Source organism: Chenopodium album, chromosome 16, assembly GCF_948465745.1.
Source record: "Chenopodium album chromosome 16, dcCheAlbu1.1, whole genome shotgun sequence".
Taxonomy (NCBI): Eukaryota; Viridiplantae; Streptophyta; class Magnoliopsida; order Caryophyllales; family Amaranthaceae; genus Chenopodium; species Chenopodium album.
Window position 1 is genome coordinate 30338252 of NC_137849.1, and position 72089 is coordinate 30410340.

Consider the following 72089-nt stretch of genomic DNA (forward strand, 5'->3'; position numbering starts at 1 on the left):
ACCCATTAAATCGGTTGAGTCGAGACCATCAAAATTGCAGTCTTTAATAGCAACACAATGCATGCTCTTCTTTTGAACTGAAATTTTGTCTAAGACGGTGGACAAATTTCAGAAAGGGATTAACTCATGTTCAATTGTTTTGTGAAAGATTGCTCCTTCCTACCAAGATTTCAGCAATACGTTGTGTTCAATGAGTTACCACTCTACAGCTTTGAAGTACGCCAAACTGATGCCTATTCATTTTGAACGCAAAATTTGATATTCCGATTAAGGTGTTGAGCAAGTCATTTAATTTGCGTGAAATAGAAAATATCATGCCCCTTGTTATCGATCTAGGAATTATTGAATTTGTACAAGTATGTCTATGATATCAACTAACATCTAAAGGTGGTTATGGCGTTCAATGGCCTAATATATAAGGGAAGTATCTTTGAAGATGATACCCTCCATCTCATTGTTGATATGGCATTAAGTTCATCCAGTACATACAAATTTCATCTCCCTTGTTGGAATTAGATGTCTACATATCATCTTACACCGAGTGTTGTGAAATAAAGGGAATAGGAGCGAACTTGGGGAGAGAATAGATCAGTTTATAATTCCATTGAGACGGGATATATATATATATATATATATATATATATATATATATATATATATATATATATATATATATATATATATATACACACACACAATAGCTAAGGTTTTCTCAGAAAACACTAAACCCTAAACCTAGAATATTCCAGAGTATACAAGAGTGTACAAAAATATAATGGGCATCCACAAATATTTCATAACAATATCTACTTATTTGCCCACATTAATATTATTTGACTTTATTTTTTATTGAACTATTAAAAATAGTGTGCAAAAATTTATACCCAAAATTTTTAGTTTATAATTTCCCTCATTAATATTACAAACTAATAATATTGTGACATAACAAACTGAAAAAAAAATTCGGACATGGCTAACTATGTGCGCGCATCACACGCGTTAGCCATCCTTTAGTGATTTCAAATATTCATTTTCTTCCCTTACAACTTTATGTAACTAAACTAATTGATCATCCATGCATCGTTAATGATTTAATTTATAAATAGTGCTACATTGAGCGATTTATTACGAAAATAATTACTTAATTTGCATTCCAATTGAGAATTTCAAAGGGAGGTTAGGGAGGCATACATAACGAGGGGCAGTGCAGTCATTTGCCTTAAATTGCGCAAAATTTTACGTGGTATCACTAGGTGATAAAATAATACCGTTTTATATATTGAGTGGTATTATATATGCTTGTAGTGGTACCAAATACACTCTTAGTGGTAAGTGTTATTATAGTGTGTTCCTCATTGTATGGTTAAATAATACTATTGTATATTCAGTGATGCTATATATGTTTTTAGTGATATTAAATACACTCTCATTAGTAGTTGAATAAAAACTTCGATGGTATTCTATAAGCTTTCAGTGGTACAGTCAAATAGTTTTGTCACTATTTTCACTTTTTCGCTTAGAGCGCCAGTAGCAATGAGGATTTTAATCTTTTTAGCTCTCCTTTTACATTCTTTTGGTCTTTCTCATGGATGTGGAAATTTGTAACAAGATCCTTTTATTGATAGGATAAGAGCAAATCTTTTCTATGGAAAGGAGAAGATGCCTCGTCTCACGAGCCAAAACTTGAACAAAAATACAAAAAAGAGGAAAAAAGCAAAAGTTGTGTGGAAGGCGAAAATGACCAAAATGCAACAGTCACTTAAATTAAAAAGGGTGACCCTTGTCACAATGTAAATGGTGAAATCTTTTTTGTGACTTAAAATGTAAAGCGACTATAATTTGTAAACGATAACTTATTTGAAAAAACAAAAAGCACCAACGGTTATAAAAAAATTTTTCTCTAAAAAATGAGTATAATTTTTCCATATTTTCATACACTTTCATTTTTTGCATTTTCCCCCATTAATCTCATATTTGCGGAAAAAAAATCTGATATCACTCAAACACAAATTTTCCTCTTCATTTTACTTCCAATTTCAAATACTCTTCAATTCAATATGGATCGTAATAATCCAAACTTTTTAGAGGAGTGGGAGCCCAGATTGTATCTCAACTTCCCACTAATTTTTTGTAGTTTGTATGACTTTATCTGTTTTTGGGATATAATAATAATAATAATAATAATAATAATAATAATAATAATAATAATAATTCCTCCGTTACACATTGTGTGTAACAAAGAGGTGTGCATATTTCCCAAGACAAACAATTGAAAGGCATATAATTAACAAAGTTGGGGCATGTGATTAGGGTAAATGGATGATTAATATATTCATCCCACAAACCACCCACCAGGACACTAAACCGCCCACACCACCACCCACCAGGCCACTAGATCGCCCACACCACCACTAGCAGATCGTCCCATCAGCCACCCACGCACCCCTAGGGCACTAGGTCGCCCGAGGCCCACCCCATCGAATAAAACCACCTTAACCACCGACCCACCACACCACCACCAAGATCCCAACATCCGCCCCAGCCACCTCGTAAACCACCAAGAAATCACCCATAACCAAATAAACACACCCAAAAAACCTCACCCACCATCTCGAAATCGACATACCCACCTTGAAATACCCACCTTCCCTCCACAAATTGTCGTACCCACTCCAAAACCACCACCTCCAACCAGACAAATCGAACACCATGAATTCCGCCTCCGATAAAAAAAACAATCCTAATAATACAAATGAAAAACCATTACCTTCTCTATCATCAATTAAAGCTTAATTTGGTCAATTTAACCATTAAAATTCTAGATCTAGAATTTTCATGGTTAAATTTGACCATAAAATCTTCAAATTTGAGCTTTAGTGACAAGAATGAAAAAAAGGAGAAGGAAGAGAGAAAAAGCGGAGACGGCGACAAGCATGACAGAGGCGGCAACTTCCGGCGAAAGTGGTGGTTGAATTTGAGGGGTGATGAACAAAGAGAGGGGGAATTTATTATGGGTAGATGAAGATAGAGTGGAGATCGGTGTGGTGGTAGTGGTAGTGGTGGTGGTGGTGGTGGTTGACTGGTGATAGTGGACTGGTGGTGGTGGTGATGTTAGCCATTGAAGATGATGGTTGAAGGAGATGGTGAGAATGAAAGTACAGGGGTTGATTCGGGTTGGAAGGATGAATCTGATTAGTTTGGGGTTGAATTAGGTAAAAATCATTACATTAATTTGATTTATTAATATCTTAATAATATTTGCTTTAATGTGGTAATTGAATTTTAGTAAGGGCATGTTGGTAATTTTATTTTAAAAATTTTACTAAAATAGGAAAGTTTCAGTTTGTTGCACATAATGTGTAACTTCCGTTTTTTGAAAATATTGCACATAATATGTAATGGAGGAAGTAGCAGTAGTAGTAGTAATAATAATAATAATAATAATAATAATAATAATAATAATAATTAGGAAAATTGGCTTAAAATAATACCAACTATTAACGGTGTGCACAAAATAATACGAGCTCAAGTATATGCTATTAGTGGTACCACCTTTTGTACTATATGTGCAAAATAGTACACCGGTCACCTAAAAATATTTCGAGGAATATTCTGTCTATATTTATTATTACTCCCTCTGTCCCTTAATACAAAACCTCATTTCCTTTTTGGGTAAACCAAAATACAATGCCTCTTTCTATTTAAGGTTGTATTTTTTAACATTATTACCCTTTTTTTATGAGTTGTCATCTTTAATACTTTACTTTTTTTGTTCTTTTAATATCAATTCCCAACACTTTCTCTCTCTATCTCTTCAATTATTCCCAATTACTTTTTTTTCTCTCTCTATCTCTCTCTAATCCCACATGCACATATGTACTTTTAATCATTAGTTTTAAAGAATTTACAACTTTCTTAATTCCCGCGCAAAAACCAAAAGAGACTTTGTATTAAGGAACGGAGGGAGCATTATTTTATTAATTTTATGTTTTCTTTTTAAAATACATATATTTTGTTCACAATTTTCTTTATGATCCAAATTAATAATGTCCAACCCCTTTGTTAGGCTTTTTCCTCAAATTCACTGACCAAAATAATGTGGGGAAATTTTTGGATTTTTTATACAATTTTTGAAACTAATTATATCAAAATAATAATGCATTTAAATACCCAATTTACTATTGTGTGGTAGTGAAATTACTACAAGTATTTTGAATGAAAAATTTAAATGCATATTAACAATTCAAAAAAAAAAAAAAAAAAGCCTAAAAAAAGGTGGGGTATTATTTAAAACAAAAAAAATTAATAACAAAAATAATAATATTAAATGTAGACGATACTTTTCCGGTGACTCTCGTACTATTTTGCACACATAGTACCAAAGGTGGTACCGCTAATAGCAAATAGTAAAGTTCGTATTATTTTGCACACACCGTAAATAGCTGGTATATTATTTTAAGCCAATTTTCCCAATAATAATAATAATAATAATAATAATAATAATAATAATAATAATTTGGAGGCGTCTGGTTTCAAAGGTTGGGGCTGCTTTGATTGGTCTGCGTCTGGGAAGCTATCTAGGAGGTCTTCAGTTTGGTGTTAGGGTACCGGCGGGTGGTGAGGCTATTCTTCATGCTGTTAATCGTTTGGTTGAGGCACGTGGTGGTGATGTTGGCCTCTCCATGTTGCTAGTGGATTTCCAGAATGCCTTTAACTTGGTAGACCGTTTGGCTTTGTTGCGTGAGGTTCGTCTCCGTTGTCCTTCTCTCTCGCGATGGGTTGAATTCTGTTACTCTACTCCAGCTAGGTTTTTTTACGGGGAGCATATCTTATGGTCGTGTCAGGGAGTGCAACAGGGTGATCCTCTAGGCCCTTTGCTTTTTGCTTTGGTTCTTCACCCGTTAGTGTGCCAAATCAGGGATTCTTTTGACTTATGTTTGCAAGATTGGTATTTAGATGACGGTACTATTATTGGTGATACCTTAGTGGTAGGAAAGGTTTTGGAGTTGATTTTGGCGGAGGGACCTCGTCTCGGACTCCATGTCAACGTTGAGAAAACAGAAGTATTCTGGCCCTCGGAGGACCCTTGTAGCCGTCTCGTCGGTGTCTTTCCTCCAGATATTGGTCGTCCTGTGCATGGTGTTAAGTTGCTGGGTGGTCCTGTCAGTGCTGATTCCTCTTTGTGTGGTGAGCTTGTTTCGCAGAGAGTGTCGAAGACCATTGTGCTAATGGATGATGTTGCTAAGCTCGATGATCCCCAATGCAAGTTGTTGCTTCTTCGTGCATGTCCTGGGGTTTTAAAACTCTACTTTGCTATGCGCACTTGTCCTCCTCGTCTTTTTGAAACGGCACAGGTTTCTTTTGACATGGCCCTTCGGGCTTCTTTGGAGCGCATTGTAACTGATTCGGGGCCTGGTTTTAGTGATTGGCAATGGCGACTTGCCACCTTACCTTTTGCTTTCCTTGCGTCGCGTCTCTAGTCTTCTAGTCTTCAGGCTACGCTTCTTCGCAATTCTGGTTGTTGGTCCGGGATTAGCCTTCGATAGTGCTCTTAGTCTTTTTAACAGGATTGTGGAGACTGGCCTTATGAGTAACCCTAGTGAGATCGCTGCCCCCAGAATCATGAAAAAATTGGCAGATATATATTTCACGAAGGTCAATGCATCTGCAGATTCCACTTTCTACTTATCTCCGCGCTAGGTTGCCTTATGGAAGTCCCAACAAGGGGATCACTCTTCGGCCTGGTTGCGGACGGTCTCGATATCGGGTTTAGGTCAGATTATGGATGGTAAGACTTACCGTAGTGTTCTTTGCTACCAGTTGGGTGTTCCTTTGTTCTCCGTTTCAACACCGTGTTCTGCTTGCTCAAGGGTTTTTGATGGGGATATTTATGGGGATCATGCAGTGTCTTGTGTTGGGATAGTGGGTATTAAACATCGGCACAACGTTATTCGTGACACCCTTGTTGATATTTGTTTTCGGTCTGGAATTTCTGCTCGAAAGAAGGTTAACATTGGGTTGACTGGAGGGAACTATAGGGCTCTACGACCAGCAGATGTGTTGCTTTATTCCTGGGATAGAGGCCTTGATGTATATGTTGACTTGATGGGGTCTTCACCTTTGATGCAATCGGGGTTGTCTGACTTCGTTCCTGGTCGTGTTGTGTCGGCGGCGGCTCAACGGAAGCGGGACAAGTATGGGACACGCTGCAGGGCTATTGGATGTGGTTTTCTTCCTTTCTCCTTTTCTTCGTTGGGGGAATTAGAGAAGGATGCTATTGCGTTGCTGAAACGGGTTCAGGCGTTCGCTAAGACTCATGATATTGGTGTTCTTGTAGCTGCTCACATCTTTAGCAGGATCGGATTCGCCATAACTAGAGGGGTGGGGGCCCAAATTGTATCTCGGCTTCCCACCAATTTCTTGTAAATTCATTGACTTTGTAGGTTTTTTTGATAATAATAATAATAATAATAATAATATTTTACAAACTTTATTAATAATTAAGTGTATTAATAGGAGAGAGAATATATGGTGGGGAATATGTAAATAGGAGAGAGAAAATAGGAAAAGATACTCATTGTTGTTGGAAATAATTAAGAAAGATGATGAGTAAAAGGATAGAAATATTGAGAAGTGATTTGGAAGGGAGAAGTGTGATGTGTCAAGTGGGGGAAAGGAGAGAGAAAATGAGAAAGGATTTTAGCATCCTTACCAATATTTATACTCTTATGACGAGATCTACATTATTTTTTTTTATTTTATTATTTTTTTTTATCTCTCTTCAATATACTTTTATTATATTTTAATATTGTTATGTATTTTTTGTCAAAAAAAAAAATATTGTTATGTATTCACCTGATTTTTACTTATCTGAACTTATCTGAACTTATCTGAACTTATTAGCCCTTATTAGAACTTATTTTAGTTATAAATTAAATTGGGTAGCCCTGATTAACGCTTATCATAAACTTTTTCCTGAACTTATCTTAACTGAACTTATCTAAATTTATTAACCCTTATCTAAACTTATCTGAACTTATTAACCCTTTTTAAAACTTATTTGAACTTATTAACTCTGAAATAAGTGGAAATAAGGTGAACAGAACATGACCTAAGTCGACAATTACGGCCTTACGAGACACATGTTAACGCTCTTAAGTCTTAACCACTATTCCTTCCTTTACATTTATAATATCTCACATTCTTAGTTTCTCACTCCATTACCCCTGTTGTTACTACCCCATTAATTTCATTTGCATTTTTTTTTTTTTTGTTTTTGACAATCAATAAACAGAAGAACACTAGTGAGGCTGTCTCCTAGCTGCAATTGCTAAGTTATGAACCCCATTTACACAATTTCTACTGACTTTTCTAATGGTAAGAGAAGAGAAGGATACAGCTCTACGTTTCACATTAGCTATGATAGGCTTGATCTCTCTCTTTTAGCTCCATTTGTCGCTTGAAAGTTCTGTACCAGTTCGGAAGAGTCAGTCCACAACTCTATTTTCTTGTTGTCCAGGCCTTGATACTCAAGGGCATGCTCCACCGCGAGTGCTTCATCTTGGAGTGGCGTAGAGGCAAATACCGGGCTGGACCCTTGTGCCACTCTGCTCCCTCTTTCATTGATTATCCATCCCACAGCTGCCTCCCATGAAGCATAGTCCTCTTTTTTCCTTTTCTTCCATGCTCCATCCGTGTGAATGATGAAGTCGAATCTATCCCCTGTATTACCTGTACTCCATACCTTATTCTGTAAGGTGTTATCAGATTTGAAGTTATACCTTGAAGTTCCGCATCTGGTCTCCTTCCCCTGTTCCCATCTAATGTGCCACTGTTGAGCTAGTGCGATGATGGTTTCCGGGTGTGAGAAGTTTGCTCTAAAAATGGAGTTGTTTCTCGCCAACCAAATACTCCACAAAATGCTAACAAACTCATTGCATCTATCGTCATTTCCTTTATCCTCGGACCACAGATACGATATGAAGTTCTTGACCCATGCCTGAATAATAATGTTCCTACCTGCTATACCCAACCAAGAACATTTCCATACCCTTTGTACTGCCTCACAATCACGAAACAGGTGGCTAGCATCTTTGTCCTCCAACTTACATAATGTGCAAGCCCTATTAACCTGAATGTTCCTTTTTCTCAGGCCAACAGTAGGAAGTGCATTATGAATCAACTTCCAGATAAATAATTTTTGTTTCGGCCACAAATCCGCTTTCCACCATTTTTTCCAAAAAGATCCTGCATCCTTCGTACCTTTTTCCTGTTTCAAGGCGAACCAATAGCCTGTTTTATTGAGTAATGCCTTGATGCCACAGCCCCCCAATCCCATTGATCTTCGTCGCGCCCAGTTTCAAGACTAGTGGACAGAATCTGTCGTGCTATACGCCCAGTTTCATTTGCATTATTTCATCGTCATAATAACAATAAGGAAATTTTGTCTAGAACTACCCTAAATATAGGGTCATTTGTGAACTACTTTTTTTTTTTTTTTTTTTTTTTTAGAAGAATTAGAACTACCCAGAAGTTATTAGGCACACTTTTTCACCTTTTCCACTTAATTAACTCCCTTAATTACCTTCTTTCTCATCCCTAATTAACTTTCCCTCAATTCTGACTCAAAAAAATCCAAGAGAACATACTCAATTAATTGAACACAAATTCTCAATTATTCAAGTAATGTTTCACACTTTCCTTTTAATTCATTGTTTATTGTGTTTGTTTACATGTTTTAATTGAACGCAATTAACATAATTAAGGTGTAAATTAATGATTCGGATTAGGGATTATGGGTTCAAATAAATTTGGGGATTTTGATTTCTAGGTTTAGGTGCTCAATTGAGTTCTAGGTTTCGGTTATTTTGACTTTGAAATTGAATTCAATTGCATTTTAATTACTAATTGGCCATTGTAATTAATAGGATGTTTAATTGACCATTGTAATTGGTAGGATGTCTAAAGTTGGGGTTTTGATTTCTAGGGTTTAGGGGAAGTTAAGTAGGGAGAAGAAAGAAGGTAATTAGGACAGTTAATTAAGTGAGAAAAGTTAAAAAGTGGGTTCCATTAAACGTTTTTTGGGACAGAAAACGTTAATGGATAATGCTATCCAAATTTTTCTGTAACTTTCAACTAGTTCTTTTTTACAAATGATTCTAGACAAAATTTCCTCACAATAATAACCCACCCACCTTATCTAAACTCAGAATTTTCATCTGGATATTTCTGTTTTCACCCAGATTGATGCAAACAATTCAGAACTTGGAAAATAAAAAAATTTAATACATTGAAGGCAGAAATTGCAAGAAAAATAGTGTTGGAAGCTTGAATTGTGAATAAAAACAAAAAGGGTTTGTAATATGATGAAAAATGATGCAAATTAATTTGATGTTAGCAAGAAGGTGCCGATTTATACATAGGCCATTTTGCTCCTCTTCGTTCAATCGGGAAGCGTCGGTATCATTGGTTCAAGGAGCTTCAAGAGGCATTGGCCTTGAATTTGTATGCAATTTTCCTCATTTTTTAAATTCTTTCTTTTTTTTTATTTCGTATATATTAAATGAAAGTTTTTGAATTTTCCTGACTCTAAATTATGTGGGGGTGAAATTTAGGGGGCCTTTAATTTGTTAATTTATTAAGTTATGTGGATGTAACTAGATTAGTTAATGTCGTTGCCTTGTTGGGGTGGTCTTGGTGATTGTGATCAAATTTTATCTACATTATTGCTCTTGTGTACATATATATTTTGTTGAATAATATGTGAAGGTTTGATAAATGAGTATTTAACTATTATACATGGTTGATCAAATCAGTGTTAATGATATTCTTGGGGTTATTGGTCTTTATTATAATTATTTGTGTGGTAGAGTTAAAGAATGAATTAATTCCCCCCTCATAAGTGTTACATATAATATTAGTTTAATACAATCTCTTAATAGCCTTGTTGATGCAATTTGTAATGTAAGGGGTTGAAGCTTCTATCTGAATTATTCCTTCTTTTCAGCATGTTTAGAATCACAAAAGAGTGATATGTATGCAAGTGACACATTCTCGATTTGACGAGTTCTTGTTTCATGGATTGGCTTGGAGTTGGTTTTGTTCAATTTTGTTTTCTTGGACTGTTTTTTGGGTGTTTGTATGCTTTCTGCAGTTACTCAGCAACATTTACTTTGGTTGGTGAATTGGTCACGTTGTGAGTATTGGGATATGAAGAAGGTTGATGTAAATTTGGTTCAAATCATATTTGCTTGAGAGTTCTAACTAGTTGATAAGCTTCATGAGGAGCAATCTATGTGTCCTCAGTTAACAGCGAAGGACACACATTCAAATCTATCCTTTTTTTTTTCTTTCTGTTTTTTAGGGACATTCTTATCTATCTTAGATTAGGGCAGTTATGTTAGTGAGGGGGTAGATATTTAGACTTGATGGATTTGCAAACTTATCTGAATTCTATGTTTTCACTTGTTGATGCTGCTGCTGTGCCATTTTATTCTTGCATGTGTTAGGAAAGATATTCTTTTTGCCTTACGGAATATTTGATGTATTATTTCCATTTTGAATCTTTGATAATTCAGAAATGTTCTAGAACTATTTCAAGCAACAAATCTCCTTGTATATTTTACTTGACATTTATTAAAGTGAATTCACATTAAAATTGCATTACTTTGGTTATGGCCAAAGCAATTTCCAAAGAACCCAACATAGTGAGTGAAGCTGGTGTAAGTTATGTCCCTAGAAATCTAGAATGGTTAGGGTAGTGAAGCGACTGAAGCCTATAAATCAGGATTGGTTTCTTCTGCTCTAATACATATAAATAAGTTGTTTGGTGGTGTTGGATTTTTAGATGTTCTTTAATCTTCCAAGATCACTCTTGATTTTGTTCAACATCAAGGGCGACTTGATGTGTCTGCAGTGATCATTGTGGGGTACATGAAAGATCTAAGCTCTATGCAACAATTTGTTATTCTTTTGCATTATTTGCATATATGCGAGTTGAAGGTGCCAAGCTATGTAAATGAAGAAAATAAGAAGAAATTATGAAAGCTATATAACTGCTTTCTAGTCCAAAATAAATGTTATTTATTCATTGCTTGTACACAAGAGGTCATACATTTACAAATATGGAAGTTGAGTATCTAGTGAAAGAGAATGAATGTGTTATTTTTCAAGCAGAAGTTTATGTCTTAGTTAATTCAGTAATGACTAATTCTTGTTATTGCAATGGTAAATATAGTTTTGTTTGTGGAAGAACACATGTTTGATGAACAATATAAAGATGTTGAGGGAGACATACCATTTTAGAACATAATTTGTCAAAAGATCAAATCCTGTGTGAAGTCACCCATTGTTGCAACCAGCTGTACCCATGTGTAATCAGTGGATCATGGGAAAATAACTGAGTTGAAGGAATGCATACTAATAACAAATTAAGAAGGGATATTGAAAGTTATACTGTTAAGTGAAGTTGTAAATCCCTGTCCGAGTTTATCTGGCCACAATGTCATCATATAGTTACAATTCTACGAATCCCTTTCTCTACCTTTGACAGGATCCTTTTGGGGTAACAACATATGTTAATCCATTTTTTGTATGATTGCTGAATGATACTGAAGACCTTGAGCATTTTTTATTTTTATTTTTATCTTTTTTTTATTAAAAAAAATGAAAATAGATACTAATACTTGCGATTTTAATTAATTTTTTATTTGACTTTGATGGTCAAAGCAGGGTAATTTTGATAACAAATTGTCAAATCATACTTTGGACATTTGCCTAGATAAGTAGTTATGTAACTTACGTTAGTACCATAATTTTAACATTTTAAATTAGTAATGCAAAAGTGTCAAAGCTGATGAGGTTCAATTATCAATTTCAATGTGTTACTTTTTACTTGCATACACATCACTATATACTGTAGTTTCCATTATCAATGTCAGTGTGTGTGTTTGTGTGTGTGTGTGGGGGTAATGGAGGGAATTTAGAATTATCTGAGAAGCAGTGCTAATATGATGAGCATGAGCTCAACACGCTATCTTTAGCGGACAACTGTGTATGAGCTATTCTTGCTAATTTGCTATGCAATTCCAGGTATTGAGAGTGTATGATTGTTGTCTGCATAACCACATGTCTATGCGTTTCTTTATAATCATGTTACAGAAGATGTATTTTCATATTTATCAAGCCTTCACTTGTCTCCCTAAATCATGAAGAATTTGAGAATTTCTTCGCTGTTTTCTGTAAAACACATACATAACAATATTCTGATGTGAGAATATAGTGTGACTGAACTACTGAAGCAAGGGAACCTTTAAGGGAAATCCCTCTTGGGAACTAAAAATGAATGTCCTCTTATCTGAGAGAAAGCAGTTGAGAACTTGAGCGAGATACTAGTGCAATTAGAATGATAAAGATCACCAAGCTGCTTTCAGTTTTTCACCCCAGGTAGATATGTCCTGATATCTTGAGGCCTAAAGAATTAAAGATTTCAAATTTCTTAGATGCCATTATCATCTGAGCTAATTTTTGTTGATCCCTAAAGATTATACATCTTATATGCCATTTTTTATATGTGCTAATTTTTGGTGAAGAAGGCAAGGTAGTCTTAACACAAAATCAAAATGAAAAACAAAAAGAATTTAATTTAGAGTGGTTCACTCTCATTTCTCCTATGATGGAACAACTGTGCGACACATTATGAATGTTAAATATCACAAACTATAAACTTAAGTATTTGGATAATAAGGCTGTTTCCCTTTATTATCTTAAAGAAATTCATTCCAAATTCTGAATTGTGCTTCCTCTGACTCATATTTGCTGGTAATATTGCTGTGTATTTTGTCTGTCTAATTAAAAATCTTAGCTTGTGGAGCCCCCTGTAGCATGATGGGTTTGAATAATCACTTTGTATTGCATTACTGTACTGACCCGATGGTTGACTTTACAGGTAAAACAGCTTCTGAGTAGGGACCAGAAAGGGCATGTTCTTGCTACATGTCGAAATCCTGATCAATCTACTGGGCTGCAGGAGCTGAAAAATCAATACTCTGATCGACTTAAACTTATGAAAGTCGACGTGACAGATGAAAACACCATTGAGGTTTGGGACACCTGCTTATTCATTCGTATTTCCTGAAGTCCCAATGGGCGTCAGCATTAGCTTACCTATCTACTTTTCAGCTCTTTTTCCATAAAGAAAAATTACTTGGTTCATTAATGGAGTATCAAGTTTGGTGAATTTTTATATTAAAAAAATTTCCTCCAATGACCTTAACACTTTAGGACGTTGACAACCACTGATACAAACTTGGCTCTATGACAAATACAACACAAACTTGACCACAAAAGGTTCCCTTCTTTACTTTCAACAAGTTTGTACAAAACATCACAAAAGGTTCCCTTCTTTACTTTCAACAACAGCTATCTTGAATTCTTGATAGAATTTCACACCATCTTGACAAGCTGTGTTGAAACTGGTCAACTTTGTGCTATATTTTATCATGGTTCCAAGTTTTTGTCAATTATTGTAAATGGCCCAAGCTGCCTGTAATTGGAGATTATTCCCAGTATTTTGTAATTTTGTTTGATTTTTTTGTATTTGTATCCATAGGTGTCGGTCATTTGCTTCCTTCTATTAAATGTACTAAATCAGAAAATCATTGCATCAGATATGGTTTATTTTGACAATAGTAGATGGATTTAAAGAACTCCATTTCAGTCATCTATTCTCCTACTTATGTTTTGATGGACAGTCTGCCTTGTAGTTTCATTGTGTAAAACCTACGTGATTTAATTAGCCTTCTTCCCCTTAGGAAGGTTTATTTGGTTATTTGTTCTTTGGAATTGGTGAAAATGACATGTATGGCTGTTGAAGACTGAATAGAAAATATACTTTTTGGATATGTATCTTTCAGGCTGCAGCAACTTCTGTTAGCGAAACATATGGTTATTTGAATCTTCTTCTCAATACATCTGGAATTCTGTCAATACCCAATTTGTTACAACCAGGTATTCTTTTTGATGAATTTAAATTTGCAATGTTGATGTATAAAGTTTTAAACATGCATGAACAAAAAGCTGATGCCTTCACTGGTTTCATTTCCAGAAACGACATTGAGTAAAGTACAGAAACATGCCTTACTGCTAGCATATGAAGTTAATGCAGTGGGTCCTCTGCTAATGATGAAGGTATGCATTAACCTAATTGTAATCTTCGTATAGTCTTGACTGGTAGTAATCTCCTTGGTTAGGAGTAATGATGTGTACTTCATTTTCCCCTGCCTCTAGCAAGATTCGTACTGTTTATTTTATTAATTTTTATGTTATGTTATATACTTTTACATGTATTCAATATTGCCTATCATCTGAGCTTAGTTATTGCAAAAAAAGCAAAGCTAGCCAGCAATGCAAGTATTTTTCAATTTTATACAATGTTACCAAAGTAGCATATGTTTAATTTCAATCAAACACACATGTTTTGCTTGTAATATCTGTTGAATTGATGTCACCCTCTATTTTTTGGTTTTCTTTTGACAAAAGTAATTCATTTAGTAGTATAAGACGAGCAATTGTTTAAAAAACAAAAGTAGGAAAACTATCTTCTTTGTTTGTAAAGTAATTTGTGTGGCTGAGCTTATATAGTCAATTGTTTCAATTCCATTTTTGTTTAGCACATGTGGCCCCTGCTTAAGACGGGAGGGAAAATAGGGACTATGAGGGATGCTGCTGTTGTAGCAAATTTGAGTGCCAGAGTTGGATCTATTGGTGACAATAATCTAGGTGGCTGGCATTCATATCGAGCTTCAAAGACAGCATTGAATCAGTGTAAGATTATTATACGAGTACTTTATAAAAGCTTTATGACTGCATTATTTTGATTTTCAGAAACATATACACATACAGTTAAAATTATGAAGGTGTTTATATATATATATTTATATATAAAATTTATAAAATTGTATATATGAATATTATTGTAAGCCAAAGTTGTCTGCTAGAATACTAAGAAAAAAGAATTGGATCAGAAATCTCATATAGAGGAAAATTTGTTGAAGGGTATAAATTTTTCTCATTTGTCCTTGTTAATCAATCAAAGCGATTTATGAAATTTTTTTGTTGGCAAGTGTAATATATATTATATTGCTTTCCAAAATTTAATAATTACAACTTAAGAACTTTAAAGAATGGATGAACTTTCTAGGCAGGATTGCTGGACCCTTTAGTGGTAAATAGTTCTACCAACAAAATGGTACAATCGCTTGAGACAAACTATGTACAACAAATAAACCACTCAAGTATCAAACCATCACTCCTTGCCAACCAGATGTAATGCATAACAGCCGGCATAGTAAGCAGCATAAGCTTGGTAATTTATCAGATTTTGTTTGATCAATCTTACCATTGCTATAACAGTGATAAATTCACACCTGATTCCAGGCCAAAGCTTAACTCTGCTGCAAAATGGTTATCGCTAAATTGTTGACTGTAATAACTCCCCAAAAACGTGATCATGGTTTTCTGTGTCATGCTATAGATCAATTAAATACGGAGTACATCTTGCTTGTCAAAGATTTACAAAATTTATGGAGGTGAGAAGACGGTATATGTCAACATTCCTCCTGGAACTCTTATCTCTCATCCCAACCCTGTGGTTGGGCTTCAGTGAATATTTTTGCTAAGCTAATCGATCCTCTATTCCTCTCTTTAATGGACTAGCTTGACTTCTTCATTTATAGCTTTTCTTAGCTAGCAAAACCATTCTTTTATAAGCTTAGTTCCTTTATGGATGACTTATTGACTTGGTTCCTTGCAAATTGCTTTCTGATATTTTTTCTTTGGATAATCGAAATTTTCAGATCATTATCTCTTTATCCCCACTAAAAGCAAATCTAGTTCTTATCATCTTCCGTTCTTCACTGTGCATAATGGTGCAATTGTTAGTAGGCTAGTATTACTTCATAATTCAAAGGGTTCTTCACTAACGTATGCATTGGAATCTCATTTACTAGGCTACGAATTTTTATATTCTATTTACTCGTGTATTCTAAGAAATATGATCATTTTTTGGAATATTCCGTAACAGTGTATGTAGCCACGTAGGTACGTATCATTTTGATGGAAGGAATTAGAATTAGTATATTAGGGAACACTAGCACTTGACCTGTCGGCTGTGCCACGGTGTAGTCTTGTCTTTTGATCTTATTCGAACAATTTATTCAGTTCATGGTACTTATACCCTTGCTTCTTGCATCTGCAGTGACAAAAACAGCTTCAGTGGAATTTGCTCGTAAGAAGGATCCAATTATTTGCCTCTTGCTGCATCCTGGCACAGTTGATACCGATTTATCTCAGCCTTTTCAGAGAAATGTCCCAAAGGACAAGCTATTCACCAAAGAGTTTTCTGTGAATAAGCTCTTAAGCATCATTGATGCTGCTAAGATTCATGATAATGGAAAGTTCTTTGCTTGGGATGGTCAAGAAATTCCTTGGTGATGTTTGATGGTCTTGGAATTCATTATGATTTCAAGTCATTTGCTTGCCTTTGTATCACTTCATTGATATCAAAATAATTTGTTCGCCAGTGATAAAATCATTCTGAATTCTTCACGGTAAGAATTTAGAAAACAAGTGAATATACTGTCATACAGGTATAACTGATGTATATTACTGCTGTCAAATAATACTGAATGTAGTACTAGAATTTTTTTGGTGCTGCGATTCATGTTACTGCATATATACCGTCTACTCCTCAACATAAGCCGAGTGGTCATACAGGTGCAGTTATACACGGAGTAATTTTTTTTTTCTATTTTTGTAGTTATGTTGCTGATAATACCTTGCACATTATCTTTTATATATTTTGTAGACTTATACGACGTTACTTTTTTTTTTTTTTATATATATATATATATTTTGTAGACTTATATGATGTAACTTTTTTTTTTTTTTTAATTGGTCGTGGCTGCGCGCCATGCACGTGCCCCCAATTTAGCAAATATTTTTTTGTTAAACACTTTTAATGCATGTTTGTTGCAAGTTAATCAATAAGTTTGTGATAATTATAAGTTGTATTCACTGAACAATTACATACAAGGTTGTTCTTTAATTAACACAAATAATACATTAACGAACCTTAATTCATTTGTAAGTCATTCATTATACATGAGAGTTAAATATAAGAGGATGTACAATTAGCAACAATTTGACACATTAATGGATAATAAATAGCACAGCTACCAGAGGCCTTGACTCATGCCTGACTGCACTGAAAGCACAGATGATTTGATCAATATGTCAAGAAAATCATAGACACCTTTACATCCACAATAATCTCCATCAGAATCCAATAAAGAGCTATAGTGAATTAGTGATGGAACTTCCTATTCTTAACAGGATAGATCCTTTGAGATCTCTGGCGCTTATAACCAGTCCTCTTGTGGTAAATGCAGCGTAATCCTGCAAAATTAATAAATCACCATCAACCTTCAAGCAGTCAAACGATGACCTACAGCTTACTTATTCTACGATCACCTATACGAGCAGGCAACAAAGCAGGTTTCATTGTGCTAGATTGAGTTCCCATTGAAAAATAGCCCATTGCCAGACAATATCTCTTCCTTTGCCATCATGTTCTTCCATAGATTCATTTACTTTCGAAACACAAGAAACGGAGTGAGCAGGAGAAAATCCTACAGTGTGAATAGCTACAGGAATCACTACTCATCATCCGTATCCATCTTAACAAGAAAAAGCATCCTTCTCCGGCCAGTGAGACGAAGTGATGACGCATCATTCATTCATTCATTCTGTGGACCAGAATTTTCCTTTACATTGCAATCTTGGTCCTGTACGGCTGTACCTTTAATCCAAGATCCAAATTAAGCGATGCAACTTCATGGCTCCCTTTACCACAATGCTTATCTTTCAGACACAGATAGCCTTCATCTTGTCCTGCAAAACGACATCTTGATCACCGCCCAGCTGATCCTTCTTGATTGGCAGATCCTGAGAACTCTTTCCCTCAAGTAATTTCCCGGCAACAGTAGCCAATAAATCAAATGCACAGAATTGATTGTCCACAGCTTTTTCTCAAATCAGGCATCTCTTCTATAATGCAAGTTCATATAAATTACAAAATCTCAACACAACAGATAATCAAAAGGAAGTGACTTTACCCTAGCAGACCTCGCACTTCTAGGGATGAAAGGCAACCGATATCCACTTGAGTCTATCATCTAACCTCTTCTGCAACATATCGAGGAGAACATACCAGAGTCTTCTATTCAATGCTACTATCAACAACACCCAAACTGAATCGTGTCAAAAATCAATCAAAACCCAAGGCTTATTCTATTAAGTCTGTTGCACAAAAGAGTCGATTAAAGCAAATACATAGCAGATTGTATACACAAAAATCCAAAACAAATCACAAAAATGATCATTCAAATTATCAAAGAAAAAGATTGAAAATTTATGTGATATTAGACCCCATCAACGTGATTGATCGATGATAATAATCAAGATAGCACAATTCAAAACATAACTTTCATGATCATCAGGAACTAGTTGGCAGCATATTTCATCATCCGAATCAGCAAAACCTTAAATAATAGCAACATCCTAAGAAAGTAATATACATGATAACATGAACAATATTATGCTAAAAATTAATATACGACAAATAGTTCAATCATACCCATGAATAATTTTTCATCAAAAATTAACTGAAAAACAAGCAAACTATAAATAAAATAAAATAAAAAGAAAAAATAGTGAATAGATGATCTAAAACCCTTAGGATGAGAAAGGCAAAATTCTAGGCCATTTTTTTTTTAATCAAAAACCCTAAACCCATGATTTTACCATCACAATGTCTCATAGAATAAGGAATCCTTTTAGCTAGCTCAGAAACTGTTACCCATCTTGCTGATTCTTTTAGCTCCCCAGTTGGGGACATTGGAGAGGGATGTATTAACTGATGGGTTCCCCCAATGTTTAGAAACTTTGGCGGGTTCCCCCTCATCTCTTGCTTTTAAAAATGTCGAGTGAATTGAATCTGCTGATCTCTCACAATATACTTAATTTGTCTTACATTTAAGCTCACAGAAAATACTTTACCACAAACAAATATTGCATAGAATGTTGTACCTTCACATCACCACTGCACAGAGTCTCACGACTGCATCAACACCAGGCCAACAAGGATCCTACACAAGCACCAAGTGTTTTTTTTCCTCATCTCATGAATTAAAAGTCAGAAACATCATCTACACATTAACTTGATAGGAGATACAGAACAGAGTCAGCATTAAGCCATTAAACTAACAAGGAATAAGCCGTTAATAGCCTGAATGAAAAGCTAAGTATACAACATACAAGATGGTAGAGGGAACCGCAAATTTAGATTCAAGGAAAAAAGAAGATGGGCATGCAAACTCAAAACCATAATTGTAACCAACAAAAAACAATAAAGAAACAATACATGTTAATTAAATATGACTGACAGGAACTTCTACCCATACCCGGTTAAATGATACAGAAAACAGAAAATAAGATTCGACTAAGAAGTTTCACATGCTCAAGGCATAATGCATACATGTCATAGAAAGTTAATGCAAACAAACGAAAAACCCAATCAAACGTAGTTCAAAGAAATGCATTTTTTCCCTAAGTCACAAGCTCCTCTCTTTTCCTGTTTCTCTTTTCCTGTGTTGGTTAATAATTATGCTATTAGGTAGATTCTTAAAAGATTTGTCTGCAAGCTATTTGACTGTGTTGAATTAAAAAAGGGTTAAAGGACAATGGATAAACTACTCTATATTTGGCTACAGCTAAATCAGCAAAAGCACTACCCAATCCAACATAAACAAAATAGGAAGAAATCACATCTAATAACAAATGGCTCTTATAAAACAAACTTAACACTAAGTTGACAAATTAAAACTATAAGACAGAAATTACAGCAACATTTTCCTAACTTTATTTTAAGGAAATTCTTAAATGAAAAAAGTAGCCGAATTCTGACATTTTTGTCAAGAATCATATAGGCTTTCAGCATCAAGGAACTATAGATGTGAATAATGAACTGCAAATGACATCATAAGAAACCATACTCTTCCTTTCTTGCTCCATTCTGATTTCAGTCACATGCTAGTTGTTCCCTTCTTACCGCAAATTTACTAAAATCATGATATGTTAGGAGCATTCAATAACTTGCACAATCACTAGCTCACTACACAGAAATAAAAAAAAGTCATACTCATATAAGATATAACAAATACATATAAAATAACAATAGAAGAGGACACCAAGTAAATATAAGAATCTGCTTCAAAGCAGGGCAATATATTCAGTTCAGAAACTATAGAAGCTATAGACGGAAATTATGTGGTCGAAAAATGGACCTTGGTCAAGAGTTCATCCTTGGCTAGCTTGTAATTGCTGTCAACATGGCTCTTTGCCACCACACGGAAATTATGTGGTCAATAAATTACAGCAACAATTTCATAACTTCACAAAAATCTACTGAGATTCACCCCAAAAAAAAAAAAAAAAAAAAAAAAAAAAAACACCACAAAGATAAATTAACTATCATGTAAGACTATAATCCCTAGAATAAAGTAGATAATAAGATAAAGTAGAAAATCAAATTGTCTCTACAATTCATAACCAGTTACAACACAAAAACAGCATTAAGCATCAACAGCAGGTCTGTTGTCATAAGATTCTCTTGCTTCTAAAATATTTGGGCAGTATCTCTGGGAAAGAATTTCAACTTGCTCAATAAATGATTTCCTACCATGCTCACCAATATGTCGTACCATTTGATTCCAACGCTTACGACAAATATCACCAGTCCTATGTTCCAGAAGGTTGTCCCAATCCACATCATCTTCACAAGCATCATCACGGTCTACGAGTGCAATCAACATTCTATAGTCATCAGAATTAGCCCACTTCCCTTCAGCTACCATGGGAGATGTTAACGAGTCATACCATTTCATGCAACATAAAGAATTGCTTCGAGTTGTGAGCTGATCACTAACTGCTTCCCAAGCTATGTTATCTCGTAGCATACCATGCTTTGATCTCTTTTCTGTAAATACTTTCATGCTCAAATCCATGTTGACAAGATTAAATAAGTTCTGGTACTCTTCTTGGGACCAGGCCCCCTTTTTTAAATTGGGATACCTGGTCCTCCTCCATACATCTTTAACATGAAACCGATGTTTACCGAGTTCGTCACCCAATGTTTTCCAATCTGGTCCGTGCTTTTCATAGAATTTCTTGACTAGTTCCACCTCTTCTGGGGTCCACTTGCGATCCTCACTTCGTTCAAAAAGTATGTGAGCCCTGCTATAGACAGCTATATAAGGTCTCCAAGGCAAAGATTCTCCAATTTCTTTCCAACAGCCTTTCAGTTCTCGGTGCAATCTACAGTTCATGACCATTTCAACACCTTCGTCACCCAGCTGGTGATCCTCTATGTATTTATATACAGCATTTCGGACCATCTCATCCTCCTCTTTGGAGAATCGTTTACCTTGTACCAGCCCATTTTCAACATTGTTGTTCTCCTCATTTCTATCTTCAACCATTTTCTTTTTCTTTTTCTTTTTCTTTTTCTCCTTGATCGATTCATCATCAAGAGGGAAAATTTCCACAGTTTCAGAAAATTGGACTTTTTTTGATTTCTTATGATGGTTGGAAAATTCAGAAGGATCCGGAGCTTTATTCATCTCAGGCATACAATCAGTTGCATCTACCTCAGTATAGCACCCACGAGATTTCTCCTTCCTCTTTTTATTGCCTCTATCCCTACTTTTCTGACTTCTGTTGATTGACGCACAATGGGTACTCTTCTCAAGTTCTTTACCCAAATTAACTGCTCCTGAAGTATCCTTTATTTTCTTTTTTCTTTTTTTGTCTTTTACAGGTTGGACGTTTTCAATAACCTCATTGTCAAACTGATTTACAATCAAATTGGTAAGACCAATACTTCCTTTGGTATCCATGATCTCTGAAGTACCAGCAGATTCAGCATCTTTGCATTTTTCTGATTTCTTCTTCTTCTTTTTCCTAATCACCTGCTCATTGTTACTACTGCCTCCAAGTTGACTGTCCTCACCACTCTTGTGTGCATTCACATGGCTATTTCCCAAATGCTCTTCACTCAAATATCCATCTCCCAGATTGTCCTTCACATTTATCTGCTTCTTGTTCGCAATAACCTCATGATGAGTCTGTTTTTCTACAAAACTAGCATCACCAACATTATCATTTGACTTCTTTTTCACTTTGAATTCTGTTTTATTCTTCTTCTTCTTAGCATGCCCTTCTTCTCTAGAGTGTGCCGCACCTCCCTTCACCAGCTCAATGTCACTATTCTCTTTATGATCCATATTATCTCTATCATTTTTCTTCTTTCTACTCCTTTTTGATTTAGTAACTTCTAAATACTCCTCATTGACAGCCTCACCTGATGAATCTAAAACCTTAGAAGCCCCTCCCCTGTCTCCAGATTTACCCTTCTTCATTTTTCCCTTACTTTTACTACCATCCGATAGCGTGTCCACATCTACACCATTCACATCCTTCTTTTTCTTCTTCTTAAGACTTTTATCCATATCTGCACCAAAGTCTACGTCTACACCTGGAACTCCCTTAGAAGAATCACTCAAAACCTTCTGTTTCAGCTTCATGTTGGGACGGCTTTCATCTGCTGATTTTACATTACCCTCCTCTGCTCCTAAATCACTAATCTCAGTGTTCTTCCGTTTCTTATGTTTCTTCTTGCCACTAGTAGAGGCATCCCCTTTATTACTCATAATGCAGTTAGTTCAACAACAATCTCCTTCAAAGATCTGGAAAAAAAAATGTGATACATAATATTAGCACAAAAAATAATTCTTTGAATGCCCCTTCACACATCGTTGCACGAAATAATAAAATAAATATAATAATAAACAAAAATCAGATTCAAAGATCAAACACTGAGACAGCAGTGGGTGGAATGAGAAAAGAAGAAATCTTGTTATACACCACTTCGTTGATAACATTGTCAAAATGCCTTAAACATCTCATATTTATGATTCTAATGAATATGATAGAAACATTTTTTGCAAGCAACTCTTTTATATCAGTTAAATCACTCCCACCTTCTCTCGAATACACAAGCTAAGGGCATAGGACATAACAAATCAAGTAACACTTGAAGTAACAATTATAAACCCATACACCATACTAATTCACAAAAGGCATAAGCTTTTTCCTAAACATCTCAAATTAGTATAGGTCACTCTTTCTAGCATCGGGAGTATTTTCAAAATAGATTAATCTTTCAACGATCTCCATATAATCCGCCCAATAAATTAGGTTGTCAAGCATCAGCATATAATCCACATGATACAATAATATGCATAATTTCATTTCTTTATTTCTTTACTTATGCTAAATTGTTAATGCAAGTATGTAATGATTAAAGTACAAATATCTACAACATCTTAAAATAATATTGTAGCTAAAAATTAACATATGCAAATTGCCATAACTAATTAACAACCACTGAAAAGTTTTACAAATCTTAGAGTTAACGGCCAATCCATCAACGTGGGTTAGAAAGACAGCTACATATACCACTACAACTATAATTGAGCAAAGGTAGCTCATTTTAGAACCTTAATCAGAAGAGAAAATGGATAAAGGACCATCACACAACATTAAATAGCAGGTCCGTCCCCAGGCCCGTCCCTGAGGCAGGGCAGCCCTGGGCCCAGGGAAAAGAGTTCTGATTTCATAGTTAAATCCTAACATTAAAGTGTTGTGCAATACATTAGCAACCAAATTTGATTCATAATTATAGGGATATTTGATTCAATTATCGATCTCATAATTGTAGGGATATTTGATATGATGATAACAAGTACAAACAACTTACCTCAGAAGCTGCTTCAATGGGGGATACAACAACTAGATTCACGCCAACTGCGCTTCAATGGAGACGTTGAGTGCGCTTCAATGGATATCTCACTAATCTGAGAGAGAGCAATTCTATGGATCCCTATGACCCGTCACAGTTATTAAAGGGATAGATTCGTCTAATAAATAAATGGGCTGAGTCTTTATACGACCGTTCAATTATGGGGGAGCGGCGTGGCTAGAGGTGTCAAATTGGGTACCCAGATAGAGTTTGGGTTGACTCACGATGGGTCAGAGTGTTTGAGTCGGGTAATGGCGGGTCATTTATCCTAACAAACCAAATCAAGTCGGGTCAAGCTTAATTATATTCGAGTCAAAGGTGGGTCAAGGTATGGTTAGGTACAAATCGAATTCGGGTCAAGTCAAATTCGGGTCGAGTCACATCGAGTTCAAGTATTCTCAGATTCGGATTTAATTGGATTTAGTTGGTTCAAAATGGATTTAATAGACTTCGAATCAGGTCATTTCGGATTCAGTTAAATCTCAGTTCAAATCATTCCAGTTTTGATTAGATATCAATTCAAATCAATCATGTAATTTTAAACTCATTATAGAGTTATATTCTATATAAGTATTTTATTATCTTTCAATCCTATTAACCCCATTTAACAAGTGTTTTAGGATTTCTCTCTATAAAACTTGAGAATCTAAGAGTTCTCTAGTAACAATTAAATATAACCCCCACTAAGTACACTTTATATTCAAATCCCTCAGTCTCCACTATAATAAAAAAAGTCATTAACTAATTAACTCATAAGTTTTGGGTCGGGTTTAGTAAGATTGTGGGTAGTTTTGAATCGGGTAAAAAAAGATTGGGTAAAATGAGGTATTTCGCGGGTATAAATGGTTTCGGGTAGATTTTGTTTTGGTTTAAATCGAATCCAGGTCTAGAATTGTCGGGTTTATTGATTTCAGATAAATAATAAGTTGATACCAAGTGGGGTTTGGATCGTAAATTTCCGGGGAAAATCGATTTCGAGTTAACTTCGGGTTGATTCCAGATCAGATTTGGATGAAAACTTTTCGGGTGCAACCAGTTCGAAAACAGTTCGGTTTCAGGTAAATCTTTCGGGTCGGGTAAGTTTTTAACACCCCTAGGCGCGGCGCAGACTCTTTAAGGGTTTAGAGTAAACCTGTTTTAAAAAGTACGGAGTATTAGTTTAAATTTACAGTTCCTTTTTCCAAATATTATCTTCACACACCAAAGATTGTGTAATTTGTCTCGTAAAAAAAAAAAAAAACCTTGTATAAATTGTTTGGAAGTTTTTTTTTTTTTTTTGAAAACGACTAAAATTACATTAATTAAACCGAGTCTACAACAAACGAAAAGAAAGTATGGTAACATAAACATAAGTCAATCACAATCTATCATGTGTTTAATGTGTTTAGGATGAGTTTTCCTCAAAAAAAAAAAAATGTCGTTAGGATGACTCTTTTGTCATTGCCATTATGGCAAATTAATAGTGTGTGTGAAGTGTCAACTATGCAATTGTATAGGAAGTGTTACGTTTGCGATTTTAACATCAGCTGACGGTCACCTACATTTTATTATAAATGCAGTTGCAGACTAGCAAGTGTAGAATTCACTTAGTTAATTGTAAGAGTTGGTTAGTGTTTTGTGTAAAACGGAAAATTGTTAGTGAATAACTTTGGAAGTGACAGCTTTAATACTTTAAAAAAAAAAAAAAAAAAAAAAAAAAAAAAAACCATCTAGATCAACCGAAAAAATTTTCAAAATGCAAGGAGAGATTACATCACTCCAGACCCGTTGGCCAAACTCCCATGGTTGAAAGCGAATCAATTTGTGTACTACATTATTACCCCCTCGCTTTACAAAAGACCATGAAACACTAGTTAAATTAGAAGAAAAAAAATCTAGAATATCCTTTATAATCAGATGAAAGGAACTGGGGCCATACAAACGCTTCCTCATTACCTCAATCACCACCAGATTATCACTCTCGATCTCAATGCAGCTCATACCCTTGTGTCTCGCAATCTTCATGCCCTAAAATACCGCTTTCACCTCTGCAATCTTAGTCTCTCATTTTTCACTCCACTACACCATAGCTCCCCAAAAGCACCACCCCCTCACTATTCCTGCAGACTGCGCCCAATCCCGTCCCCACCTCCCCCAAAACACCAGCATCAACAATAATTTTAACCACATCAGATGCCGGAGGAGACCCGCCCATAAAGACACTCTTTCCACCCATCAATTCTCCTTGTTATTCAACTTTCCCACCTCACGCCCCTTCGTATTAATCTTCAAAGCATAGGCAGCAATTTGCTCAACATTCGGATTTTCACTCTCAATCATTCATTTAATTTGTTCCTTGCGCCCCACATAGCCCAACACATGGTAATAAAACTCACCATATCCTCCCTAAAATTACCAAAACAGTGCTCCCACCAGTCACCCATATTACAAAGAGAGTGAGACAAAACCATAGAATAATTGCACTTACTCCAAATTGCTTGGGCTATACTGCAATCTTAACACATGCATGACAGATTCTTCTTCTCTCTAGCAAACACCACAAGCTATTAGCCAGGGCACAAACTAGCTACAAAAGAAATTAGCTTTAAAATCTTATGTAGCCTAAAAAAGGTAATTTGCTAATTAGCTTACTATTGGAGTTGTTTTAATACTACATCGGTTTCTTTTATTGGATACATTTTAACTTTACACCCTAGTGTCCCAACCAGTCAAGCGAACACCCACCCAAACCTTAACTCTAACTCTTGAACCCCACTTATGTGGTGAACTCCCAACCAAAGCTCAACCCTTACTCTCAAACCACATTTATGCAGTGAACTCCCACCTAGCCCCAACCTAGCTGATCGATCGAATGCACACAACTCTCACCCACCCTAGTCTGCACGAACCTATGACCACCTAACCCTCCACACCAAACCCGACACCCTAGTCTTTAAAAAAATTATTTATTATAATTAAAATTGAAATTAATTTTTTTTATTTAAAGTTAATATTTTGCTACACTTTGTTTTTAATTAAGACAATTCTTATTAAAATGAGAGTTCATTATAGTATAAGTCAAATGATGAATTGTTTGACAGATCACAAATAAAATCTAGTTCTTAAATTATTTATAGAATATAGACATCAATATTAGACTTATTTTTTAATATATTAAAGTTGAATTAATATTGAAAAATCACCTAAAGTTCGACTTATTGTGGTTATTTTTTTCATTATTTTACTGTATTATATTAGACTTTCCTTTTACTTATCATATGTATATGCATTTCTATTTTACAATAATATTTTCCATATGAAAATGACAAAAAAATGGCAAAAAAAGAATGGTGCATTATCAAACCAAGAACGAATTTTTTTAGTGTGTCATTAAGTATATAGTTATTGAAATATATACTTATGGATTATTGATTAATTATTATTATAAAATAAAAATAAATGATTTTTTTAATAATTATTTTGCCCCGGGCCTCTAAATTGTCAAAATCGGCTCTGTCCATCCCTGAGCGGGGACAGGAAGCGCAACGCCCCGAGCCTAGGGAAAATAGGTCCATTTCCATAGTTTCGTCTGAAAATAAAGGGTTATAAATAACAGCATGCAACACATTAACAACCAAATTTGACTTAATTATCAAATTAGGCTCCACAAATCAAATTAATTTCTTCTCGCAGCAACATACATTGTACATAGCATGATTTATAGAAGCAAAATCTATTGTCATAATCTTTCATATAACCAAAAGTTCAATAATCCACCTTCTAATAACCCTAATTTAAGTTTACTGACAATTATATAAACTATAAACCCTAAAATGGGAAATTGATTTTCAATGAATAAAAACAAACGTAATACCTCAAAAGTTGCTACAATGGAGGAGAAAAAGCTCATAAACTGATTCAATAGAGAATTCAAAGTGCATGTTTGAATGGAAAGAGAGAGAAAAGAGGTGTATTAGCGTATAATAGTGAAAAACTCTAAAAAAAAATATATGGAAACGTAGGAAGAACAAGAAGATTATTAGATTAATTACACACTGATACGCTTTTACGAAGTTATGTCAAACGTCAGATCTAAATACACTATATAGTAATATCGATGGTTATTAGGGTTAAAAGTTCGGTTTGCGGTGTGGTTTATCGCTTAAACTAAGATCAAACCATATTAATTTGGTCTTGGGATTTTTCAAACCACACCGCACTATATTACTATTGAAACCGAATCAAACCACACCATTTATAATTGAAACATTTAGTCAAGGCCGGAAAAGAGTAGGGCTGGCAATCCCTGACCCGACCCGATAACCCGAACGAACCCGACCCGAAGTTACTGAGAGAAACCCGAACCCGACCCGATCCGAACCCGAATAACCCGAATTCGACCCGATTTGACCAAAATTTTATATTTCGTAATAATATTAAGTTTTACACTATTTTTGATTGTTTCTAAGCATAACCCGAAATCGACCCGAAATCTGACCCGAACCCGACCCACCGACCTGAATTGCCACCCCTGGAAAAGAGGGTGGAGGTTTCATCAAACGAAAAAAAAAAGTGATTATGGTGTTTTTTTTTTTTTAAACATCATTTGAAAAGGTTTTTTCTTGTAAAGTGAGGCATTTAAAAGATATTTTTTAACAAATTATCTTTTTTTTTAAAATATATACTTCGTATAACATATTAATTTTTTTAAAAAATATACTCAATAAGTTATTAGATACTTACGCTATACAATTTTAAATACTTGCTCCATTTTCTTTCAAAAAAAAAAAAATACTTGCTCCATTTTTCTATGCGCGGAGTTTTAAGACAAATTGAGTAAAATAATAAAATATGGAGGCAGTGGGGTAGTTGGAAGAATAAAAAACCATAAAAAGCAAAAATATTTGAGAGAATTAGAGGAGAGCGAATATGAAATTAAGATATTATTCTTTATGATTTATGTTGGGTTCACTAGTTGAGATAAATTGATTAAATATTGTAAAATCTTTCCAAATAAGAAAAGGGAGAGAGTATTTAAAAACATTCAGAAAATGAAAAGTGGAGCAAGTATTTTATTAATTTGTGTCTTTATTTTCTATTAATGATTTTAATTAATTTGTTTATTCAATTAAGTTTTCCCACTATTAATTCTTACTTTAATAGTCAATGTTATGTGTGAGAGGAATGATGTCCTTCGAACAAGTTTATTATTCCGATAGAGGGTTTGGAATTATTAGAAAGCTAATTATTCAATGAGGTCAAGTAATCGGAATGCCTAGTTGGAGGCCGCTTCTGATCAGTAATATTAATGTATAATTAATATTACAACTTAATCTTGACTGAACCCTTCGGGTCACACCCAACCAACTAACGATCTGACACGACGAATTAATCCGGAAGAAATTAATGAGTCGCTCGAGTATTATGAACATAGACGTCGAAAATCGAGCTAGGAGCGTCGAGACCGAGCGTCACAAGTCGATTCGATTTAATAAAGACGAGACTGTAAAAATCAATTAATTAATCAACAATTACCAAAATATCCCTAGCATCGGAATGCCCCAAGCAAACCAAGTGCTAGGGGCAAGTGGTGCTAGCATGGCAGCTAGCATGCGCGCCGCACCAAGCCGAGCCTAGCAGTGCTGGCTGGTGCGTGGCGCGGCATGCTAGCAATGCTAGTAAGCATGCTAGCGCGCGCAGCAGCTAGCAGCTAGGAACGTGGTAGCGTGCTGCACAAGAAGCCACGACCAGCAGCCCACAAGTGTGCGTGGCTTGCTGGGCTGAGGCATCGAGCAGCCCGCACACATATTCACACGGGCAGACCCAGCCGAGCACAAGGCCTCTAGCTAGGCGCGCCTTGGTGCCCAAGGCTAGGCACCACGTGGCGCCGTGTGAGGGGCTCCTGCTTGAGCATGGGTGAGGCAGTTTGGGGATGCTTAGGGGGCAAGGCTTTGGTCCCCCCTTGTGGTCCTCACCTACCCTATCCCTCCTTGTTGCCACTTGTTGATTAATTATTGCTTTGCTATTTTTCTTTTATTTTTGAATTAAAAATAAAATGAAAATGATTTTTACCAACTCTCCTACATTGATGGGAGAGTAGAATGTTTTGTGAGAATTCTCTATAAAATACCCATGCATTGGGATTTGAGAATTCCACTTGAGTTGGAACTCAAAAAGGCATCTCCATAATATTGAGAAAACCTTTAAGTTCACATAAAACTTGAGTAGTTGTTTTTGGTCCAGTAGACACCTAATTTGTCTCCCCAAAACCAAACCCAGTGATGAGTGCCTTTCACATCATTTGATTATCGAACAAGGTGAAATGTGAAAGAGTCTCGTGATTCCTCTGTTTTTAATAAAAATACTTCTTTCTGTTTTCAAAAATCTTTCTTTTCGTACCTTATTTATGGAAAATGTCCAATCCAATTTAATTTGGTCCATGATATGGGTCCAATAATAGTGTAGTTGGATGGGGCTCGAAAAGAGCTTTTCGATGATATATTATAAGCCCAGTTCCAATGAATAATGAGAAAGTTATGGCCCAAATATTAAATTGGATATTAAAAGAGTTTTATGGGTGACCCAATGATCAAATGGAGGGTCCATTTAATTATCATTCCTAAAGTCATTAGGAATTACTTTAATTTTCTAGAATAATTTAGAAGGTTATTTTAACTTCTAAGGAGATTAGGATTAATAATTAAATTTTTTGGAAAGATAAAGAATTTTAGGTGGAATAAAACAAGTGTTTTAGGATTTAATCTGATTTTAAAAGATAAAGTAGGACTCTAATTATCGAATTATATTCGATAATGGATTCCGTACGGCTAAAAATTATCCAGTGACATCATCGCAGTCGCGATGGTCCTGTCGCGCTGCGATGGAGCCATCGCGTCTCGATGGTCTTGTCGCGATGGATGCAGTTTTACTTCGGTAAAATTCGATCTTCTCTGATCGCTTTCGGATGTTTTTCTCTATAAATAGGGTCGTGTTTCCCCGTTTCCAATCATCAACAATCATCTATTCTATTCTTTTTCTCTCAAAGCTAGAAGCTTATTCTTTCTTTCTCCCTCTTTCTAAGCCTTCCCTTTTCAAAAACACCATTCGTCCATCACGAGACTTAGACACACATAGTCAAGCCCGAAGTTGCCTTCGGCCTAGACGTGAAAGGTTGATAATTTATTAGGGTTTGGTCCCAAATCTTATTTCAATTCTTTGATTAGATTTCCTGTTTAATATTTTCATTGAAGTTACTAACGTGTGTATTGTTTTGATAGAAAGAGATACGAGGAAACAAAGTGAGTAATTTCATTGCTATATCTTTAGAAAACATGCTTAGATTATTTTAATTCCTAGTATCATGTTATGATGTTTTTATTGCTTTCTAGTATCATGTTTAGGTTGCTTCCTATTTCTTTTATCATGTTAGTATCATGTTAGGGATAAAGCTTTGATTTTTATTGTTTAGTGACATGCTAGGATTTGTTATTAATCATGTTAGTATCATGCTTAAGATCTTGCTAATATTAGTATGCTTTGATGAGAATATTATTATTATGATGATGATTTGTTGTATCAATATTATTATGTAGCTTGATATTATTTGCTATTGGTTGATCACACCCTCTCTTGCAGGTTTAAAGGGTATTTGTACTTGAAATCACGCTTAATAAGATAAATAATAATTTAATTTAGGCTAATATGATTTTAATTCAAGTGATCACCAATAATAGTTTTGTTTGTGCATTAATAATTAACCAGCAACATAGATTAAACAGGTTTAGGATAATATATTGATTGTATGTTAGTCAGATTGCACACATGTATATGAGAAGAATAAAGTAGAGGCCTATTTTTAGGGCAGGTTCAATCTCTTTTAGGTTGGATTTGTACCTTCATCCTTGAATATCCAGTCATGGTTCAGGACCACTATGGAGTTAGCGATCTCATGGATCGTGAAGGGGTGTAACCTTCACCCTGTGAACGGTTTACAAGTTCCTAAAACTTGTTGGCGACTCTTTTGCTCCAGCTTCCTTCCCTTTGGACGCCACCATACTTAGGTGTATGATCACAGTGGGGCTCAAGTGTGGGATGCTTGAAATAATTCCCTACAGTTTTTGGCGACTCCACTGGGGAGGATTTCTATTTTAATTCCTAAAATTTATTTTAGCAATAATTTAGAATGAGTGGATGAAACTCGAAAAGTTCTAAGTATTCATGTGCGTAATTTTGATTGACATTATTGGCATAAGCATAGAAAAGGTCCGCATTGGAAAGACCATCTGTAATGCGTAAAAAACATAGGCTTTTTTACACGTAGGAAATTTGGGAAATATCTTTCACAACTAGAATCGAAAAAACGCTGTGAAAATCGGAAAATTCTAAGAACACAGAAAACTGCTGAAGCATGTAGGAACCGTCGCTGAGAGAACAGAGCCCAACGTAGTGCGATGGCTCTGTTGTGACGCAATGGCAACATCGCGGCGCGACAGAGCCATCTCCTCGCGAATGGTCCCTGTTTTCTCACGCCAGGATCTTCTAATACCTAGATCGACGTCTGCCTTCTTGCTTTGACCGGTTCTAGTACTGTTTGCTCGATTTTACTTCCTGATTGAGTTTTTCCTTCTTTTCCGAAACCCATATGTGTTCTACGTATGGCTATAACCCTCTGGGAATTCACGCTCCATCTACCCAATCGAACGCTCATTATAACGAAGGGTACATTCGAGTTTGTGAGTTCACTAAACCATGGAAACAAGTTTAACTTGTGGGGTCCCATCCATACGCGCCAACCCTTCCAAAGGCAAGGATTCTGCGCGATGCATCCGATCTTATAACCATGGACCCTATTTTGACTAACCATAATCCTTGAACTTTAGAGAACTAGAGCCATGGTGAGGTTGCAAACTCATTGCATCATATTGTGCTTACTTGACTACTTGTGCATCTCTTTCTTGTGCATAGCTTGTATGTGTTTACGCTAACCGTTTGTTTGACTTGTGTATAAGTCTAAATAAACTGATTAATAACTATATAGGACTTTGATTAATTAATTAATTGATTAATGAACGATTAAAGTTTAATAAAATTGAATAAACATGACTTAGCACGACTATAGGCTCGTCCTTTTTAAAGCAGAACGCTGGAAACAGGTGCAGACTAATGTTTCACTACTGACGCGGAGGTCTGGCCTATGGCACGACACGTGGGTGTCCATCGCGACGCGATAGCAATATCGCGCCGCGATAGTACCTTCGTTTACGCGATGGTCTAGTTTTCTGTTTTGCGTCTTCGCACCAAGTCTGTTTAATTAAATTATTAATAACCGAAGTCTCATTCAGTCCTTAATCGAGTCTAGACACGTAGTCCCATGGTCTTACACAAGTGTCAAAGCATGCCACTTTCACTCACTCTTTTAAAGCACACACTTTATGTATATTTCACCATGACCATGTATAGAGAGTCTTTTGTGCGTGTGTTTTCCATCATTTTTTTTAGGAAGGTAAGTCGGATATTAATCCTCCCAACATAACCATGTTGCTTAAACCATTAATCTTGATTCCCAAAAATGCACCCCATTTTTTGCTTTTTGCCTTTTAAAACCAATAAAAGTCAAAGTCAATTTGAGTCGAGTCATTAAAAGATCAATGGCTATTGACAGGAAGGTCTTCCCTTCAGTATTCTCAATATCTCTTGAAACCGTTTGTCAACAGTGGTTTTTCTCTTTAGAAAAGGAGAAGACCTCCTCCTGGGAATCTATCACAAACGCTTTCATTGATAGATACAAGTGCAACATCTAAGTTGAGACTGACCATAAGGAGCTTGAGATGTTGAAGCAAAAGGAAAACGAGGGATTCACTTCCTTAGCTTCCTTAAAAAATGGAGGGAAACTTCTGCTAAGATGGTTGAAGTTCCTACTGAAAAGGAATCTGTGAGGATGTTCTTCAAGAACCTCCAAGAATAGTATTCAAAACATTTAAAGTACCAAAGCAATCTGAATACTTTTAAGGCCGTCTATGACATAAGTATTGACATTGAAGACAACCTTGCAAAACAAAAAGCTGCAAGCAACAGCAATAGTGGCTGGAAAGGCAAGAAGAACGAGAATCCTTCTTCTTCCAAAACCACCGATTCAAATAATATTAGCACCTTTAACCTGAATGAAGTCCTTGCTATGATTAATTAAGGACAAAAGAAGCCCTTTAGGAGAAATTTCACACTTATTGGCATGAGTTATGATACAGTGTTTGATCGACTTCATGCTAAAGGACTCATTACTCCTATTGGACAGTTTGGAGATCCACCAGTCGAAAGGAGGATGGCTAGATGGAACCCCAACTCACATTGCAAGTACCACCAAGGCAGGGGCCATCTCACTGAGAATTACTGAAAGTTGAAAGAAGCCATTCAAGACTTAATCGATAGCAATAAACTTCCATTGCCTCCTGCTAGTAAGAAGCCAAGTATCAATAGTGCTCCACTTTCAGACGCCTTGGCTATTCTGATGAGGAAAGTCACGTTGACCCATCACTGCTCATAAAGCCAATTGAAGAAACTCATGCCAACGAGGAAGAGGAGGAAACCTTTTTTGATGCCATGAGTGATTTTCCTCCAACTAAAGAACCTGCCACTAAAGAAGAGGTATGACTCCTCATAAACATAATGAGGCGGGCGATGACCCAACTTCACTATTCCATCCAGGAAGCAAAGAAGATGGAGGAAAGACGCATTGCTGAGAAGATAATGCCCACTAAGACTATTAAAAGAAATTTTTTTTCTCTCAAAGTAGTCGAATCACCCAAGAAGAATAATAAAGCATATACACCTATTGGGACTTTGTATACAAACATGTTTAAGATGCTCTTCGAGAATGGGAAAATCAAACCTCTCGAGCCAAGACCATTTGAATCACTGAAAAGGACAGATAGATTCTACTGTCCATACCATCAATCAGGAGGATATACCATAGAGCACTGTTTTAAATTCAAGGACCTAGTCCAAGGATTGATTGACAGTAAAAAGTTAGTTCAGATTCGACCAGGAAAGGATGTTAGCATTAATGGGGTTTGGGAAAGTGATGATGAGGATGTTTACCTCAAAGATGTAGAAGAAACCCCACTCTCCACGATCTATCCAGTCGATGATATATGGGACGAAGAAGATTCCTCTATCGACGTCCTCACAAGATCAGGGAGAATGCAACCTCCCATCACGAATCAACCCATTCCTACCACTCAACAAGTCCCTATTCCAATTATAGAGACAACGATGTTGTCAAACAATTGAAAAAGACTAAGGTAGAAATGAATGTATGGAGAATCCTAGCTACATCCCACGAGCATAGGCTCGCAGTAATTGATGCCTTAGCGAAAGTAAGGATAAATTCAGAAACCTCGCCTGAAGGTTTAGCCAACTTCCTTACTCGTGATCTTCCTAGTCCCATCAATTTGATCACCTTTTCTGACAAGGATTTACCTCCTGAAGGTGATAAGAATAGTAAAGCCTTAAACCTCACAGTGGTTTGCAAAAGGATGAACGTTCCAATGACCCTCGTGGATAATGGATCGACAATTAATGTTTTCCCACTTCGAACTGTGAGAATGTTAGGAATAAGAGATGAGGATTTGTCCCCATCAACACAAGGCATAAGAGTTTATGATAATACTCGTCGTCAAGATCTTGGGACTATCACTATGAATGTCACGACAGGAGTTCATGCTACTACATTTCAAGTGGTAGATAAGCCTCTTTCAACCTATTGTTGGGACGCCCTTGGCTTCACGACCTTAAGGCCGTCCCTTCATTCCTTCACCAACAAGTCAAGGCTATAGTTGGAGGAGTTCCTGTCACAATTGATGCTTCCCCTATGAGAATCAAAGCAATTGATAAGCCACTCATAAATGTGGAGCATGATGAGAATGATGAAGACTTATGGGGCTTTAATGCCAAAGAGGTCTCTTTCATTGAGGAAGACGAAAAGACCCCTCTTTGCTACGACCGCCATTCAAACATGATAGTCAGTGGTATTCTCAGAAAACAAGGACACTTTCCTGGAATGGCTTTAGGAAAGAAGAAAGGAATAGCGAAGCACTTAGGACTGCCTGGCCTTCCTAAATTAGATACTTTTGGACTTGGTTTCGAATCGACTCCAGAAGACTATAAGCAAGCCCGGGAAAAGTTCAATGCACGGGAAAAGTTTGAGTCTGGGTCTGAATTCAAGTCTTCTGTAGTCGAGTCTTCTAAACCTTCTGTAGTTGTGTCTTCTTCTAGCCCCTCTAGTTTAAAACCCACTCCTAGGATAGTTAGTAGTCAAGTCCCAACGGACGTTTCTCTTTTCGATGTAATGATTTCAGAGTTTAATAACATGTCTTCTTCCACGTACTTCTCGTGTCATTCTCTTAAGATGATGAGCATTGCTCTGCTAACAATGAAAACGATAAAATTAAAGTAGTGGAAACACTTGAAAATAAAACACCGATAATTGAAGACACCAAAACAATTAATATTTCAAAATATCCAACTATTAAAAAAGAAGTTAAAATTGGTTTAACCCTTAATAAAGAGGAAAGAACTGATTTAATAAATCTGCTAAAAGAATTTATCGATGTTTTTTCTTGGTCATATGAAGATTGCTCAACACACTATCTATACCACTAATCCCAGGAATGAAACCTGTAAAACAAAAGTTATGTCGAACGAAACCCGAAGTAGCTTTTAATATAAAAGAAGAAGTACAAAAGCAAATAATTGCAGGTTTTATCAAGTATCCAAATACCCCGAATGGGTCGCAAATGTGGTACCGGTTCCTAAGAAAGATGGTAGGGTAAGAATGTGTGTCGACTATAGAGGTCTAAATAAGAAAAGTCCAAAGGACGACTTCCCTTTACCATACATCGACATTTTAGTAGATAATACAGTGAATCACGCGCTTCTCTCATTTATGGATGGATACGCAGGATATAAATAGATTATCATGGCTGAAGAAGACATGGAAAAGACTACTTTCATAACACCTTGGGGCACTTACTATTACACAGTGATCCCATTCGGGTTGAAAAGCACGGGTGCCACTTACCAAAGAGTAGCAACTGCTTTACTCCATGACATGATGCATAAAGAGGTCAAGGTATATTTGGACGATGTGATTGTAAAATCAAAAGACCGTCCAGGACACCAAACAACTTTAAGGACATTCTTTGAGAGATTAAGCATTTGGAGTCACTTAAGGAAAACTCTTAGGCTATGTCATTAGCTTTAGAGGAATAAAGATAGATCCAACTAAAATCAAAGCAATCATGTCAATGCCGCCGCCCAAAACCGAGAAGCAAATTCGAGGATTTATTGGCCGGTTGAAATACATAAGTAGGTTCATATCAAAACTCACTATGATATGTGAATCAATATTCAAGAAACTAAAAAAGAATGTACCAATAATATGGGACGATGAGTGCCAAAAAACCTTTGATAAAATCAAGGCCTATCTCGCTAATACTCTTGTATTAGCAGCCGTGCTTCTGGGAATCCCTCTTTGATTGTACTTAACGGTTGCCAAAGAGACAATGGGAGTTATGCTAGCACAAGAAGTAGAGAATAAAGAAAATGCCATCTACTACTTAAGCAAAAAGATGCTCGAGTATGAAGTTCGCTACACACCACTTAAAATTTTTTGCCTCGCATTAGTGTGGGCCACAACCAAGTTAAGACACTACATGCTTGTCCACACAGTGTATGTAGTATCTCGAATGGATTATCTTGAATACCTCTTTGAGAAATCTACACTCAACGGGCGAATATCTAGATGGATAGTCAACTTAGTCCAATTTGATGTAAGATTAATGCCTCAAAAAGCTATCAAAGGGTTAGTGCATGGTTTCAGACTCCTTTGCAGATTTCCTGATTGAAGATTCTACACAATACATGAAAATGATTTTCCAGGCGAAGATTTAATGGTCACGGAAGATGATACTAGGACATTATACTTCGATACAGCCTCAATCCAAAAAGGATGTGGCGTAGGAGTACTACTAGTATCACCAAAAGAAGAACACGCCCCAATCTCAATAAAGTTGGATTTCGACGTTACCAACAATGCTGCAGAATATGAAGCATTTATAGTAGGCCTTGAAACCGCTTTGGAATTGGGAGTAAAGAAGCTACGCATATTCGGAGACTCCTTCTCTCATCATCAACCAAATCTCCAAAAAATGGAAAGTAAGGAGTGAAAGTTTGGCCCCTTACCGAACATACTTGGAAACCCTTACTGATCAACTTGAAAAGGTTGAATATACATATCTACCAAGAGAGGAAAATCAATTTGCTGATACCTTGGCCAGACTAGCCTCAATGGTTAGAATTCCTAAGGAAATTGAGCAAATGCCTTTAACAATAGAAAAAAGGCATAAACCGGCTTATATTCAAGACATAAAAGATGATGAAACCATTAGAGAAGAAGAAGAAGAGGAAAAAGAACCTTGGTACATTGATATCCTTAACTATGTCACCAAAGGAGAATATCCACTTCATGCTGACAAGAGAGCAAAGCTTGCTCTAAGACTTTTGGCTTCCCAATTTGTGCTCATAAATGATGAGTTACATAAAAGGGTACCTAAAGGAAGAGCTCTCTTATGTGTAGGAAAAAATGAAGCTCAAAGAGTGATGAGAATAATCCACGAAGGAGCATGTGGAACTCATATGAATGGCAAAATGGTTAGTCCAAAAGATAATGCGCCAAGGGTACTATTGGACTACCATGAATAGGGATTGCCATCAATATGTAAAGAGATGCCCTAAATGCCAAATATACACATACTTACAGCATGTTCCGCCGTCGTTACTTTACACCTATTGTAGGGAATATTTCAAGCATCCAAAACTTGAGCCCCACTGTGATCATACACTTAAGCATGGTGGCGTCAAAAGGGAAGGAAGCTAGAGCAAAAGAGTTGCCAACAAGTTTTAGAAACTTGTAAACCGTTCACAAGATGAAGGTTACACCCCTTCACGATCCATGAGATCGCTAACTCCATAGTGGTCTGGAACCATGACTAAATATTCGGGGATGAAGGTACACATCCAACCTAAAAGAGATTAAACCTGCCCTAAAAATAGGCCTCTACTTTATTCTTCTCATATTCATGTGCGCTTTCTGACTAACATACAATCAATATATTAATCCTAAGCCTGTATAATCTATGTTGGTTGAATATTAATGCACAAACAAGTCTATTATTGGTGATCACTTGAATTAAAATCATGTTAGCCTAAATAAAATTATTAATTATCTGATTAAGCGTGATTTCAAGTACAAATTCCCTTTAAACTTGCAAGAAAGGGCGTGATCAAGCAATAACAATAATATATCAAGCAACATAATAATATTGATTGACACAACAATCATCATCATCATCATAATAATAATCTCAATCTCCTCAAAGCATAATAATAGCAAGATCCTAGGCATGGTACTAACATGATTAATAACAAATCCTAGCATGTCACTAAACAATAAAGATCAAATTTTTAGCCCTAACATGATACTAGCATGATAAAAGAAATAGGAAGCAACCTAAGCATGATACTAAAAACATACATGATATTAGAAACATTAGTTAATACCCTATACATGATACCAAGAATCATAAAGACATCCTAACATGATACCAGAAATTAAAATAATATAAACATGCTTTCTATATCAAAAGAATACTTAAGAAGTAATTTAATTACTTACTTTGTTGCCTCGATCTCTTCCTATCAAAACAATACACGTGTTAGTAACTTTAATGAAAATATTAAATCAAACAATTAATTTAAATAATTAAAATAGGGATTTGGGACCAAACCCTCAGAAATAATCAACCTTTCACGTCTAGGGCGAAGGCAACTTCGAGCTTGGTTAGGTGTGTCTAAGACTCGTGAATGCGGTATTGTATTTTGAAAAAGGAAGGCTTAGAAAGAGGGAGAAAGAATAAGCTTCTAGCTTTAAGAGAAAAGAAAGAATAGATGATTGTTGGTTATTAAAAAGGGGAAATACGACCCTATTTATAGATAAAAAAAAAAGACCAAAAACGATTAGAAAAGAGTTAGAATTCGAATCAGAATCAAATTCCTTTTGACGCGGCAAGATAAGGACCATCGCGTCGCGATAAGAACTGTTTTTTGCGGGTTTTGTTTTTATCATAACTTTTGATCCAGAAGTAAAAATAAGTCATATAATATGTCGTTGGAAAGATATTGAAGTGTAATTTACAACTAAATTAGAATCAAATTAAAATCTTTTGTAGAATGAAAGATATGGCCGAGATAGTGGAAGGGTGTTAGTATTGGATAGAGTTTCGTATTTCTTTCATATTTTTTTCGTTATAGCTCGGAATTAATATTATAATATATCATTGGAAAGATAATTTCAAGAAATATTCAACCATCTATGATTTGGATAAAATTTATGAGACACGAAAATAATATCTGATCATCTTTGAACGTCTTTAAATTTGAAGAGAATTAGGACTTAAAAAAGGAAAGTTTTATTCAGTTTCAAATTCTTTGATTTTATCTTTTCAAAAAGGATAATCGAGATATTTTAGGAACTTATAGAAGCTTCTAATAAATCCTAATTAGTTTAGGAATGGGATTAAACCTTTGGACCATCCACATGATCATTGGGTCATAGGTAAAATCCGATTTGGGCCCAATTTAGTATTTTAGCCATAACTTTCTCATTATTCATCGGAATTGGGCTTATAATATATCGTTGGAAAGGTTTATTCAAGACCCATCCAACTACACAATTATTGGACCCATGTTATGGACCAAACTAAACTGGATTGGACGTTTTTCATAAATAGGATACGAAAAGAAAGATTTTCGAAAATAGAAATGAATTATTTTCATTAAAAACAGAGAAATCACGAGACTCTTCAACATTTGACCTTACTCGATATCAATGACGTTAAAGGTACTTATCACTGGGTTTGGTTTTTGGGGGGACACAATTTGGTGTCTACAGAAGCCCCCAGTTTGACTGAGTTTGGAGAAACGCAAGTTTTCAAAACAAAAGTCAAAGTAGTGATAGGGACGGAGAATGATTCAGAACGTTTTGTGATCCTAAATCATTATTGTAACGCCGATACCTGCAAAATAGCGTTAGTTAAACAGATAAGAGAGTTAGAAACATGTATCTTGTACCGTCGAGTACACGTCTCTGGAGTAACCGATTTGTTTGTTGCTGCATTTGTGACGATTTTCGCAAGCTAGAGGATATCACCGAAGACCGCTCCGCTTATAGCTGTCTTTAATTTTTTGCTGTGACAGTCCTCCGCAAGATAGGGAACACCATCGAAGATTGCTCCGCTTGTAGTGATCTTCTGCTGTTTTGTGACCATCTTCATCAAGCTAGGGAACATAGTCGAAGATAACTCTACTTGTAGCCATCTCCCATTTTTATGACAACCTTCCGTCATCGAAGGTGACTCTACTTGTAGTCATCTTCAGTTGTTTGTGACAACCTTCCACATCCTAGGGAATGTTGTCGAAGACCATTCTGCTTGTAACAATCCTCAGTTTGCTGATGCTTTGCTTGAATGTTTGCTTTGGGGGTGGTGACAATCCTTTTCTTCTTTAGGAACAGTTGCCAACACAACTCTTGAATGATGAGCGACAATCCGGTTTAGGGAAAGTTGTCAATGCCGCGTAACAACCCATGTTGTCACCGAAAATTTGCCAAAATCCAATCTGGGAAAGATTGCCAATGCTTCGTAACAATCTTTCATAAGAACTTTGCTACGATCGACAATCCACGCCTTGGAACGTAACTCTTGAAAGCAATCCATCTCGGAATTTTGCCAATGCTATGCGACAATCCTTTTAGGAGAATATTGCCACAATTGACAATCCGCGTCTTGGAACATTTGCAAAAAAGAGTCGATCGACAATCCAGTTCAGGAAAATTTGTCACTATTGAAATGAATGACAATCCACGTTTGAGGAACCTTTGCCGAAATGTTAAGATGAATAGAGACCTACGACAATCCTTGGGAAATTTTGTCATTGGGAACTTGGTGCATGACAATCCAATCTCGGAAATATTACCAAGGATTCGATGACAATCCAAACTTTGGAAAAATTTTCCAAACGGAGAAGGAGCACGACAATCCATGCTTGGAAACATTGCCAGTTTGAGATGACAATCCAATCTTGGAAAAATTGTCGAATATTTGATGAATGTATGACAATCCGATCTTGGAAAAACTTGCCAAATAGAGAAGGAGTACGACAATCCACGCTTGGAGACATTGCCAAAGGTGACAATCTAATCTCGGAAAAATTGTCGTTTGAAGAAGATGCTCGACAATCCACTCTTGGAAACATTGTCAGTTTGAGATGACAATCCAATCTTGGAAAAATTGTCGTTTGAAGAAGATGTTCTTAAGCCCTGTAAAAGATTTCAAATTTTTCCAAAGGACCTTGACAGTTGATTTGCTTAAGGTTAACTCAAGGTTTGGTGTTACTTGACTCATTGTGTAAGACATAATGTTTTTTGCTCGACTCGATGTGTAACTCGACATTTTCAAATCGACTCGATGTGATAACCCAACATGACTCAAAGTGTACATGACTCGTGTTTGCATTGTATTGTGATTGTGCTTGTGCGACTCGAAAATGCAGAAAAACAAAAAAAAATTCCATCATTTTTGTGGAGGGTACCGACTTTCTCATGAAAAAGAAAGACGTGAAAAGGAAGAAGTGAAGTGTTTGAGAGTGCTTGTTGAATGAGTTTAGTCAAATGTATGCATTGATGTTGTATCTCATGATGCAAGGATTATAACATCCTAAACTATCTTAGTTGATGATTCGATGATGAAGGTATTTGGGTAACTTAGGCACGAAGGCTAAGCACTTCATACTTTATGATGCAATGATGATTACAAGTGATTTTGATATGACAAGGCATGCTTCAACGTTGTGTTAAGATTTTATGACAAAGGGTTCCTAGGGGAAGGATTATTTGTCTATGTATCTGTGATGTGTGTGAAAGTGACACTAAAGTTAGGCCACAAAGGCTAAGTGTATGGAAAAATATTTTGAGAAGAGTCAAATAACGGTGACTCTTAGGCTAGATGGGCTAATAACGTAGGGATCAAGCCCCCAAGTCTAGCTCTAAATGGATAGGGATGAGCATTAGGAATCCCTTGATATGATCATGATGTGAGTATGAATGTGTATATGAATGTGAATGCATTTTTATTATGGCCGCACCTCGATGTGAGGTTGCCTACGTATCTGTTAGGAATCAGGCTGAACGTAGCTCTAGCCGAACCTCGCACAAGTGTGTGTATACCTCAAAGAGGTCTTTTAAGGGTTGTAAACTGGTTAGGCTAAAGGTTGAAGAAGAAAGGATAAAAGCTCAAAATCCAATATAAGCCCCTAAGGTGTGCAATCATGCTTTTGAATCAAGGTATTTTTATGCTTGAGGTTCTCTCACTTTTGAACTTTCTTTTGTGTATATTTTTGCTCTCTCTTTTTGCTTTTGCATTTTTTTTTATTTTGAATAAGTGTGGGCAATCCCGATCATGTGGTCTATCACTCACTTGGCATTCATGTTTCTCAGGCATGGTACCGAGCACTCGATAAGAGACGCAATATGAGACGTGTTCATATCAAAGACATGTGTATATCCATGACATTGGAACACTTGCCCTTTTACACACTTTTATTTTTTTATTATTTTTTTTTTGCTATTCTAATATTTTGAAATTTTTGTAAAATCACTCAAGCTTTTTTTCTTTGCAAATTGCATAAGTTTCACACCATCCCATCCCAAGGTTAAGTGGATGTGGGTTGAAAAAATAAAGGTCTATCGTTAGACGAAGCTCAAATTGGTTTATCAAGAAATGGAATTATATATTCAAAAGGTGAAGGTGACATGATGTGGCTACAAGGGTGCCTTAAATCATTAGTATACCTTGTGCTTAGTTTGGCAATTTTATTTTATTTTATTTTTATTTTTTTAATGCAATGCAATGATCGTAAGCAAGAAAAGAAATGCTCATTTTATTAAAAGGAAAAAAGAAAAAACCTACAAAATAAATCTAAGGAAAAATAAAAGGTGCTTATGCTAGACTTATTGGGGAAAGGAGAAATAAAAAAGAAAAAAAGGTCATGAAATCTTGTCTTTGAAGCTCTCCTTGTGTCTTGTGTTTTATCATCACTCAGTTTTCTTGCCAGCTGGAGGTATGGGAAGGTTGTTATTATCAATCAAATATTGGATTGCCACCTTTAGCTTCCAACAAATCTCGGTACTATGCCCCCTACCTTGATGGTATTTGCAGTGTGCGTTTGGGTTCCAACTAGGCAACCTCTTTTCAGGTGCAGGATCTTGAATAGGTCCAATGGGAGTAATGAGTCCCTTGGCATGGAGTCGATCGAAAGCAGTATCATAGCTCATCCCAATAGGGGTGAACTCTTTCCTTAGTTGCTTTTTGGGTCCTTGATTATCCATGGCTAAGACTTCATTGAGGTCAAAGGTACTAACATTGTTACTAGCGTAGGTGTTTTCGGAAGAAGAAGGATTGTCGCTCTTCTTTCCTTTCCAACCACTGTTGTTACTATTGTTAGTAGTGTTGTTACTATTGTTAGTAGCTTTTTGTTTTGCAAGGTCATCTTCAATGTCAATGCCTATGTTATAGACGACCTTGAAAGTATTCAAGTTGTGTTGGTATTTCAAATGCTTTAAATACTTCTCTTGGAGATTCTTGATGAACATTCTTACGGACTCCTTTTTAGTAGAAACCTCTACCATCCTAGAGGAAGTTTCTCTCCATTTGTTGAAAAAGGAAGTGAATCCTTCGTTTTCCTTTTGCTTTAGCATCTCAAGTTCCCTATGGTCAGTTTCAACTTGAATGTTGCACTTGTATCTATCAATGAAAGTGTTTGTTATAGAGTCCCAAGAAGAGATTTTCTCTTTATTAAGGGAGAAAAGCCATTGTTGACAAACGGTTTCTAGAGATAGTGAAAACAACGAGTGGAAAGCTTTTCTATCAATTCCCTTAATATTCATTATAGTTTCGAAAGCTTTAAATGAAAATAAGGGTTATCAGTTGGTTTGAATTTAGGGATGTCATTGGCATTGAATTTCTGCAGAAGAAGTTCCTTGTCCACCGAGACCCCTTGTGAGCTAATCCCCTGAAATTTATAGTCATTGGAAATTTTGCTCAAGCTTTCTTTTATTCGCTCAAGCTGTTGTTGTTTGCTAGGATCATTGACTTGAAGAACGAGAGTTTTGAACATCTCGGTCAAGTAAGTCATGTTTTGTCTTAGTTCATTAACTTCTTCTTGGGACGCCATTTTCTTAGCTTTCCTTTTTTGTCAAATTGGTTTATCAAATAGTAATGCTTGAATGAAGGTGTTGTCCTTGATTAAACGCCCTTCTCTCCTTGACCAAGTGCTGTGGAAAGGGAAGTGATGGATGTTTATTATTAATTATTTAACTCAAACTCAATTCAACATGCAATATATGGGAAGAGATCATGGAAGAATGTGGGAGTGGTAGGCATGGAGAAAGCATGTAGAGAGTGGAAATATGATGTAGATGGAGAGATGGAAAAATTAGGAATAGAGTGGACCCTTAACTCAAATGACTGAAAGAACGACTCATGCATGAAACTAAGACATGGTCACCGTGTGAAAAAGTATGTACAAAGTGTGTGAAGACTTGTGAGTGTAAGTGGTATGTTCAAGACTCGTATCATGACCATGTGACTAGACTATGTGACTAGACTCGAACAGAGACTAAGTTAAGACTTCACGTATGTGCACTAAACTGGACAGGCTGTAGTATTTTAGTCTTAACTTTTGATCTGTAACTCTGAATTGAACGAAACTAACTCCAAATGAAAGATAAAACTTGGGGCTATAGATCCATAGGTTGTACGACTTGTAACTCTTCTTAAAACTTTGGTTATGACCAAAATAAATTGGCATTTGTGCAGTATATGGGAATAAAAATTCAGGTTGACTCAAAGGAACTATGACTCAATTTTAGACATATTTATTAGCTCTAATTAATTAAGCAAATTCCTTTAGTCATTGGTTAGTTTATTTAAGCATATTTATAATCACAAGTCAAACCAAACGGTTAGTTTAATCACATATAAATATGCATAAGTAGTCAAATAGGCACAACATGATGCAATGCGTTTGCAACCTAACCATGGCTCTAGTTCTCTAAAGTTCAAGGATAAGGGTAGTCAAAAGAGGGTCCATGGCTATGAGTCCGGATGCATTGCGCGGAAGCCTTACCTTTGGAAGGGTTGGCGCGTATGGATGGGACCCTTTGTTGCAATGAGCGTTCGATTGGATAGATGGAGCGTGAATTCCCAGAGGGTTATAGCCATTCGGGTTGAAAAGCACGGGTGCCACTTACCAAAGAGCAGCAACTGATTTACTCCATGACATGATGCATAAAGAGGTCAAGGTATATTTGGACGATGTGATTGTAAAATCAAAAGACCGTCCAGGACACCAAATAGCCTTAAGGACATTCTTTGAGAGATTAAGCATTTGGAGTCACTTAAGGAAAACTCTTAGGCTATGTCATTAGCTTTAGAGGAATAAAGATAGATCCAACTAAAATCAAAGCAATCATGTCAATGCCACCGCCTAAAACCGAGAAGCAAATTCGAGGATTTATTGGCCGGTTGAAATACATAAGTAGGTTCATATCAAAACTCACTACGATATGTGAATCAATATTCAAGAAACTCAAAAAGAATGTACCAGTAATAGTGGACGATGAGTGCCAAAAAGCCTTTGATAAAATCAAGGCCTATCTTGCTAATACTCCTGTATTAGCAGCCAGCCGTGCTTCCGGGAATCCCTCTTTGATTGTACTTAACGGTTACCAAAGAGATAATGGGAGTTATGCTAGCACAAGAAGTAGAGAATAAAGAAAATGCCATCTACTACTTAAGCAAAAAGATGCTCGAGTATGAAGTTCGCTACACACAACTTGAAAATTTTTGCCTCGCATTAGTGTGGGCCACAACCAAGTTAAGACACTACATGCTTGTCCACACAGTGTATGTAGTATCTCGAATGGATTATCTTAAATACCTCTTTGAGAAATCTACACTCAACTGGCGAATATCTAGATGGATAGTCAACTTAGCCCAATTTGATGTAAGATTCATGCCTCAAAAAGCTATCAAAGGGTTAGTGCATGGTTTCAGACTCCTTTGCAGATTTCCTGATTGAAGATTCCACACAATACATGAAAATGATTTTCCAGGCGAAGATTTAATGGTCACGGAAGATGATACTAGGACATTATACTTCGATACAGCCTCAATCCAAAAAGGATGTGGCGTAGGAGTACTACTAGTATCACCAAAAGAAGAACACGCCCCAATCTCAATAAAGTTGGATTTCGACGTTACCAACAATGCTGCAGAATATGAAGCATTTATAGTAGGCCTTGAAACCGCTTTGGAATTGGGAGTAAAGAAGCTACGCATATTCGGAGACTCCTTCTCTCATCATCAACCAAATCTCCAAAAAATGGAAAGTAAGGAGTGAAAGTTTGGCCCCTTACCGAACATACTTGGAAACCCTTACTGATCAACTTGAAAAGGTTGAATATACATATCTACCAAGAGAGGAAAATCAATTTGCTGATACCTTGGCCAGACTAGCCTCAATGGTTAGAATTCCTAAGGAAATTGAGCAAATGCCTTTAACAATAGAAAAAAGGCATAAACCGGCTTATATTCAAGACATAAAAGATGATGAAACCATTGGAGAAGAAGAAGAAGAGGAAAAAGAACCTTGGTACATTGATATCCTTAACTATGTCACCAAAGGAGAATATCCACTTCATGCTGACAAGAGAGCAAAGCTCGCTCTAAGACTTTTGGCTTCCCAATTTGTGCTCATAAATGATGAGTTACATAAAAGGGTACCTAAAGGAAGAGCTCTCTTATGTGTAGGAAAAAATGAAGCTCAAAGAGTGATGAGAATAATCCACGAAGGAGCATGTGGAACTCATATGAATGGCAAAATGGTTAGTCCAAAAGATAATGCGCCAAGGGTACTATTGGACTACCATGAATAGGGATTGCCATCAATATGTAAAGAGATGCCCTAAATGCCAAATATACACATACTTACAGCATGTTCCGCCGTCGTTACTTTACACCTATTGTAGGGAATATTTCAAGCATCCAAAACTTGAGCCCCACTGTGATCATACACTTAAGCATGGTGGCGTCAAAAGGGAAGGAAGCTAGAGCAAAAGAGTTGCCAACAAGTTTTAGAAACTTGTAAACCGTTTACAAGATGAAGGTTACACCCCTTCACGATCCATGAGATCGCTAACTCCATAGTGGTCTGGAACCATGACTAAATATTCGGGGATGAAGGTACACATCCAACCTAAAAGAGATTAAACCTGCCCTAAAAATAGGCCTCTACTTTATTCTTCTCATATTCATGTGCGCTTTCTGACTAACATACAATCAATATATTAATCCTAAGCCTGTATAATCTATGTTGGTTGAATATTAATGCACAAACAAGTCTATTATTGGTGATCACTTGAATTAAAATCATGTTAGCCTAAATAAAATTATTAATTATCTGATTAAGCGTGATTTCAAGTACAAATTCCCTTTAAACTTGCAAGAAAGGGCGTGATCAAGCAATAACAATAATATATCAAGCAACATAATAATATTGATTGACACAACAATCATCATCATCATCATAATAATAATCTCAATCTCCTCAAAGCATAATAATAGCAAGATCCTAGGCATGGTACTAACATGATTAATAACAAATCCTAGCATGTCACTAAACAATAAAGATCAAATTTTTAGCCCTAACATGATACTAGCATGATAAAAGAAATAGGAAGCAACCTAAGCATGATACTAAAAACATACATGATATTAGAAATATTAGTTAATACCCTATACATGATACCAAGAATCATAAAGACATCCTAACATGATACCAGAAATTAAAATAATATAAACATGCTTTCTATATCAAAAGAATACTTAAGAAGTAATTTAATTACTTACTTTGTTGCCTCGATCTCTTCCTATCAAAACAATACACGTGTTAGTAACTTTAATGAAAATATTAAATCAAACAATTAATTTAAATAATTAAAATAGGGATTTGGGACCAAACCCTCAGAAATAATCAACCTTTCACGTCTAGGGCGAAGGCAACTTCGAGCTTGGTTAGGTGTGTCTAAGACTCGTGAATGCGGTATTGTATTTTGAAAAAGGAAGGCTTAGAAAGAGGGAGAAAGAATAAGCTTCTAGCTTTAAGAGAGAAGAAAGAATAGATGATTGTTGGTTATTAAAAACGGGGAACTACGACCCTATTTATAGAGAAAAAAGACCAAAAACGATTAGAAAAGAGTTAGAATTCGAATCAGAATCAAATTCCTTTTGACGCGGCAAGATAAGGACCATCGCGTCGCGATAAGAACTGTTTTTTACGGGTTTTGTTTTTATCATAACTTTTGATCCAGAAGTCAAAATAAGTCATATAATATGTCGTTGGAAAGCTCTTTAAGTGTAATTTACAACTAAATTAGAATCAGATTAAAATATTTTGTAGAATGAATGATATGGCCGAAATAGTGGAAGGGTGTCAGTTTTGGATAGAGTTTTGTATTTCTTTCATATGTTTTTCGTTATAGCTCGGAATTAATATTATAATATATCATTAGAAATATAATTTCAAGAGCTATCCAACCTTATAAGATTTAGATAAAAATTTTTAGGCACGAAAATAATATCTGATCATCTTTGAACATCTTTAAATTCGAATAGAATTAGGATTTAAAAAGGGAAAGTTTTATTCAATTTCAAATTCTTTAATCTTATCTTTTCAGAAAGGATAATTAAGAACTTTTAGAAACTTATAGAAGCTTCTAATAAATCCTAATTAGTTTACGAATGGGATTAAACCTTTGGACCCTCCACATGATCATTGTGTCATAGGTAAAATCCGGTTTGGGCCCAGTTTAGTATTTTTGCCATAACTTTCTCATTATTCATCGGAATTGGGCTTATAATATATCGTTGGAAAGGTCTTTTCAAGACCCATCCGACTACACAATATTTGGACCCATGTTATGGACCAAACTAAATTGGATTGGACATTTTTCATAAATAGGATACGAAAAGAAAGATTTTCGAAAACATAAATGAATTATTTTCATTAAAAACAGTGAAATCACGAGACTCTTCAACATTTGACCTTACTCGATATCAATGACGTGAAAGGTACTCATCACCAGGTTTGGTTTTTTAGGGACACAATTTGGCGTCTACACCTATACATCTCCATGGCCATTCTAAACGTGGGGAATAGATATCATTGGAAAAATCACCCCTCCTGGGACAGGAGGCCATGAATACATCCTAGTAGCAATGGATTACTTCACAAAATGAGTTGAATCAACATCATATGCAAAACTCACTACAAAGCATGTAGCACTCTTCATCGAAAAAAAATTATATGTCGATTCGGAGTCCCACATGAAATGATAAGTGACAATGGAACTCACTTTCAAGCAAAATGTGAAGAATTACTGCAAAAATACGGCATTCATCACTCTTCTCCATACAAGCCTCAAGCAAACGGCGCAGTGGAAGCAGCCAATAAAAACTTAAAGACTATCATCTGAAAGATGACAAAAAACTACAAAGATTGGCCTGACAAACTCCATTTCGCTCTTTGGGGTTATCGCACGTCAATTCGCTCATCCATGGAAAATACACCATTTTCCTTAGTATATGGAATGGACGTCGTACAACCTGTAGAATTGGAAATACCTTCCTTACGCAATGCAATAGAAAGTAAACTCGATGAGGTCGAATGGACAAGAGCAAGATATGAGGAGCTAATTCTACTCGATGAAAAACAACTAGAAGCTCTACATCATACTCATTGCTATCAAACGCGCATGTCTAGACACTTTAACAAGAAGGTCAAGACAAGAAATATCAAAGTAGGAGACTTAGTGTTAAAAGCATTAAGAAAGAATGTTCTAGACCCAAGAGGCAAATTTAGGCCTAATTGGTCTGGACCATAGTCAAAACCATTCTATCAGGAGGCGCTGCAAAACTAACTGATATGGATGGTAATGAGTTTTCGAACATGACAATCCTTGACCAACTTAAGAAATTCTACCCATGATTGCTTGAGTTTTATACTCAAAAGAGCTACGTTTAGCCTGATTCCTAAGGAAAGGATACATAGGCAACCCTTTACGGGGCGTGGCCACTTTAAATTTTACAAATACTGCATGTGCACATCAGCACGCTGAACCAGAATCACCATCGCACAAGAATTCAAGCCATCGCGCCATGACAAAGGTTGTCGCGCCATGATATCATCATCGCGCTGCGACAAGGGCGTCGCACCGCCATGAAATTGTATTTCCAGCGTTGCAATAATTTCGTCAATCTGGGCAAGTTTCGGTGAATTACGGAAAAACTCGACTTCCATACTCGAATTATTCAAAATTATTTCAAGTTGTTTTCAATTGCTTAAAAATAAAATAAATTTTTTTATGTAAAAGTTAATTTATTTTTCTTAAAGCTTATTACATTATTGATGGAATTAAAGAAAGCTTAAAATAAAATTGACTTGAAATAAAAATTATCTAAAACGAAAATTGAAAATAAAGCAATGCTCTAATCAACCTTCTCTTTTCTAGCCCTTTTTCAATTCTTGTCTGCTTCATCTTCATCATCCATCTCTTTCACCATAGGGATCCCTTAGATGATCTGCATATAATTTTAGTAGAGATAGTTTCCCCCTTGGCCATTACACCAATCTTCTTTTCAACCCATGCTTTCTAATCTATAGAGTAAGCTTTTCTTTTTTCTTTGCCTTTTACAATACTTTTCCTTTTAGGAGTTTTGAATTCAACTCTTGAACCTGCTAGGGTGGGAATGGGAATGAATTTTGAACCCGCCCTAGAATTGAGGATAGAGATGAAAATGTTAGGTGGGGATGAGATGGGAAGGCAACATTCGCCTCCGCCATGCCCCATTGTTTCCCTATATTTCAACCCTATTAATATCACTAACTACCTAGCTTCTTTGTTACCATCATTAAAATATTTCAAATTACCTTTTTTTTTTGGGTGCAATTTATTTCATTTTATTTTGAGTATTTTATTGTTTCAAATTAAATAATACTCCCTATCAAATATTCGTATATCTTGACATTATATTAACATTTCACCTAATAGATAGCATTATGGATTATTAAGATTTTATTGCAACACAGCGTTTATTAAAATTTAAAACGGTTTAATACATAAAAATTTTATATTAAACGTCGCGTAAACTATATAAAAGCAAAGTACTGTATCACTATTAAGTTTTTTTTTTTAAAAAAAAATAGCTAAGATAGTAAATTGTATTATTAATTTTATTAGGGGTACTAGATCTCATAATCATACATCATCGGAAGAAATTCTACAGAATTTCTTTAATATTCGCCATTCATTTATTAGTGATAATTAAACTTGATTATAATTTATTGCCCCATAAAACTACCCAAGAAATGGATTAATGAATTGAAAAAATATCCTCAATCATCCAAAAAAATTGTAATAGAAGTAGTGCAAATTTGAAGCTTGGTTTGGATTATCCGAAAATTTTTGAACTAAATTCAATTTAATTTTAATAACTGTGATTAATTTAATATTGAATATATACATTAGGGTTTAAAATTTATAAGGGAAGAGATTAATTTGATAAAAGCAAACAATATGGTTCAAGATTGAATTTTGATGAAAAAAATATGAATGAGGTAGGTAAATTGAGTCTACAAGGAAAGGAAAGGTAAGAGAGATAATAGATTATATTTCCAATGTTGGTGAATAATAAAATTAAAATGATTTAAAGTTATATTTTAATAAATAATTATATATGTAGCAGTATATGCTAATACATAATATTATTATAAAATTATTATTAGGCTAATTAAGGGCCTGTGCAAATAAGCTCATAACATAAAGCTCCAAAATAAAGAAGGCATCCAATTTTAAAAGGCTTCTAAATACACTATAAATATAGCGGGAATTCCACGTTTATCTTCATGATTGACAAACTTTGTCAACCTTAGGGTATTTCTGGTATTTCACCTTAGTTAGTTGAGGATGAGATTGTCATTTCCACCAGATGAGTAGGATCTACATGTGCATGCCCTTGCCTTGTTGGACTTCATAGCACATGCCCTTGCCTTGTTGGACTTCATGGCTTACAACAATCATATTCTTCCGTTAGTCAAAGAAACTTGGAAAAAATTTCCCCCAGAACTCTTCATTTATTGTTGCAAAATTGTTTAAAGTATATTGCCCCATAAATGGCATAATATGATTTGGGAAGAAGGAGGCATTACTTATTTGTATATGTACTTTCTTTATTTATATATATCAATATGTACATTTTGCTTGTAATTTTGTAAAATAGATTTTTAATAAAATGTAAATTAATATATTTACTTTCTTTATTTGTAAATCAATATCATTCCAAAGTATATTTACTTTCTTTATTTGTATAAATCAACATGTAAATTAATATTGTAGTTAAATTTGCGAGGTGTTATATTTATCTGATATTTTTTTTATATAAATTTGGTATTTTCTTATTTCCTTATGTTACGGTTCAATGTAATTGTAGATATGACGAAATTGAAAATGAAAAATTTATGGCTTTTGTTCTGAGTTGTTGGGCATTTGGTAAGAGATAATTTAGCAAAGGAAGCAGCCCGAAGAAAACTAAATGGTTAGGCTTAGGCTCACTGAAGACACCAATGTAGAATAAGTGTGTTGGGCATTTAGTTAAAGGCCCAATGGCACAAAGTGCAGGTTTTTATATAATTGTCAAGGATTCAATTATGTTTTGTTTAGGAAATAATTACTGTGTGTTTTTATTAATGTTTTGGATTCCCATGTAATTTATGCTTCCCTCTATCTCTCTCACACCAAAGGCACACATATACTTCCAATCATATGCTTTTTAATTTTTTCACTTCGTAGTTCCGTCTTAAAAATCCAAACAAGCATTAAATATAAAGTAATATGATTTTTAACGACTTTTATTATGAGACAGAAGAAGTACTAATTATAAAGTACTTCTTTTTAGGTCTTGTAGCATTGTAACTTTCAACGAGAATGTTAAACTAGGTCCACAATATAGTCTTTGTAATTTTGATGATATCATGTAAGTTCAATCATATACAACCATCTACATCTTTTTAGGCCTTTTTGCACATTAATTTTCAATCAAATATTAAACTCGGTCTACAATTTATGATTTATAATGCATATACCATCTACAATAATCTACTTCTTTTTTGGTCTTGTTGCACTTTACTTTTCAATAAAATATTAAACTCGGTCCACAATATAGTATTATATATGTAAGTTCAATCATATACAATCACCTACTTCTTTTTAGGTTTTGTTGCACATTACTTTTCAAACAAAGCTTTTTGAATCAAATGAAAGTCAAATAACAAAGCTAGTTGAATCAAATGAAAGTCAAATGCATTATATGAATAAAATGAATGTCAAACACATTCAAACAAGCTTTTTGAATCAAATGAAAGTGATGCATTCAACAAAGCTAATTGAATCAAATGAAAGTAAAATGCATTCCACAAAGCAAATTGAATCAAATGGAAGTCAAATGCATTTAAACAAAGGTATTTAATCAAATAAAATTCAAACACATTCAAACAAAGGTTTTTGAAACAAATGTAAGTTTAATGCATTCAACTAAGCTAATTGAATCAAATCAAAGGCAAACATATTCAAACAAAGATTTTAGAATCAAATAAAAGTCAAATGCATTCAACAAAGCTAATTGAATCAAGTGAAAGTCAAACACATTCAAACAAAGATTTTTGAATATAAAATTCAAATGCATTCAACAAAGCTAGTTGAATCAAATGAAAGTTATATTATTTGAAAAAAATAACATAATGTGAGCGAAAAATAAAAATGGGGGGGGGGGGGGGGAGGGGGAAGGAATCAAACCCTTGACCATTATGCTTGGTAGTGTGTTGAGAGTTGTGAAGTATGTGGACCATTGGGACGGTGCTTCGACCGTGATATAATGGCCCAAAAAAAATTATCTATACTTGTTACCAATGCACATGTATTTGGAAACGGAGATACGTACTCAAATATATTTTAAATACGTACGAGTATATTTTCAAAAGTAATTACACATTTTTTACAAAGGGCTCAAATTTATTAATATTTTTGTACTTTTGATACGAATAAAAAAAATTAATTTGAAAAAAATAACATAATGTCAGCGAAAAATAAAAATTAGGGGGGGTTGGGGAGGAATTGAACCCTTGCCCATTATGCTTGGTAGTATGTTGAGAGTTGTGAAGTATGTGGACCATTGGGACGGTGCTTCGACCGTGATGTAATGGCCCCAAAAAATTTATTTATACTTGTTACCAATGCACATGTATTTGGAAATGGGGACACGTACTCAAATATATTTTTAATACGTACGGGTATTTTTGCAAAAGTAATTACTTATATTTTTATAACTAGGTTAGTTCCCGTGCCATGCACGGTAATTTTCAATTTATTATTGATATAACACTATAATTATATTTATCGTTAGTGCGTGTAACATAATAATTCGTTTTTGTTTTCAAAAATAAATTTGTCAAACAGTAATATAAACCACATGAAAAATTTAACTACTATATATTTATTTTCTTATTATTTCTAATATTTACTAAAATAAAACACAAAAAATCCAACGAAATATAAAGAGTTGATTAACAAAATAAGTTTTGTAAAAATACTCCTTTGACTATGAGTGTTTTAACATTCACAACAAAGTGATACTCCATACTGTTTTTCTTTTTGACAAACAAATAATAATTTTATAAATATGTATATAGCTAGCCTTGTATCTACCATATCTATACATACAACATTTTTTCTAGCTTCTTCTACCATATAAAATTGACAACTTTTAAAATTTCAAAATATAATTAAAAAAAGGGTCATAGTATAATTTGGGCATGTGGTGTAACATAAAACCCGTGGACTATTGATACAAAAATATTACATTAATAACTTTAAATACTTAAAAAGTTATAATAATATGTTTAAAATTACCTAAATGCGGAGTATTTTTTTTATTTTATCTAAAGATCAGAAATAAATATATAAATCTGACAGATTTATTAATTTAATTTTTAAATTAAAAAAAAATTTATTGTATGCTTAATACTCCGTCCGTTCCCATTTGTTTTTAACGTTTCCAACTTAGGTGTTCCTTTTTATTCTTTACATTTAGTATCTTTCTTTTTTTAGTCATAAAATTTGGACAAAATTACCCTTGTTTTGCAGTTTTAATACTAAAAAATCCTTACTGTTGCATGTGTTATTGTACTTTTCCAATACTCATTATTAATTTCTCTCTGTCTTGTACTTTCAATCATTGAAATATTTCAATATACCTCTACTTTACACAATTTCTTAATAACCGCACATAATTTAATTCCAAACGTTAAAAAAAAAGGGAACCGAGGGAGTAAAATAAAACATTGGTTGCATCATAATGTTACATGTTTTCATATATGTAGTACACCTTTTACTTTTTTCTATGTAGTATATAATTATTAGATAAATATAGGAAACCAAAATTATACGTATATAAAATAATTAAAGATACTTAACATATCAAATAATGAAATAATTAATATTTTAGTATAATGTATAAGGAAGAAACATAATAATCATTTTAATTTGGAAGGAAAAAGTATTTTATTTTTGTAAGAAAGAAATGAAAATATTCCGTTCAAAAAAAAAAAAAGAAATGAAAATATTATATTACGTATATTAAATATTTTCTAAGAAGATGTTTTTGACAAAAAAAAAAAAAAACTTTTGGCGGAAAATTTTTAACTGAAAGATGACACTTGTTATCTTTAGTTTCATCTTTAATATAATTAAAGATACTTAACATATCAAATAATGAAATAATTAATATTTTAGTATAATGTATAAGGAAGAAACATAATAATCATTTTAATTTAGAAGGAAAAAGTATTTTATTTTCGTAAGAAAGAAATGAAAATATTCCGTTAAAAAAAAAAGGAATGAAAATATTATATTACGTATATTAAATATTTTCTAAGAAGATTTTTTTGACAAAAAAAAAAAAAAAAAAACCTTTTGGCGGGAAAATTTTTAACTAAAAGATGACACGTGTTATATTTAGTTTCACCTTAGTATATAGTTATAGATGGGTTCAAATATATTTATTTTTGATAAGAAAAAAAAATTATTTGAAAGAAATAACATAATGTCAGCGGAAAAAAAATAACATGCACCCGACCTGATAATAACCGTCAAACGATTTAATTCGAACCCAAACTAATACCCGAACCAATTAGAACCTGAAAACGTTTATAACCCAACACAACCTGTTATTGACATGAGTCATGGAAGGTTTAATAAAATTTTATATACCTTTTGTTCAGCTTATATACTGGTACAATTTTGTAATCCCTCAATCTTAACAACATATTGGCCGGGTTCAGCTTATATACCGTTTGTTCTCTATTACTTCGTATATAGGTTTAAGAAATCTTGATAATGCTTGATTAAATCATGGAAGGTATAATTATATAGGTTCAACTTGACCACATCGATATTTAATGGAATTGAACTTGAACCAAAACCAAGAATGATCCAACTTTAAGATTATCCAACAAAAACATTATCTGATCTAACCCTAACCCAAACCCGAATGTACCATCTATTAACCCGTCCAATCCCGACTCAACATACCCGAACTTGAAATTTAACCCGATCTGAATTTGACTTGAATCTAACTCAACCTACACCCGAAAGGGTAAACGACCCGGAATAATCTAAATTGAAATTGACCCGACATGAACCTGAACCTAGTTTGAGGCTAGATTGATCCGAAATAACCTGATCCTGATTTGACCCAAGACCTAATTTGATCCGACCGGAACCCGACTTAAATACCCGAATTGATAGCTCTAAATATTTTGGAAATAGGATAATACTAATGAACACCAATGTTGGCGTTTGACTTTCACCATTAACCAATCTAGTTATTGAGAGATAAAGTATTTAAATATATTAACTCCCTCTTTGTGTTTTAAAGTGATAAAATTTACCAATCGTGTTTCATTAAGGGTTACACTTAACACATGCGTTTGTTGTGGAAAAAGATTTGGAGCTGAGTTTTTTTTGTCAACAAGCTATATTATCATATTATATCAATATCCTATCATGGTCTTCACTAAATCCAATTATTAAATTTGAAATTGATATGTCTTTGTCACATTTAATAATATTCTTACATTTAGGGTCTGTTCATTTACTGAACTAAGCTGAATTGAACTGGACTGAACTGAACTAATTGGAGCTGAACTGAACTGAACTAAAGTGAATATTTTATGAGAGAAGAAAATTAGGAGTTGAACTGAACTGAACTGAACTGAGCTAAACTGAACTGAAATTAAGCTGAAGTGAACAGACCCTTAATATTGCAACAAGGATAAAATTACGCATCCCAAAGCACATTTTATATGCTATATATCTATAATTGTGTAAGAGTAAAAATTATAAAAAGTTTATATTGTGATAGTATTTTATGAGACAGATCCAACAAGATCCCAGTTGACTATATTTTGCTTAATGCATAAATCATATTATACGGTCAAACAAGAGTGATGAATAATGCGAAAATTCCATTGTTGCAATATTAATAGAACGGAGGAGTATTATGTAATACACCCACTATCCCATTTACCCTATTTGATCAAAACTACACAATGAAATTTCTTAATTGTTGAGAATAAATTTTAACAGTTATTAAAACACGGATTATTTACATTTGTAATAATATTTTTAAATTTAAAATTGTTTTGAGTAATTTTTACCCATACCACGTGGATTAACCAGCAGATAACATGTGTCAGCCTAGGATTAGTCCAAACTGGACCTATCCCCAATTTGACACGTGGCGTTCCCAGCATTCAGGAGAAAAAACGGCCTTCAGGGCCCAAATCCAGAAAAAGCAGTAATACGGCGCAGCCCATCAAAATTAGGTCAGAATGACCTAATTAGGGGCACGTTTACCGATGACCCTATAAATAGGGAGATTTCCCCTATTTTGGGGCAGCAAGACATTTATTACAACAACCCTACATTCTCTCACATCAGAGAAAACACCTGATCTCGGAATCTGAGAATATCTCATTCTACCTTTTCCGTACCTTTTCGTATTCTTCGACCGATACTAACTTGATCGTCGGAGGCAGAGCTCCTACCAACCGAAGTCTCCGTGTTTTGCAGGTACAGATCGCGCCGGACCAATCTGGGTGACGTAACTCTCCTGAGGGACTAAAAAACACCCAAAACATTTGGCGCCATCTTGGGGAAAGTACCTCTAAGATGGTTCAAGAGTCTGTACCACCACCTGAACCCAACCAGCCTGGAGCTGATGGGGTGGTCTATTTAGACCATGTACGGACAACGACTGTTAAGTCGAAACTCGAGTGGGCCCTGATGGGTCACTCCTCTCTAAACACATACATTCCAGGGATAAGCTGGATCGAGGCAACAATGAAGTTGGTACTAGTAAGCCTGCTGGGCCACCGTCTGGGAACACCCAGACGACAAGGGGTCCGGCTCCAGTCACCCGAGACGGTCTCATGAAATTCATGACAAGTTTCAAGGGTGAAATCAAGGACTTGATCAACAAGAGGACGGCTGGCTCTAACAAGGGTCAGTCGGCTAAGAAGACTCCTAAAGCTGTGAGGAGAAAGCCAGTCGGGGACAGGTATCCCACTACACATCTAAAGGAGAAGGCTGCCACTCCTGCCATTGTCTGGTCCAAAATCCTTCTGCCTCAGCCAGGCAAAAAGAAGGCCATCCGGGCATTTCATCCGGATGACAGCAAGAAAAAATTCTCCGACGCTCGACACATCATCGAGTAGAATCGGAGCCAATAGCTGTCTGAGTCAGCCTGAACATCGAGCTTCAAACACACATCCGCAAGGAATTTTCAATCCTTGGATGAGAGCCATACAGGCGACAAGTCTGTCCATACTGGCCCTCAGATGATCGGGCTTGCCCCGTATGTACCTCAGATGCCATACAAGAAATATGCCCCACCATTCATACAGCCAGCCCTCTTTGGAGGTTAGGCAGCATACAATGTCCACTCCCTAGACTGGCAGCTCTGGCTGCTCAGACTTGGTGAACAAACCTCTGTGTTCACCAAGGAAATAACCGAGGCGGCACAGCCGACCAAGGTTAAGAATGTCTTGGTTGGTGCCTATGAAGGTACCACCAACCCTGAGGATCACCTCATGACCTACACTAACCTTATGCACATGCAGGGGCTGGAGGATGCCATATGGTGCCGATGCTTCTCGACCACCTTAAAGGGCATAGCTTAACAATGGTTCGGCAACTTGCCAGCCGGGTGTTTTGACAGCTTTAAGAATCTTGCCTTCTTGTTTGCCTCTAACTTCTCGATGAACATCCTTGCCAAGAAAACAAGTCTTGACATGAGCACCATACGGCAGGGAGAGAGAGAAGGACTCCGCTCCTATGTCAAGCGGTTTAATCTGGTGAGAATCCAGATCTAAGGGCTGTTTGACGAGGTGGCCTATACAGACTTGTTCAAGGGTTTGACGGATGGGTCAACCTTTAAGTTTGACCTCGTCAGGAAGAGGGTTTTCACCCTTCAAGAGGCGTTGATAGAGGCGGAGAGCTTTATTCAAGCCACCGACCTATACTCGTCCAACAATCAGTCAGACTTTAAAAAGTCTGACAAACAAAAAGAGAGTCGGTCTGCTCAGCCGGCTCAGAAAGCTGAAGAGATCAAAAAAAGAAAAGAAGTCTGGGCGGTCAATGAATCAGATCAGCCGTCCCAGAAAAAGAAAAAAGAGTTTAAACCGTACGTCCCAAAGTACGAGTTTAAAAAATACTGCTACTCCATCCTCATGGAGGTCAAGGATCAGCAAACCATTGAGAATCCGAATCCAATGAAGAGTTCCGTCCAGTCGCGGAACAAGAATAAATAATGCCACTGTAACACCCTAGAAATTCCGTTCTTTTAAAATACCTGTTTTGCCCTGTTTAAAAATTAGAATAGGAAAATCTAAGACATTACCGCTACCGTGAAAACGGCTAAGGCATCTATCAAAGACGCACAGCGGAAGACTCTCCTTTAAAATTTTTAAAACGACTCAACTTAAAAAGTCAACCAACAAAAGTAAAGTCAAACCAAAGTAAAACAAAGTCAAACCTACAACTTGGAACCATTGTAGGCCTTTAACAAAACCAAACAAATTTCAAAACCTTCACGTTAGTTTCGCAATAATAATATCATAATATAATTAAAGCAATAACACATCATAAAACTTATGAAAACTAGCATCATTCGCTCTTTACTTATGCCCATATGAATATGCTTCATCACCTGAAAAGCTTCTCTGTACTTGTTTCCACTACTCTCCATTAAAAATGGGTCATCATAGGACCAAGGTAAAGACAAGGCCAACAACACACAAACACACAATCAGTAAAGCTGAGTACATAAGCGTAATTAAACACACTAACATGTTTTTACCTATCAACACACAACTTACCTTGTTGTACCTGTTTTCAAGCACACAATATACAATAAAATTTCTCAACTAAGTAACTAAATAATTTATTTAGAATTGATTACGCATCAAACGAGTTTCCCCCTAACCTACCCCAATAAAGGGGTACTAACTTGGGAGCTAACCGTGCCAATATTAAATAACCACTCGTAAGTGGCGGAATTCCCGTGCTTAATAATAAAAGGAAAATACAGCGTCCTGTACTCCCAGTAGAAGTTATGGTTAAATATAAAACCCCATAACTCCCCCCATATGTTCATACTCAAGGTATATACGTTCCAATAGTTTTGGTGCGCAATCTCATTTACTTTACGTTATTTACATATTATTAAAGTTGGTGATGACTCTCAAACCATAATCATACAATCATAATAATTATTCAAACAATTAAACATTCCAATTTAATTCTTGAATAATTAGTGACCACATAATATTTAATGTTGAACCCTTTTTAAATATACCTCAGTGTCAAAGACACCTTAAACGCTTAATGCGCCAAAAATCCTATCCCTCGGTATTAAAAACACCTTAAGTGCACTAAGGGACCAACATACAATTTATTCCTCGTGTACATAGACATTTACATAGCTTCTTTCCCATACTTATAGCATCAATAAAAATTATATGAACCATAATAAAATTCCCCTTTAATATTCCAAACCAAATTAAACATATAGTTTAATTAAACATGCTTTCTATTATGCCATAAATAAAAGTGTGGTTCATATTCAACATGCCAAACGATTATTTCCAAATCAATAATTGTAGGGAATATTTCAAGCATTACCCCAAACTTGAACCCCACTGTGATCATACACTTAAGCATGGTGGCGTCCAAAGGGAAGGAAGCAAGAGCAAAAGAGTCGCCAATAAGTTTTAGGAACTTGTAAACCGTTCACGAGGTGAAGGTTACACCCCTTAACGATCCATGAGATCGTCAACTCCAATAGGTCTGGAACCATGACTGGTGTTCGGGGATGAAGGTACAAATCCAACCTAAAAGAGATTGAACCTGCCCTAAAAATAGGCCTCTACTTTATTCTGCTCGTATTCATGTGCGCTTTCTGACTAACATGCAATCAATAGGTTTACCCTAAACCTGTTTATCTATGTTGGTTGAATATTAATGCACAAACAAAACTATTTTTGGAGATCACTTGAATTATAATCATATAAGCCCTAAACCAGATTATTGATTATCTTATTAAGCGTGATTACAAGTACAAATTCCCTTTAAACATGCATAAAAGGCGTGATCAAGCAATAACAATAAATAAAATATATCAAGCAACATAATAATAATCATCATAATTATAACAACAATAATCATAATAACAATAATTATAACAATAATCATAACAATTATAAAAATCATCATGTTAAAGCATAATATTAATAGCAAGATCCTAGGCATGATCCTAACAAGATTAATAACAAATCCTAGCATGTCACTACGCAATAAAAATCAAAGCTTTAGCCCTAACATGATACTAACATGCTATTAGGAAAGAAAATAGGAAGCATCCTAGAAATCATAATTAATATAAGCAAATCACCCTAAATATCATACTAAGGAAAGCATCCTAACATGATACTAGGAACCAAAATAACAATCTTAACATGATTTCTATATCAAAAGATCAATTAAAAAATTAAAGCACTTACTTGGATGCCTCATATCTCTTTCTAATAACAAAATACACACGTTAGTAACTTCAAGGAAAATATTAAAATCAAGTAATTAAATTAAATAATGGAAATAGAGATTTGGGACCAAACCCTCAGAAATTATAACCTTTCACGTCTAGGGCGAAGGCAACTTCGAACTTGGCTAGGTGTGTCTAAATCTTGTGAATGCGGAATTTTGTTTGAAAAAGGTTTAGAAAGAGAGAGAGATGATTGTTAATGAGAATTGATGATTGTAGATGCGAATTGATGATTTTTTTTTATAATTGAAAACGGAGGTTTAAGGACCCTATTTATAACGAAAATCAGCCCGGATATGATAAAAAGAATTAGAGTTCGAAAAGGAATAAAACACGACGCTGTCGCCGCAATAGCCCTTGTCGCCGCGCAATAAGCCTGTCGCCAGGCGACAGCCTGTGGTGCGGCGCTGCAGACAATTTTTCCACACGTTTTCCTATTTCTGATAAAATTTAGCGTACGAGGGGTAAAACTGTAATTTTATTTAAAACGCTTCTTTTATTCTAAATAAAACTCAATTATCAATACTAATCACATTAGGATTCAAAAGAACCTTCTAAGAAATTCCAGAAGACTATAATCAATCCTAAATGCATTAGGAACTATAAATCATAATGGGCGCTCCTCTAGATCATTGGGCCGCATATAAAATGTCAAATCGGGCCCAGTTTAACAATTTGTCCATAACTTCCTCATTATTCATCGGAATTGGGCTTATAATATATCGTTGGAAAGCTCTTTTAGAGCCCAATCCAACTACACTATTATTGGACCCTTGCCATGGACCAAACTAAACTGGATTGACTGTTTTCATAAAATAGGTTTTCGAAAACAAAGAGAAAGAAAAGAATAAAAAACTAACCGCAACACTAGACTTTCCACACTTTCACTTCATTCGATTATGATTCGACGTGAAAAGTATTCATCACCGGGTTTGGTTTTGGGGAGACACAATTAGGTGTCTACAATAATCTATCATAAATAAATCATGTTTCATAATTCAATCACCAATAAAAACCAAACCACAATTTCCAATCATAATCTAGCATGATACTACTTGGAATTAATTAATCACATCTAGCATGCCACTATATCATCAAAAATATGCTAAGTACGTGAACGTACCTTGAATACGATCTTAATATCGCCACGACTAATAGAAATCACTCACTTCAAAGTCTCCTACAAATTAAAATCATAATAGAGAATTAAAATCCACTCTACACAAATTTTCAACAGTATATACTCTTATTAAACCACTCATAAATTAATTAAAACAAGCTGAAATTTTATCTAAAATCTCATACTTTAATCCCAATTAATGGGTAATTAAAATCCTTTAAAGAAACTTAATTTTTAGCATACTACAAAAAATTCCAACAATATATATTAATAAAAACTTGCTGTAATTATGCTTTAAAACTCTTAAATTAAAGGTTTAAACCAACCTAAATCATAATCCTTCGATAAAAAATTATTTATGAATCTAAGGTTTCAAAATTTGGGCTTTTTAATTTGAATTAAAATCTGAAAATTAATTTGCACCATACTTAATATCAATCATCATAAAATTAACACAAAACCCATAATTTATGATTAGATCTAAGGTTTAAACAAAAATTAAAAACAAAGATTAAATTTTTTTTTCGAGAATATGGTGGCCGGACAGCAGGTCGGCACCACAGCCGGCGGTGGTGATCCGAAAAAAAGGGAAGGGGAAAAAGAAAGAAAAAGAGAAAAATAAAGGAGAAGGGAGAGAAAGTTTACCTTGGATTTTCTCCACTCTGGGCAAAGTTTAATTTTCCCAAGTGTTTAATATTTATACCCCTTTCTCTAGAAACCCTTCTTACCTAAACTTTCCCTTTTTACTCTTTCCTAATCCCTTTCCCAATTAAACTTTACTAAAATAAAATTTTCCTAAATTAAATTCCAACGTAATAAAATCATTAATTAAATAAAACTTTCCTTTTATAAAATATTTCCAAACTTGTTTAAAATAAATAATTAAAATATCATAAATAATTCATTTCAAATTATTTAAATACCCCACAAAATACTTATTTTAAATAAAATACGTATAAAAATATGGGGTATTACAGTCTACCCCTCTTAAAAGAAGTTTCGTCCCGAAACTTTGGTAAACAAAATTCAAACTTTTTCCTCACTTTGTATAATATTGTTGTACTTTTTGTCATACCTTTACCTTCTTGTGTCTCTTTGAGAACACAGTTACTCAAAATACTTATTAAAATTGTGCAAAAAGCACAAAAATAACTAAAAATATAGGGAAAAAGCGCGAAATTCTACCGCATTCTACCCCCCTTAAAGAAAACGAGTTACGTCCCCGTAACTCAACAAACCTAAAACAACTTTGGGTATTTCGTTTTCATTTCATCCTCGGCTTCCCAAGTGGCTTCCTTATATTCTTGGTTAGACCATAGCACTTTCACAATTTTAACATTCTTATTGTGTGTACTACGCACTTTACTGTCAAGAATCTTGACAGGTCTTTCCTCATAGGTTAAACTTTGGTCTAACTCAATGGTTTCAGGTTGTAACACATGAGACTTATTAGGGATATATCTTCTCAATTGAGACACATGAAATACATCATGCACTTTGCTTAGCTCCATAGGTAAGGCCAACTTGTAAGCCACTTTGCCTAACTTTTGCAGTATCTCATATGGTCCAATATACGTCGGACTAAGCTTTCCCTTCTTTCCAAATGTCATCACTCCCTTCATTGGTGACACCTTTAACAACAACTTGTCACCAATTTCAAACTCTTCTTCTCTACGCTTTAAATCTGCGTAGCTCTTTTGGCGATCTTGAGCTGCTTGAATTTTAGCTTGAATTTCCTTTATTTGCTTCACTTTATCCTCAATCATTTGAGGCCCTAGAATCATCGTTTCACTTATGTCGTTCCAATAAATTAGGCTACGACACTTTCTCCCATATAATGCCTCAAATGGAGTCATTCCTATGCTCACATGATAACTATTATTATAGGAAAATTCAATCAAATCCAAGCTATCTTCCCATCCTCCTTGGAAATCTATAACACAAGCTCTCAACATGTCCTCCAAGGTTTGAATGGTTCTCTTAGTTTGTCCATTTGGGGCAGGGTGAAACGCTGTACTCATCTTAAATGTTGTACCAAAGTTTTCCTGTACACTTTTCTAGAATTTTGAAAGAAACCTGGAATCTCTATTAGACACAATATCCTTTGGAGTTCCATGTAACCTCATAACATTCTTGATGTGAGCTTTTGCAAGTTGCTCCATCTTCCAAGTCTCCTTCATTGGTATGAACACTACAAATTTTGTAAGTATGTCCACCACTACCCAAATGGTGTTATTTCCACTCTTTGACTTTGGAAGGCAAGTCACAAAATCCATTCCCACTTCTATCTAGGAATTTTCCATGATTGTACAGTCCCTTGGGGTCTCTTGTGCTCTATCTTCACCTGTTGACAAGTCAAACACTTTGCTACAAATTTCGCAACTTCATTCTTCATTCTAGGCCACCAATACACCTTTTTCAAATCCTTGTATAGCTTGTCCCCTCCTGGGCGCACCGAGTAGGGTGTATTGTGACCCTATTCCATTAACTTTCTTTTAACTTCCTCACATTTTTGTGGTACACACCATTGACCTTTGTACCTTAAACTCCCATCCTCATGAATTTTGAAATATGTAGCTTTGCCTTGTTTTATTTTATCGCGAATCCTATCCAATTTCACATCTCCTACCTGATTTTCCCTTATTTCATCGAATACCATTGGTTGGATAGTCAGGTTCGCAAGAATGCCTGCTGGTACTCCCCATTCTAAAACCTATAAATTCATTTCCCTCATTTCTCTACATAACTCATCAGCCACTACTAAAGTTTTCAATCCATGACTAGTCTTACGACTTTGAGCATCTGCGACTACATTTGCTTTCCCCTCATGATACTGTATGTCTAAGTCATAATCCGTTGTATACTCTAACCATCTCCTTTGGTGAGAGTTCAAATCATTTTGAGTGAAAATGTATTTCAAGCTTTTATGGTCTGTGTGAATTCTACATTTCACTTCATACAAGTAATGGCGCCAAATCTTTAGTGCAAATATAATTGCAGCTAATTCTAAATCATGGGTTGGGTAATTTACTTCATGGGTCTTTAACTGCCTTGATGCATATGCAATCACCTTTCCATTTTGCATAAGCACACATCCCAAGCCATTCTTTGATGTATCATTATACGCATCATAGATTCCACTATCATCTGGCAGTGTAAGCACTGGTGCTGTAACCAGCTTCTGTTTCATGAGTTGGAATGCTTCTTCACACTTATCATCCCACTCGAACTTCTTTTCCTTCTTCATCAAAGTAGTTAGGTTTAGCAATCTTTGAGAAATCCTTCACAAAACGCCTATAATACCCTGCTAAACCTAAGAAACTCCGAACATCAAATACTGTTTTGTGCGTAGGCCAACCCTTCACTGCTTCGATCTTGGCTGGATCTACTTCCACTCCATCCTTAGACACAAAATGACCTAAGAATGCTACCTTCTCCAACCAAAATTTACACTTAGAGAACTTTGCATAAAGGTTGTTTTTCTCTTAGTGTTTGTAGAATTGCCCTTAAGTGTTTTACATGCTCCTCTTTGCTCTTTGAATACACCAATATGTCATTTATGAACACTACAACGAACTTATCCATAAATTAATGAAACACCATATTCATCAAATCCATAAAGATTGCCGGTGCATTTGTCAATCCAAAAGGCATCACTGTAAACTCATAGTGTCCATATCTTGTCTTAAATGCAGTTTTAGGAATGTCCTCATCTACAATCCTCAACTGGTGATATCCGAACCTCAAATCAATCTTAGAAAACACTGTTGCACCTTTTAACTGATCAAACAAATCATCAATCCTTGGAAGTGGATACTTGTTCTTTATTGTCACCTTATTCAATTCCCTATAGTCAATACACAATCTTATACTCCCATCTTTCTTCTTAACAAATAAAACTGGCGCTTCCCAAGGAGACGCGCTTGGTCTAATGTATCCCTTTTCTAATAAATCCTGCTGTTGCTCCTTTAATTCATTTATTTCTGTAGGTGCCATTCGATATGGTGCTTTGGATATTGGTACTGTCCCTGGGACTAAGTCTATTGTGAAATCAATTTCTTTCTTAGGTGGCATTCTAGGGATCTTATCTGGAAATACATCTAGGAACTCATTCCCCACTTCTATATCCTCTGGTTTAGTTGCCTCCTCATGATCCATATTTCTCACACTACAGAAGTACACTGGATGCCCCTTTTTAATGTACTTCGCTAACTTTAACATGGATATTAACCTTGGGAATTTGGTTTCACCATGCATCCAATAAGTAACTGACTCATTCTCACTTGTGTTTATTTTCACCTTCTGCAATCGAAAATTGATTTCTGCACTGTACTTGCTCAACCAATCCATTCCCAGAATGACATCAAAATCACTTAACCAACACTCGATGAGGTCAGATAGAAACACTTTCCCTTCGATTGCTAAAGGCACTTCTCTAAAGATTTTGGTACATTTCACTACACCACCCATTGGAATGGTTATTGGTAAGTCTACTACTTCTACTATTTTCAAACAGTCTTTAAGTTTCAAAACAATACCCTTTGAAATGAAAGAAAAAGTTGCACCAGAATCACACAAAACTTTAATAAGAATAGAGTTAATAGAAAAAGTACCAGTGATGACATCTTTCGTGGAATTAGCCTCTTGCTTACTCAACACATTCAGTTTCCCTGTAGCTCCACCTTTTTGTTGATTATTCCCACTGTTGTTGTTTTTGTTCTTTGCTCCATTCTGCTGCACTCCCTTATTCCCAGCAAAGTTATTATTGTTTCCCTGAAAGTTCCTTTGAGTCCCAACTGAATTATTATTTTGCCTGTTCCCATTAGAACCTTTGGAGAAACACTAGTACTCCCGATGCCCTTGCTTGTTACAAGCACGACAAGTAACCAGATTGCCCTCACAATCCTGCCCAGGATGGTTATTCTTGGACCTCTTGCAAAAATAACGCCTCTCATTCTTGTTATTCCCTTGGTTATTGTTTCTAGCCGCTCCATTGAAGTTACGTCCTCCTTGATGATTGTTACCTTGGGAATTATTGTTGTTGTGGAAGTTGTTGTTATGGTGGTATTTCTGCTTCTTAAAGTTATTTTGGTTACCTTGTTGGTTTCCAGAATTTTGCCCCACCTCTTTTCTCTTCTCTTTCCCTTCCATCTCAGCTAGTTCTTTCTTTTTCTTCAACTCTAATGCATACAGGTGTGCAGCTCTCCCATACACTTCATCCAATGTCTCACACACTTGTCCACACAACTTCAACTGCAAATCAGTAGTCAAACCACTCTCAAACTTTCTAGACTTTTCCTTCTCTGTAGCAACAGACTCTTCAGCAAAACGAGACAGCTCAATAAAATTTGTATAGTATTCAGTAACTGATACTCCTCCATCTTGAGGTTTGAGAACTCCTCAGCCTTCTGCTTCTATAAGAAGCTAGGGTAAAATTATCTCTCACTTTCTCTTGGAACTTAGTCCAATTGAATCCAGGTAATGCCCTAATGGTAGCTTCATTTTGTTGCCACCAAAGATCAGCTTCACCCCTCAGATAATTAGTAGCGCAACCCACCTTAGAATTTTCTAGGCATCCAACTGCCCCAAACAGTTTCTCAAACTCCCTTAACCAATTTTCCAGTATGGTAGGGTCAGGCTCTCCCTGATAGGTTAGTGGTTTGCTTTAGGCCACCTTCTTGAAAAGCTCTCCCTGAGCATCCCCATTATTAGTTGAATTCCTTGCCAACTATTGGGCAACAACTGCCAATTGCCTCACAACTTCACTCAGATCACCCCCTTCATTATTGGTATTACTTCCCCCTGCCATCTTTCTTCTCCTGAATTAAGAACAAGGGTTTATATTAGATACGGTCTTGGCTAGCTCTCAAGGCATACACTCATCTATTAATTAACACCCTTGAAACATTCGCAGGAAATTTGAAGCTAACAAATAGGGATAGTAAAGCTAAAATTCCCTAAATTTGTAGCTTTGTCAATCAATTATTGATTGCTAACTAACCATACATTTAACAAAACATCACATAGATAAATAAAAATAATTCCCATAATTTCCCATAGCTTAAAAATAATTTATTGGAATGCTTTTGTTTGACGTTTGGCTCATTGGAATAGTGATATGAAATGAAATTTTTTTTGAAGTGAAATGAATTATTTGTCAATAATATAAATTAATTGACAAGAAAAATAAATAGAATTTTTATTAATTATAAGGAAATAAAATAGAATTACTGAAATAAAAATTGAGTTCTAAAAACTTATGCATTACATAAGCTCACTAACTTACTGGTCATGCCACTTATTACTTTGAAACTGAAAGAAATGATAAACTGAAATTAAAACTAAGAATCCTTAAGGAAAAGAAACCATAGAGTCTAATCCTTTCGAACGTTGTCTCTCTTGTTCGCGGACTATTTGTAGCTACTAGGATCGAACTCAGGATTATCTATCTCCTCCATGGGTTCAAGTGACTCTGGTTTAGGCTCTACTTGCACAAACTCTCCCTCTTCCTCCTCATTAGAAGAAATATCTATTATAATTGGAGTTGGAGGTGGATTTGGGTTAGAAATCTCCATGAGGGAACTATCTCCCCCCCCCCCCCTGCTCTCCATTTTCTTCTTGGTCACCCCGAGAAGAAGAAGAAGAAGAAGAAGAAGAAGAAGAAGAAGAAGAAGAAGAAGAAGAAGAAGAAGAAGAAGAAGAAGAAGAACTTCCTGACTGGTGACTAGGAGAAGGAGGATTATTCCCTACTGGATTGTCAAAATAATATTCAGGGTATGGAATGTGCAAACGTTGACAATGGGCTTTCTCAACCTTAATGAGGTAAGTAATGAAAAATCCGTAGTCTGGGTATCACTGTCCAAAGTAATCCTTATGCTTGTGGTAGTTTGGGATGTCCCATGGAAGATAAAAATCAGAAAACTTTGCTTTGACGGCGAGATAAGGAGGCTCATCCGGAAGGCAATGAACAATCATAGCTGAAATACGGTCGGGATTATCATAAACCCTATCCCTTAGGACATTGCTCATGTAGGAATAGAAATAGCGAATCTTTTCTACATAATCGTAGGGATGTTCTTTGTTTTTCTTAATGAGAGTCCCCAACTGGGTGAATTTGCTAGGGAGAATCGGCATCCTGTAAAGGAAAAGACTTAGAAAAGAATTCCCTTTCCCAAAGAAAACAAAATAATACAGTTCATAAACCTAAATATTAATGCATACATGAACATGATTATTTCTAAATTATATGCCCAATTTCTTTCCTACCCAATCTCACCAACATGCTTTAAAAGCTTTTAACACATAATACTTACCTCAATCCTTGCTTTCCTGCAAAATGAACAAACTAAAAAAAAATATTTTCTACTTCTCTTAATTAAAATTTTCAAAAATAATAGCAAAAGGACCAAGAAAATTTTCCGCCCCCCCCCCTCCCCCAAAAAAATATTTCGGACACCCTCAAAATAAAAAATAAAAAAAATTCGGACCTCCCTATAAAAAAAATTCGGACCTTTGTCAAAATATATTTTTTTTCTTTCTGGTTTTAATTTAATCAAATAAAATATTTGAT

The 72089-nt window shown here is 35.4% G+C and overlaps 3 protein-coding genes across 3 annotated transcripts; 1 reads left to right on the forward strand and 2 right to left on the reverse strand.

The window, feature by feature from the left end:
• Nucleotides 1–7417: 7417 nt before the first annotated feature.
• Nucleotides 7418–8338, reverse strand: LOC145584060 (uncharacterized). Its single transcript, XM_081640998.1, has one exon. It carries the CDS (start codon nt 8336–8338, stop codon nt 7418–7420), a length of 921 nt encoding a protein of 306 aa, XP_081497124.1.
• An 839-nt stretch (nt 8339–9177) lies between these two features.
• On the forward strand, nt 9178–16920 carry LOC145586356 (uncharacterized). Its single transcript, XM_081643166.1, has 6 exons — nt 9178–9504; nt 12947–13099; nt 13914–14007; nt 14105–14187; nt 14670–14823; nt 16256–16920. Exons 1-6 carry the CDS (start codon nt 9373–9375, stop codon nt 16489–16491), a joined length of 852 nt encoding a protein of 283 aa, XP_081499292.1. The 5' UTR covers nt 9178–9372; the 3' UTR covers nt 16492–16920.
• A 3224-nt stretch (nt 16921–20144) lies between these two features.
• On the reverse strand, nt 20145–24079 carry LOC145586355 (uncharacterized). The gene is made up of 2 exons (XM_081643165.1): nt 23936–24079; nt 20145–22862 (listed from the first exon to the last, which is right to left on the reverse strand). Exon 2 carries the CDS (start codon nt 22824–22826, stop codon nt 20691–20693), a length of 2136 nt encoding a protein of 711 aa, XP_081499291.1. The 5' UTR covers nt 22827–22862; nt 23936–24079; the 3' UTR covers nt 20145–20690.
• Nucleotides 24080–72089: the final 48010 nt, after the last annotated feature.

Coding starts and splice junctions, on each gene's coding strand:
- LOC145584060 (XM_081640998.1), bottom strand. CDS start 8,338: ATGGGATTGGGGGGCTGTGGCATCAAGGCATTACTCAATAAAACAGGC.
- LOC145586355 (XM_081643165.1), bottom strand. CDS start 22,826: ATGAGTAATAAAGGGGATGCCTCTACTAGTGGCAAGAAGAAACATAAG.
- LOC145586356 (XM_081643166.1), top strand. CDS start 9,373: ATGATGCAAATTAATTTGATGTTAGCAAGAAGGTGCCGATTTATACAT. Junction 14,008..14,104: donor ACCCAATTTGTTACAACCAG/GTATTCTTTTTG, acceptor TTTCATTTCCAG/AAACGACATTGAGTAAAGTA. Junction 14,824..16,255: donor AAAGACAGCATTGAATCAGT/GTAAGATTATTA, acceptor TTGCATCTGCAG/TGACAAAAACAGCTTCAGTG.